The sequence below is a fragment of the Cetorhinus maximus genome, chromosome 25, assembly GCF_964194155.1.
Source record: "Cetorhinus maximus chromosome 25, sCetMax3.hap1.1, whole genome shotgun sequence".
In the NCBI taxonomy this organism is placed as follows: Eukaryota; Metazoa; Chordata; class Chondrichthyes; order Lamniformes; family Cetorhinidae; genus Cetorhinus; species Cetorhinus maximus.
The window spans coordinates 28,916,948-28,989,036 of NC_135903.1; the positions used below are offsets into that span (position 1 = coordinate 28,916,948).

The 72,089-nt window shown below is 40.9% G+C and overlaps 1 protein-coding gene across 2 annotated transcripts; it reads right to left on the reverse strand.

Annotated features, from left to right (window-relative positions):
- Positions 1-14,113: 14,113 nt before the first annotated feature.
- znf281b (zinc finger protein 281b) lies at positions 14,114-40,250 on the reverse strand. 2 transcript variants are annotated; one of them, XM_078529693.1, is made up of 9 exons: positions 40,161-40,250; positions 37,960-38,111; positions 33,312-33,710; positions 27,995-28,120; positions 26,194-26,314; positions 25,897-25,980; positions 25,601-25,719; positions 22,437-23,986; positions 14,114-15,392 (listed from the first exon to the last, which is right to left on the reverse strand). In XM_078529693.1, the coding sequence occupies exons 3-9, from the start codon at positions 33,663-33,665 to the stop codon at positions 15,371-15,373; spliced, it is 2,376 nt and encodes a 791-aa protein (XP_078385819.1). In that variant the 5' UTR covers positions 33,666-33,710; positions 37,960-38,111; positions 40,161-40,250; the 3' UTR covers positions 14,114-15,370. The 2 variants fall into 2 exon arrangements, with proteins under 2 accessions (XP_078385819.1, XP_078385817.1); XM_078529691.1 differs by lacking the exon at positions 37,960-38,111.
- Positions 40,251-72,089: the final 31,839 nt, after the last annotated feature.

Genomic DNA, 72,089 nt, shown 5'->3' on the forward strand with positions numbered 1-72,089 from the left:
AGACTCTTGACAAAATTTGTATATTCCTAGGCCTGTTTTTACACATGGACAGCTTTATGTGGCTTTTTGCAGGGTGAGATGTTTTGATTCTGTTAAAAGAATAACTTTTGCAATAATTGCTGCAATAAAGATACTAAATTTGACTGCAAATGTTTTGTGGGTCTCTGCTGGTAAGTATATATATAATACGATGGTCTACAGTTTAACAGCGATCTATTGTGGAGAATAAATAGAAAAGGACTTGGATTTACGTATTGCCTTTCATGACCTCAGGATGTCCCAAAAGCTCTTTGCAGCCAATTGTTTGTTTTGTAATTTCAAACACACTTTGGGGAATAGTAGGGAACTGTCAGAAGGATTAGTAGGCTGATTATCAACCTGTTGAATCGCATCATGAATGTACCTCCTGAGGCCAACAAGTCCTGGAGTAGGATTTGAACCCAGAGCTTCTGACTATGGGAGTTACCTACTCAGCCACAAGACACAGCCAATGAACCACTTTTGAAGTGTAGTTACTGTTGTAATGTATGAAATATAGCAGTCAATTTGTGCACAGCTAGCTCCCACAAACAGCAATGCCCAGATAACCTGTTCCCTTGTGATGTTGATTGAGGGATTATTATCGGCCCGGACACTGGAGATAACTGCCCTGCTCTTCTTCAAAATAGTGCCTTGAGATCTTTTACATCCACCTGAGGGGGAAAAATGAGCCTCAATTTAACATCTCATCTGAAAGATGGCACCTCTGACAGTGCCACAGTTCCTCAGTGCTAAGTTGGAGTGTCAGCCTGTATTTTTGTGCTGAAGTCCTGGTGTGGGATTCTCAATCAGAGGTGAGAATATCACCAACTGAGCAGCAGCTGACACTATATGTGATTATATAACTTAAGGTCCTATACCAGTAATTTGTATTACTATTATGTCATGACACATTCAGAATTTTCATTGAATAAATGTTCGGAAAAAAGGTAAATTGGGTTCCAAGTCTCCATAAAGAAGCAGGATAGCTGGCAGGGAATATATTGGTCCAATTCAATCATGAGATTCTGAACACATTCACAGAATATTTGAGCTACATTCTGTGGTTTCTGAGGTTAGAATCACTTTGATGGAGGTAAGAAGCCAAGAAATCATGAAATGCAGTGCTCAACCAGTCAGACTCCTTACGCAGATCATGTACAATCTATCCTGTTTCAGTGTAACTCATTGCCAGCCAGCCATTGTTTGTGCTGTGAATCATTAATCAGAGGACCAGTGGCTCCAATAAACAAATGCTAAGCATGAATAAAGCATTGCTTCACCAAGGCTGTGCTTTCTAACGTTTCTGGAAACAAAAAAAATATTATCTCTCTCTCAGTTGACAAAAACATAAATTACTTAGAGTCAGTACCAGTCATGGCAGGATTATTATTTAAACATTGACTAATGTACAAACTAATTCTTTTTTATTCAACATTATATATAGCTCGCTATAGTATAACCGTAGTCCTGTACTTACAATCAAAATATTGCTGAAAAAATATTACTGGGTTGTCAGAAATTGGCCCATTTAATAGGTGGAGTGGTTTCAACCACAGGAAGGCAAAAATAGAGATGTATAGTTTTTAATTTATTTATAGGCATATTCTTTTTATACTAAAAACGATCTGGAAAAATGTACCTGCTTGTCACTATAAATGAGACAACTCGAGGAAAGACAACATTTCTCAAACTCACCTTTATCTTTCTAAAAAATACCAGGCATGCACAGACATAGCTTCCTCTCCATTCTAAACAGTGATAATCAAATAAAATAGCTAGTGTCAACCCAATGACTCCCACTCATTGTACTACATGGTACCATGGGTTTTCTAGTGTTTGCTGGCACTGCCTTTGTAGTACTGCAAAGCAGTTTGCACTGCCTTTTCAGCGCTACAAAACCCCTGCCTCCACCACCCCAACTCTAGTCTTATGATCGTGCGATCTCCTGCAGTCCTTTTCCACCCTGACCGTTGGGAGCTCAAACCCCACTCATGATTTATTTCCCTAAACCCCTTCAGCCGTCGACCTCCTTCCACTCTCTCCTCAAATATTCCAGATTAAGTTTTTGGTCACCTCTAATAAAATCACCTACAGCCTGTAAATTCATCCAGTACACAGGTGGTAAAGAGTCGGACAGTTCCCTGGTCACCCATACTGCTAAGGCAATGGCAAACCACTGCAGTACTTCGCCAAGCACAATCATGGACCAATTCAATGGAGGTCCATTGTTGCCAATGCCATCTTAGGGCATGGTACCTGAAGGGAGGAGGGGGAATGTGGGTTAGTCAGTTTTATTTTTTCTTGTGTGCTTGTATAGCAACTTGGGATGTTTTTCCATGTTAAAGATACATAAAGGTTGTTGCAAATACAAGTGGTTGCAATTTTTTTTTGACATTTTTGTTCGCAGTAAAAGGTTTTTTATGTTTTTTTCATTCATTCATGGGATGTGGGCATCACTGGCTAGGCCAACATTCATTGCCCAGCCCTAATTTCTCTCAAGATGATGATGATGCCTTCTTGTACCGCTGCGTCCATGTGGTTTAAGTGCACAGAGTGTTGTTAGGGAGGGAATTCCCTGATACCACATGGGCTGCAGTGAAACATTAGGCGGAATTGTCCCAGATTTGCACCAAGTGCGGTAGTGGGTGAGAAAAACGATGTTTTACGTGCCTCCCGCAATGGCAGCTTTTCACGCTGTATCATCCCAAACCCGCCGCACCCGATGCATTCCCGTGACACACGCCGTTTTGATGGCGGGTGGGCACCAATTCGCCTGCCATCACTTCGCCACTTCAACATGCCAGGCACCACATTTAAAGTACTCAGTGCTTCCAGCCCAGAACTGCAGTAAAGACGACATGGCCCCAAAAGCCAAAACAACTGGAGCCCTCAAGCGCCTTTTGGACACCGTGGAGGCTCGCTGTGATGTCCTCAACCCCTGCTCTGGCCGCAGGAGGGGCAGCAACATTATCACTCCAGCTTGGTAGATGATGGCAGTGGTGATCAGTGCCAATGCTGCACAGAAGAGGTTGGCCATCCAATGCAGATTGGGGATGAATGATCTCATTTGTGCAGCCAGAGTAAAGCAACCATCCCAGCACTCTAAACCCCCACACTCAAGCCCATCACACATTCACTGGCATCTCTCACTGCCAACTCAAGGGGCATCACCGTCCATTCCCACACACATACACGAACATGTCCATCTGGCCTCATCTCCTCTGGAGGCTGCCTCCCCAGCCCTCACCACCTTGAGGCCACTTGCACAGATCACCATGTGCTCCCACACACAGCCTGGCTCACCCTCCTTCCCCAGTACAGCCCTCTGCCTGCAGCCTCTTCCCTTGCCTGAAACCACTTCTCCCCCTTTGTCAAGTAAGCCTAAGCCCTGCAGCCATTGAAAAGCCACCCACATATGGATAGTCTGGTAGGTCGAGACCTGCCGTGAGCCCCCCTAAAAGTGATGCGGTGCTGTGTGTGAAGCCTGGTGCTGATGACTGCGAGTGCTGACCGAAGGAAGGTAGGCAAACAAACCTTGAAGTCATGAACAAAGTGCAGCCCGCCAAGTGCATGACTGATACGTGCTGTTATGAAACTCATTGGCATGTTTTCCTGCCAATGTGGGCAGATGATCAGGCTGGGGTGTGGGGAATGAGTCCAGTGGGCTGGCCTTATAATGATATGCAGATGTATTACAATGAGGTTCCCAACGTCCGATGGCAGGAAATGCGACCCACCATCGGTGGGCTGAACAGACAATTGTGAACTAGTTTCATGCTGTCGTGAAACCAATTTTTGGCCTTCTCGCCATATTGTCCGCTCGCACCACTGAAAACGCCTGACGCCAGCGGGCACGGAGAATCCCGGCCAATGTGAACCTAACTCTATGCCACAAAATACTGTACAAAATCTCTGGAAAATGCTTGACTAAAGCTGAACAAACAAAATACTCATATACTTTTTTTAATGGGACATATGATATGCAAACCGTGTGCCAATTCTCCAACACTAGCCAACAGAATTTATAAAACATTCTCAGTTAACAGAAAACAACACATTTGTTGCAAGTGTTGAAACCGCTTCAGGGAAAACTGACAAGTTTCTTGATTTGGTTTTATCTGAGTAACTTTTAAAAGGAAAGGAATAAATTCAAAGCATAGAGACTATTCTGTCTCCAACTAGAATTCGGTTTGCTGTTTTCACCTTTGCTAGGTAATCTTTAACGATAGATTGCCTTGTCCTGCCAGGGATTAGTACAAAACAAAGAATCACAGGTGTTCTTTAAATCAGCAATTTACTTCAAACTGATAAGGATCGCTGTTTGATTGTGACCTGTTACTAAAGGCCCATAAAGGTCAAATTCACTTTATTGTCAATGTCTCTTTTTCAGTGTATTGAAGTCAGGGTTCAACTGTATTAAAATGTAACATCTTCAGTTTCAACCTATACCAATTGGTTCACAACCTTTTGCTTAAAAGTATATGAAAACAAAAATAAAATGTCAACAAATCTAGTCTTACCAATGTGTTTACCAATGGTAGTTGTCATTCTCTAGACCAATCCCAATCGGGCAGTAATAAGACATACGTTGCGCCAAGACACAATCCTTCGAATGTTGCATTGCTTGTAGTGTAATTCAGATATGAAGTCATTCAAAACTGTTTAAACTCAGTGATGCGAATTCAGTTCCAGAAGGTCTTCTGCCCTCACTTAACTTCACACCAAGTGCAGTTAAATTGCAATGAGTACAACAGAAACCCTAAATGATCCTTAGGCTTTTTAAAAATTTAGTTTCTAACCTTCTGAATCTTAGCAAAGAGCTCATTCTCATTTTTTTTTTTTGCATTTAAATTAAATGGCATTCAGACTCTAGTGAATGATGCTGGCACACCCAGGCACTGCACATCCAGGTCAAAGGCCACAGTTGAATTCATACAATAACAAAGGGGGAGTACCAATTCTCAAACTTGTAGTATAACAATCAACTTAAAACACATTCAGGTGTGGTTTCACCAATTATCCTATTTTGGTTAAACATTGGTTAAAGATAGGCAATTAGGTACAATTACTTAGTAGTTATTAATACAGATTTATTCTATTTGTATCTACTGTGTTGAAATCAGAGCTGGGCAAAGTACTGATGTAATAATCAAAGTAAATGTTCATTAGCCACAAAACAGAAAATTCTGTTTGGTTGGGGCCTATTGTTATACCATTCAAGTGTGTCTTGTGGAAGACGATTGCACTGTGGTACTATCACTGGACTAGTAGTCCAGAGGCCCAGCCTAATGCTTTGGGGACATGCGGCAGCTGGTGGAATTTGAATTCAATTAATAAATCTGGAATATAAAGCTCGTCTCGGTAATGGTGACCACGAAACTATCTTAGACTGTTGTAAAAAAAACCCATCTGGTTCACTAATGCCCTTTAGGGAAGGAAATCTGCCATCCTTACCTGGTTTGGCCTACCTGTGACTCTAGACCACAGCAATGTAGTGGACTCTTAACTACCTCTGAAATATCAGGAGTGGGGAACAAATGCTGGCCTTGCCAATGATGCCCAAAACCCATGAAGGAGTAAAATAATTGTCATTTACACCTAGGAGTGGCATGATGACATCTGCAGCAAAATTCTCCCAAAGAAGATTCAGAGGAAGAAGAAAGAAGACCTAAACAATTACCAAAGGAAGGTTAAAACAAACTTAACATGTAATATAGAGGTGTGATGCTGATATGATCATGGATTAATATAAAGTGCATAATACCACAGGCATGGTATAAATATTAAGCCAGAAGCCCCTGAATAATGATAAATGGATAATGATAAATGAATGTGACTTGTGAAATAAAGGAAATGCAGTTTTTCCTTGTGATATTATTTCAAACAGTGAGGAGATGGGATCACTGAGTGATCAGTCAGTCTGGTCACAGTAACCCATTAGGCATACTCGCTGTGCTTCTCATTTTTTGATCTTTATAAGCATGTTTTAAATTTATGATCACAAAATACGTGGCTCTATTGCTAAGTCACTGTGACACAGTCACTAGGGAAATATTTTGCCAGCCCACACATTGTGAATGGAATATTTTCTGCATTGGTTCATGCATGACTATTGAAACAGATGTGAATAATGTGATGACTTAGCACATTAGAGCACACTCATCCAAAAGTTTTTTAGATTCATGACTGCAATTCCTCACGTAATAAGTTACTAATCTCAGCCATTTGGCAACTCCTCATTGAAAGAGAGGGGATGATGGAGGCAGGGTATTAGGAACAGAGGACTTAGGAGGAGTAGGCCATTTGACCCTTTGAGCCTACTGTACCATTCAGTAAGATCAGGGCTGATCTGGTTGTAGTCTCAACTCCACTTTCCTATCTGCCTCCATAACCCTTGACTCCTCTGTTAATTAAAAATCTGTCCAACTCTGTCTTGAAAAAATTCCACGATCCAGCCTCCACAGCTTTCTGGGGAAGAGAATTCCACATACCAACCTGAGAGAAAAAAACTCGCCTCATTTCCATCTTAAAAGGGAGACCTTATTCTTAAACTGTGTCCCCTTGTTCTAGTCTCCCCCACAAATGGGAACATCCTCCCGGTATTCACCCCATTAAGTCCCCTCAGGATGTTATATGTTTCAATAAGATCACCTCTCATTCTTCTAAACTCCAATGGGCATAGGCCCAACCTGTTCAACCTTTCTTCATAAGCCCCTCATTCCAGCTATAAGTCGAGTGAACCTTCTCTGAACTGCTTCTAATACAATTATATCTTTTTTCAAATAAGGTGACCAAATCTGTACACAGTATTCCAGGTGTGGTCTCACCCATGCCCTGTCCAACTGTAATAAAACTTCCGTGCTTTTATATTCCAATTCCCCGTGCAATAAACACCAGCATTCTATTTGCCTTCCTAATCATTTGCTGTACCTACATACTAACTCTTTGTGATTCATGCACCAGGACACCCAAGTTCCTCTGTACCAGAGTTTTGCAATCTCTCTCCATTTAAATAGTATACTACTTTGCTATTCTTTCTGCCAAAGTGGACAAGTTCACATTTTCCCATATTATACTCCATCTGCCAAATTTTTGCCCACTTGCTTAACCTGACTATACCCCTTTGCAGACTCTCTACCTCCTTTTGGCAATTTACATGCCTACCTATCTTGGTATTGGCAGCAAATTTAGCTACCATACATTTGGTCCCTTCATCCAACTCATTGATGTAATGTATTGTAAATAGTTGGGGCCCCAGCACTGATCCCTGTGGCACTCCGCTAGTTACAGGTTGCCAATCAGAAAAAGACCCATTTATCCCTACTCTTTGCTTCCTGTTAGCTAACCAATCCTTTATCCATGCTAATATATTACCCCCTACATCATCTAATCTTAGCTTGTGCAGTAATTTTTGATGTGGCACCTTATCAAACGCATTCTGGAAATCTAAATACACCACAGCTACAGGTTTGTTTTTATCCACCTTGCTTGTTGAAGGATCATGAGGACTCGAAACGTCAACTCTTTTCTTCTCCGCCGATGCTGCCAGACCTGCTGAGTTTTTCCAGGTAATTCTGTTTTTGCTTGTTACTTCCTCAAGAAACTAATAAATTAGTTAAACATGATTTCCCGTTCACAAAGATATTTTGGATCATATTTCTTGACTACTTCGTGTGCATCTCTTGTGGGCAATTATCAAGAAGCAATGACAGAGCCTGGCAACAGGTCACATGATCCTCTACCCACTTTACTGGGCATGGCACATGGCATGGCATAGAGGGATCAATGAGAGTATGTTACTTTAAGATTTTGTTCTGCCGCAATACATCATGGCACTAACATCATGCACATGGTGAAAATACAGCAGTAGTTTTTTTTTTAATCAAAAGTATTTTAAACAATTTTCTCCATTTAAACAAGGTGAGCAAGAGAGTTTAAGGCTCAGTTCTTCTCCTGATCGTCTACCTTCTTTCAGGGAAAGAAAATCAAAACTGTCAAATAAATTCACCAATGCGGTTATATCACAAACCAGGAAGCTGTTTCTATTAGCAAATTGTAAACAAAGGCATTATTGAAAGTTATCATCATGCTTGTGTCCTGGCTAACATTTATCCCTTAACCAACTTCACTATAACAGGTTAACTGGTCATTATCTCATTGCTGTGTGTGTGCAAATTGGCTTCCATATTTACAATACAATAGTTCCGTTCAGAAGTGCATAATTATCTAGAAAGTGTTTTGGGATGTCCTTAAGTTCTGAAAGGTGCTTTATAAATCCAAGTTCTTCCATTTCATATTTTATAGCAGGATGTAATATTAAGTTCAGTTCTCAGCTCATTACAGTGACAAACTAGATCTTGCCAAAATAAAAAAGCCCACTTTATGGCAGATTATAGAATAGACACTAAACAATATTCGTTTCAAGTCTTACAATAATGTCCTTACAGTAATGATGTTTTACATATGAAATAGACTTTATTGACTTTTGCTTCCAGTCAGTCTTCCATTATTCAAGAACCTTATAAAATCTTGAAATCAAATGCAAAGTGGCTGAGATTGGAAAATATTGGGTTTCAATTAAACTGAAATGAAAGACTCAGCCAGAAAAAATTCATTAAATTGGGAAGAACTACTTTGATATTCCCATTTGACACTGATCACTTCACACTCCCTTAATTCCACAAAATATTTGAAGGTATCTGTTACAATTGTAAAATGCACTCAATTTACCAATGAATCTGCCATTTAAGAAAAAAGTAACATTTTCTTTCCTTTTATAAATTTTTTTGAAAAGGTTGGTGGTGCAGTGGGCAGGGGGAATGATGGTTTAAGGAAGAATCTGTTTTTTTCTCCACTATTCTCTCTCGAACCTCTGTTGTTAGCACCTCATGTTCACCTTGGTATCACTCTCCAGTGGGATAATCTGGACTGTGACAATCTATTACCAAAGATGCTGCTTACTGATAAGAACTGCACAACCAATTCCCTTCCCAGGTCATAGTTTCATTGACCCCTTTGCACACTGAGTGAAACTCTCCCAGAGGGAAAACATCTGCATGAATCATAAGAGGCTCAGCTTTCCAAATTCATTCCAATGCTCAAGCATTTTAGCTATCCTTGGTCTTGTTTTGAAACAGTAGCTTTCCAGTTGCACAATGCATTAATTCAGTGAGTAGCTGGGTTATGCGGACCAGAACAGTCCCAGGTTGAATTAGGTATGGGTAATAAATGTTGGCCGAGCCAGCAACATCAACATCCCCTGAAGGAATATTTAAAAAATCCTGGTACTGAGTCAGCCAAGACTGCAGTAGAGATGCCACAGGTGGCCTCAATATCCTTGTATTAGGGAGTGGAAAACTAGCTATAGTTTCTGTTCCTAGCCAAAATTCATTGACCCTGAATTCCATATGAGAACAAGAATTGAATTCTGCTGTAATAACATTACTGGCAACCTGATGAAAAGTCATCAACTTGAAACACTAACTCTGGTTCTTTTTTTTTACAGATGTTGCCTGACTTGCTGAGTGTTTTATGCTTTTATTTCAGATTTCCAACAGCCACTGTATTTTTCTTTTGTTTGGTTCAACTGTGATCCCTTTGTGTCAAATAGTAAACTGACATGCATTGTTAGGGCCCCAGATGAATAGAGAGATATAATGGGCGGCTAGCATCAGTGGAACAAGGAGACTTTGGACGAGGAAAAGTCGATGCAAAAATGATGAAGAAAAATATCAGAACCTGTTGAGACACACGATGTAGCTACAGCTAACAGAAACAAATTCTACCTTGATGACATTTTAATGTTTCAAAAGCAAGCAGGTGGAAGGGACACAATGTGCCTGCACTGAACCACACTGTACATATACCGTAGGCTTTGTTCAGCTTAATGTCACTTCCGATTCAAACAGCTGAGTGAATTTCTAAATAGAACAGAAAAGTGAAAAATCAATACAATTTGAAATTTTTACAAAAAGCAAATGGCAATAGCATACTATACAAAATGCATAATTAGTACACACCTTTTAAGTATTAACGGAAGCCCAGTACCGATACTAACATTGAAGTCAGGAAGTAACTTATTGGGAAATTTAAATGACTCGGCCTGTATTGAAATGCTCAATGCAGTTCTCCGTATGTGTTCTTTTTCTAATGATAGAAAAGACAATACTAAACCATGGTTTAAAATATGATATATTCCTTTTGAGTTATTGATCTAAATACTATTTATGGCTAAAATATACTTGTATTTACATAGTATATTTTCATGTTGAAGTGTTCAGAAGGGCTTGCAGTGAACCACAACTGGGTTAGTGATGTCAGCAAATGTGGTAGCATGTGTACCAATGATATTACACACACAGCTAAGTGGTGGAATAAGCTGGCTTTCTGGGATGATATTGGGTAAGGAAGGAACCTCCTGCCCCTTTACAGATAATTTCGATGGGAGACCCCATTGAAATTATCTGTAAAGCAGCAGGAGGTTCCTTCCTCACCCAGATCAGTTTGACAGGACCTCAGTTTTGCCAAAACAAAAACAGAATTACCTGGAAAAACTCAGCAGGTCTGGCAGCATCGGTGGAGAAGAAATCAGTTGGCGACTCAGAATTACCTGGAAAAACTCAGCAGGTCTAGCAGCATCGGTGGAGAAGAAATCAGTTGGCGACTCTGGTGGACTCTCACCAGAGTCGCCAACTGATTTCTTCTCCACCGATGCTGCCAGACCTGCTGAGTTTTTCCAGGTAATTCTGTTTTTGTTTTGGATTTCCAGCATCCGCAGTAGCTTTTAGCTTTTTGTTTTTACCTCAGTTTTGCCTCCCATTCAAAGCAGCATTCCCATCAAACTGGACTGGACAGTATGCTTCCATAATGCGCTCATGTTTTACAGTGGGATGAAAAAAAGTTGCATTTTTGTAGCATCATGCATGGTCTCAAGGTCTTTAGCATAAAGCACTTTACAACCAATGAAGTACTTTTGAAGTTATGGCACTGTTGTAATGTACAACACAGCAAGTTCCCACATGCAGTAATGTGAAAATGACCAGATAATCTTTTTTTTAGTAATATTGATTGAGGGATAAATATTGACCTGGACCCCTACTCTTCTGCAATAGAATGCCATGGGATCTTTTAAGTCCACCATGAGGGCAGATGGGGCCTCAGTTTAATGTCTGATCTGAAAGACAGCATCCTCCAACACTGAAGTGCGCCCTCAGTTTCAATTACTGCACTCAAGTCTCTAGAATGGGACTTGAACCAAAAACCCTTTGATTCAGAGGCATGAGTGCTATCCATTGAGTCACAGCTGACGCACGCAAGAACCATGATTTGACTCAGAGGCAACAGTGCTAAAAAAAACAATCCAAGCTTACACCCTGTGACAATTCTCCTACAAAACTAAGTTTTTTGGGTGTCAGGAAACAATGCTGAATATTCCCTCCCACTCTTAAAAATATGAGCTGTTTACCTAGTCTGCTGCCAACATTTCTAGCTCCATAGCAGCACCCAGTGGCTGGAGTGAATATTGAGCAAAGCAATGAAATAACTTCATCAAACGTCATCAGCAAACCTTTCTGAAAGATCATCTACGGGCTACTATTTTAGCACCGTTAGGAAATGAATCTTTCAGACTTCAATCTGAATCAAAAAAGCAAATGATTATAAGTCAGGGTTGAAGGTGATATTTATAGATGGTGCAGATTAGGTCAAATGGCAAGTTAAGAACGTATTTCACAAGAGCCAGATCTGGTCGACACAAACCCCTCTCCCCACCCCCCCCTCAACTGATGTACATTACCTGTTTATATGGCAGCCCCAGCTGCGAGGAGCAGGGCTGTCTCAAACTTAATTGGTGGTGGGAGATGGTTTGGGGGGTTGGGGAAGGTTCCAGGTGTTTTAGAGTTGCCATGGCTCATTCTCCAAAGGAATTAGTGGATGGCAACGTAGCCCAAGTGGGGAGAAAGATTTATGGATACTCAGCAGAAAAATTATAGTTCTATCTTTTGAAACATTAAAAATGAGATAGAGAAAAAGCTAACCTGTGCATTATTTCACAGATACGCTGAAGAATAGTGTAATGTGCGGTTGGTTATAATCTGTCTTATCTTTATTAGCTTGAGGCCCTTCTGAGTTTCAATACAGATCCTATTATGGATCAGTGTGTCTATGTGTGTCAGAAGAGTGACCAACACAAGCCTGAACCTGAAGCAAGATTGAAGCAGACTTCACTGGTCTCACATCAAGATGACAACAGATTGTTTATGGGGTGAGACCAGGCTCTTTGATATGTCAGTCAGAATGCAGCAGCTTTGTCTTGGATGAAAAGCAAATTATACATGATTAAATCCATTCATTGATAGAAGTCTGCATCATCTGTTGTGTCAAGTGCTTGTATACTCGATGCTCCAGTGGATCTTTGAACTTGATTGAAAACTGGGATAAATAGTTGAATCCTCTTATACAATTAGTTTAGGCTGTATCTTAAGTTAGACAGATATCGACCTAGGAAGCATGACATTGATTTGGGAAGTCGACAAAAGCCTGTTTCAGCCATATCTTACAGATCCCCACTCCACATTTTCTGAAGAAGCTTAATCGCACGTTGATTATTTTGTAGTTTCAAGTATTTGTACTATCAGTCACGTGATTTACTACTATGGTATACTACCTTGCAAATAAATCTGACTTTGTGGCTGGAGGGAGATACAGAAGTAGACCCTTTAAGGGCTGAGAGAAGCCATTTTTTTCTTTACTTACCTTTCCCCTCAAAGCTGCCATCCCAAAAGGCAAGACAATGCCACAACTGACTGTAATTTCAGTTGTGTACGCAATGGGGCTCAAAAGTGGTTTTGGTCTCAACTTTAAATGGGTAACACTATATGGCAGTTGGACAAAGTATTTGGAGAAAGCAAAACTAGGTGAAGTTCATGTTTCTCACCTATAGATTCTTAATGCACTGATCCATACAAAAAAAACTACAGATGAGAGGTGCTATTATCAGAGGTGGAAAAATAACTTGTAAATTGCATCCCCCTCAGTGGAGATCTAATTTTTCGGTCTCAGAGGTGGCTTCAACCAAATTTCATTCTGGTTCAGGCATGTATGTGGTTGAGTCCAATAGGACACTTTAGGCCAACATTAAAGCTCAGGGTGAGTTAACCCCTGCCTATATGTTGGCTACAGCATGAACCAACCAGAAGAAGCACCTGAAGTAGTTAAGGAAGCTGAGCCTTTAAAACAACAGGCAGCAATTCACTCTGGCCAGTTTTGTATGTTCAAGCTCCACAGGGACACAATACAAATACTGATTTTCTTCCCTTCTCCCAACTATTTTGATCTGATATCCTGTCAAGACAAAGGGAGACAAATCTAAATACAATACTCAATGATAAGCCATGACGCATATAAAGAGAATTTATCCCACTTAGAAGAACACATACAACTGCAGTCTTTTGAAGAGTTGTTTTTCAGTTTACAGACGTTGACTGACTTGCTGGAAATGTTCAGCACAAATCAAGTTTGTGTTTTGATATCCCACCTCACTTAAGTGACAAATTTGACAGCTTAAATAGACTATCCTTAATTTGTAATTGTGCAAATTCCTTATATTAAATCAACACACCTCATTGTCTTCAAAATGTACAATATATAAAATCTGGAGTGGTGCAACAACTGCTAATAACATTGCTCTATTAAAACTAAGTTTATAATACCAATTTTTCTAAATAGTTGACAATAAGTCTCATTCACTCACAGGCCACTATTGTAAGAAATATGTTTGGTGCCTTTATTTTCCAAACACAGATTACACTTTAGGTTCAGTTTGTATTGTGTCCATGCTATTTCATACATTGATATCTCAAAGATGTCCACTGAGTCCATTACCAGGTTTGCCTGTGTTTAGGCACAACTGAGCAATGGAAAGTCAAAAGTTCTGGAACTATGAAGAGAGATGGGTGGAAAAGAAGGATTTGCAGTTATCTTTTAAGAGATTTCCATTTACTTTAAAAATTGTACACACACCAAACTAGATTGTTAAAAAAAAGTCATGTTCTGTATTTAAGTTATGAACTTCAAAATAGAATAAAATCAAGTGTTAGGTTGGCAGGAACATTTTATTGATGTCAGAAATGGTGCACCACACACACTAAGTTGACCATTAATAAAGTTCACATGAAATATTTCATGATCTATACAAAAGGAAAAAAAAGGTAAAAATCATAATCCGTTACATAATTTGGATCAAGTGTGAAGCAAATAAGGATACACTGCTCAATTATAACAGAAGGGTCCTTACATAATACAAATATATTTCACATAATGAGTGGAAGTAAACAGTTTCCTTACAAACTTGTAAAAAAAAACGCACAATTAAACACTTTCTACAAAAACTGCTATTGTGAGGTAAATGTGGTATGTTAATATATAAGGCTAACGGTTTAAATAGAGAGATAACAGACTTTCCTAGTTCACAGAATATTGCATTTGTTTTTGGTGCTTTAATAATAGCTGCAAGTGTTGTTTTAAGTCTCCACTGCATGACATACATGCTTTCTAACTACAGCATTACCGCAGAACCCTATTTCTGCCCCCTTCACTCATGTTCATTATGCAATCTCAAATTTAATTTCTACACAGGTTGAGAACTAGTCATGTGCAAAAAACCAAAAAACAGTAGACTCCCTTTAACTGCATCACATAGGAAAGATCTTGAGTTCTTTTGAAAATCTAAATTACAAACTTACACATTTATTGTGCCTTTTTTGTAATTAACAGATTTGATATAGCATTATTTAAAAATCCTTGCGTTGGCGTATCAAATGAACTGACGTCAGCCTGTTCACACCTCATGAGAATAGCAGGATAAGTAGTCAATAAATTTGATAATTGAGGTTTATACAGACATGAAAAAAATGACCTCTGAACATTCACATATTTGAATTATGGTGAAAATATTATTTAAATATTATAGATGTATAATATTTACAAGGCATACACTGTAATGGCTTTTCATGATAATGGAACATCTGCAGCTCTACAAGAGAACAGAATAGCTCTCAAAGTTTTTAAATATATTTAGTTGCTTAAAGATTTACCAAGGTCCTGTCAATGCAGTCTTAAGAGTTGCAAGTTGAGAAATATGTTCAGTAGGAAGGAAGCTCTATTATATTTGTAAAATAAAATTTGCATAGATCACCACCTGGATTAATTATCTCAATATCCTGTCCTGTTGTTTTCATATTGCCAAGGGTGAGAAGCACTACTGAATTTGCCTTGAGAGCATCAAGATTGAGATGGGGGTCAGGGATTGCCAACCCTCTAGGTTTTTCCTGGAGTCTCCAGGAATTAAAGGTTAATCTCTTGCTGTGAGGAACCTGGAAGAAAAATCATAGGAACATTTTTCATTTTCTTTACTAGTTATGAAAATATTGAAGATGGGGAAAATAGCTGTTGGACTGGGTGGAATGGCTGGAGGTGAGAGATAACATGATGAAACCTCCAGGAATATGTCCAGAGTTGGCAACCTTAGGTATGATGCAAATAAGGCTTTTCTGATGTCAGTCTGCAGTTGGTACTAATGTGGACAGGTGACTAGGAGTAACTCCAGCGTTCTTTTATAAGTAGTGCTCTAACATCTTGATTTACAAATCATTGTTCATACCTCTTTTGCTTGTGAATATAAGTCTGCGTATGGCGGGGAGGAGCGGGTGGGGAGGGGGGAGAAGAGAAAAAGAGAATGCTGACGTTTCTCTCTTCTCACTTGCCAAAATGAAATGGTATGACTCGATACAATTGCAGTTTGTTTCTTTATTGTAAAATTAAAATCTACTAAGCTTTCTAGACATAAATGCAGGTAGATAAGGAAAAGGTTACGAACTACAGTCTAAACTATTCAGTACTATAAACATAACCCATAATTGAAGACTTTCAATGTGACGCTATGGTACAAAGTTACACTGAAAGAGATGGATCATCTGGATTTCCTGCTAGAATTTAAACTTGAAATAGTAGGGCTTTTCTCCTTAGTGATAAAAACCTGAAAAAAATCCTATATTCAAAGTTCTAAAAAGGTTCACTTGCTCCATGTGATGGTTGCAAAAGACTAGAAAGGTGCTAATCAGCATAAAAGGCAGGAAGCAGAAAAGAATACAGCCCACGTCAAATGCCTTTTACTTAAATTCAGGGTCCGGTGGTCAGCAACAAGCCCTGGTGGGGCTGATCATGTAAAGTTATTTTAAAACTTGAGCCAGTCTCTGATAGCCCTTCCAAAAGGTTCATTTGTCTGTAAATTGTTTTAAGGATTAAATCGACCATGTAACCCAGGAGGCTAAATCCGATCAGTGCTTCATGCAGCACATTCACTTTTCCTTTTAATTGGCACAAGGAGATAGACATTTAACAAAGACACCATATCTCGACACTCCATTACACCTTGAATTAAAGGTACACAGCCTGATTTTGCAATAGTGTATTAATCACTGGTGTTTTAAGGTCTCAGACAAGCATACAGTTCACTTTCCTTATAACTCAATTACATAGAAATCTATTCATGCAGAGTATGTCCTGTGACCTTGCAGTACACACAATGATGTTATTTGAAGGTACATTGTACTACAGTTCTTCCTAATCAGAAATAACCTCCTTGGGAAGAAATCAAAAATTGCAAAAGCATTCTTCATAGAAAAGGTAGTTCACATTGTATTCAGCATATTGAGCAAGATTAGTTAATTAACTGTGCTCACATTGTGATCATTTCTAGGCAACCAGGCCAGTATTTTACAAACACGCTTAAAATTGAATACTGTAGAAGAAACTAATTTAAATTTAGCTGTATTGATTCCTCTTTCCAAACTTGGGAGCAGTTTGTGAAAGAGATTGCCACTGAATCAGTGTCATTGAGCGATATTTTAAAAGTTTCTGCTGGATTTGGCTAGATTGCGAAGTCACAAATTCATTCATATTATTTCCAAATTTGTTGATGAAGATGCTCATAATATTACTGAACGACAAAGTATTATCGAGCTACAAAACTTCACGGCAGAGGCAAAATTTAATTTCTAAAGTTGGTTCTAAGAATCTAAGCCTTGATTGCTATTTTCAAATAATCTGACAAGTTGGTCAAATGAGTTCCTAATGAAGGATAAATTTTTAGCTAGCAATGTTGGAATATATATTTTAACGAAATATTACATTTGGATTTTTTTTTGCTGTACATACTGCTAGGCTCAGCAATATAGTTGTATCTAGAAATTTGCCAACATTTGGCAGTTGGCAATCAATAACTACTTGGGACAGCACTGTTAATTATAGAAGATGTGATCTCATAACCCTTCAAGATAGATCTAAAAATTACTAGCAGCATATAACTTTGTTCTAGTCTTTAGATTGGGCAAAATTCACAAGGTCTTGCCAGAAAAATGCATCAGGGAAGTGTTTTCAGGGCAATAGGATTGGAAAAAAAATGATTAAAATTTTACATCTTTAGCTGCTTAAGTCTGATTATTCCCGCCGCTATTATATATAACTAATTTTATTCTACCCTGATCTATGAAAGCAGGAAACAGGAATCCATTATATAACATTCATTATTGCTATGAAGTCATAAGAGGCCTTTACTCATGTTATTAATTAAATAATGTCATAACAGTTCCATTTTCTCTTGAAGATGTAATGATGACATAATACTATAAAACCGATTTACAGCTGGTGTGCGACTACAATTTGAATGTTCCTGAAATCCAAACTCAATTTTTCTATTATCAGTTGAACATTTCACAAAATTTTCAATGGGAAATATTACAGTGACTACAGATCACTATTACCAACACTGTGATACACATACACACGCACACGGGAGTGGTTTAGTAAGTTGTTTTATGGCGCTTAATAATATGATTTGCTGAGGACCAGTCATAGCTTTAAAAATATAATCTATTGAGTAAAGGTGCAAATGAAAAAATGCATTTGATACAGAGTATGACCTCTGCCAGAGGAGTATTAAATTGCCAGCAAATTATTACCTCATCTAATCTACTGAAAGTATGCAATTAGTATAACAAATATCTCTGAACACACAATCCAGACATACTTGACAAGTATTTTACAGCAAATAAGCTGATAAAAAGGTAGTTATATACAATACCTGATTTAGTCTATAATGTTCTGATAAAAGTAGTTGAATATAGATGGAGTGTATTAAATTTGAATATTCTAGTCACCTTGTTTTAAGAGATTCATCAGAAGGTATTTCATAGCTGGCCATTCACTATGGCATTGTGGTGAAGCCTACATATTTGTGAAAGCTGGATTCAATAACAGACCAGGTCACTAAATGCATGAAACAAAATTGCAAATCTAAGTTTCCAACCAGACAACAATCAAGAGTGGGGCAAAGTGAAAAAGGATTAGCAACTGGTCTTCATAATCTCAAGCAGAAAATAGAAACCTGATGTAACTGCAGACTGAAAATGGAAAGCGATGAAGTGTGCAATAACAAAGTCAATAGCAGAAGTCAAAGTAAAATGAATGCTCCATAAAACAATTGCATCAGTATACAAGACACAGAGTACTTTAAACTAGTGTCTCTGTCCTCTCCAAGTAGAAGTAATCAAAACTGTAAAATTCAATTTTGTATAAAATTCTAATTTCAACTTATCAATAACTTTATTGATGAACAATAGGCTATAATCACAATAGGAACAAGAATGGTTAAGCCTTTTAGATGCAGAACCATTCTGATGCACTGTGGTATTGGATTGTTTTCTTTTAAAAGATCAGGAGCCAATTACCTTCAAACTGGTTGATGGAATCCATTTTTTGGAAATGACTTGACATTTCCCCTTGTGACAAGAAACAATTTAGTACAGAATCATTTCTTTTCAATATTGCTCCATTGTACAAAGGTGGGAAAGGATAAATTGTAACTAACTGATTTAGTCTCATTAGGTTGTGGCTAAACATTTACGTCTTTTAAATGCCGTGGCCTTACTGCTAAAATGTGAATATGTCCTTGGAAAAAAAAATCTTCCACAAAGATATCCTCACAACAATGTATAGACAAGCATAACTGGAAAACTAAACTGATGTTTGTTCATTATTAGGATCACTCCTTCAATATTATGGCCTATTTGCTACTACCATTGTGACACAAGGGCTTCAGTCTTTCCCAGTTCCCCTTCACACACACCACCCCCCCTCACCAATTGATATAACTGCTGCTTAACTCAGCAATGACTCCAAACTAGCATGTGAAAAAAGCGCTCATCCACAGGATGGGATTCTGATCTGGCGTGGAATCCAAGATCACAACTTGAATGAGGTAAAGTCCATCAACAATGGGAAGTCACACTGTTTTGTTTAAATTGAAATATTTGCTTTCAATGTTAAAAACTGGAAAAAAAAAAGGACAAGTGTTTCTCATCCAATCAACATAGGAAATATAATTCTTCATTATAGTCCTTAAATCACACATAGGTTTCACCAAAAATAAAAATCAACTGAAAAGCATGGCAAGCATCTAAAACAATTTGCAGGACATTTTACAGTTATGCTTTACTGCAAGTTACAGTTTCTACATTTAAGACAGGACAAGTTTGTTCATTTGAACAGGGCCTTATTTTCCAAAAGCAGGAAAATAATGTTCAATTTCTGCCAATTTTAATAGACTTTAAACATACCTGGATTTTCGTAGATTTTGTCCACAGGTTATATTCAGAATCTACTGCCAATACCAACAGTGTTTGGCTCTTTCAACACTTGGGCCTGTTCCCATTTTAGAATGATTTAGTTTTATATAATTACAATAATGGCAATTTTGCTTTCTTATTCTCGTGGATAGTAAAATGAACAGTGGACAGTAAAATAAAATGACCCAAAAGGCAATTAATTTTGTTGATAAAAATAGTATTAAAAGATTGTAGAACAGACTGCAACTCCATGCTGTGCCTTTCCCGTCCACAAGTAAATTGTTTTTTTTTTACTTCACTTAAAGCACAACCTATGTTTTACTTTTGAAGGACATGGTGGCAATTGACTAAGCAGTCAAAATCCAGTGAACTTCCAGAAAGACTTCATGGCAAATTATCAGAGAAAAAAAAACATATAAAAGCATATTTCTCTTTGCTTAGGTGACCAAACCACTCCAATTACAGTGATCACATTTGGGGATTTTCATATTTTAGTTTCCTGCTTTAGAAATTTTAGGGTATGCTTGTCAAGATTTACTGGCAGCTGCTGCAAGTCTCAAAGAATTTGTGGAAGTGAGAAATCAGAGTAAAGAAACTCAAAGCAATAATTTTCGATAATTCAGGGTAGCAGGACTAAAGGATTTGGCGTTGCGAAGGGCAAATTTGGGACAAATGGAATGGGTTATCAGGAAGAGTGTTTGAGTTGAGGTCACTGGAATAATTTAAGAAACAGCTGGCTGCTGTAATAGGAAGACAATAGATTTTATATTATGGAAAGAAGAATCCAATTGGGATGAGGGCCTCCTTCATCTGAATGTATCAGATCACCACGTAAATTTCAAGTCCTACAGTTATAATGTTAGTCAGTTAAAAAGGATCTCATTTCACTACACTGGTAAAAGAGCAGAGTTATTTTCCCTCTACTGACCTGTTCCACTGGAGACTGAATCAAAAATGCTAGATCAAACTGACAACAAAAAATAGGCAGCGTATTGACTAGCTGGTCATGTAGCCTCAATGAAATACATATCTAAACAGCTTATCTACTGTTTAGTTTACACTGGTTTTAAAGGCGTGGTTACTTTAATGATGAATTGATGTACAGTTAAGTCCAGGAAGCTATGAAAACACTACTAGTTTCATTCGAAAGCAGGTCCAACACCAATCTTAAGAAGCTTTGGATCATGGTTACTGCTATTCAGACAATTTCTGATCACTGCACTACTAGATTGTATTATGGGTTGAAAAACTCTAGGAGACATCCTTGACTCTAGACTTACAATCCACGACCAGACTTTACCTAGTATTCCACTTGCTTTTCCCAGATAAGAAAGATTTTCTAACTGGCCCTTGAGATAATTCAAGTCAAATACAACTTTTTCAAACACACAATATAATTGTTAGCAATCTTACAGACATCCTTCTGAAACTACACAAACTATTATAAATAACAAAGCTTATGTACTGTAATCACTTGAGTCCTTAGGCATTCAGGATGGAATACAGAATCAAAGTAAAAGTACTTTGAATATATACAACTAGGCCAACGAGGCATGTGTTGGTTTAACTAAATTTGTTACTTTTGACCATTTCTCATTTTCAACTTCTTAAAACTCAAATCAAAGCAGCAAATTACCACACACTTTTAATGGCTATTATATTAGCAGGTTGTTACCATCAAATGGATGGGCAAATCTGAATTGTAACACTATGCTTTTGCAACACTATGAAATGTATAAAAAGACTTTATGATGTAGCATACTGAACCTTTCAATATACTTTGCACCCATGATTTTCACTGCACAGAACTGCGGTTTCATCCTTTCACCCTGTACTTTGCAGTTTTCTGAAACAAAGGTCTTTTTTAACCTGTAAACATTGCTAATGTTAACAGTGGGAATTATTACATTTACGCAATGTCGATTCATGCTACTTGTACTACTGATACTTGCATTGGTACCTGCCTATTCACGGCTTTCAAAATGTAGAATGAGGTAAATAAAGTCTTGCCTACCTACTTTTTTAAAGTTTTTTTTAAACTTTTCTTATTACTACACTGAAATGAAATTGGTCATTAGTTCCTCTTGACTCAATGAGGTTACTGCTTTGCAGTTTCAAAGCTGTTTTCAGGGACCAAATGCTTCAATGCACAGATGTACATAGCAAAATTCCCAACATCAAAGTTCCGCTCCCCTTTCAAGTCAGTGCTTGTGGAATTTGTTTCAATAGAAATCTCCCCTTACTGCATCAAATGTTTCCTGAGTCATACTATAAACTAGAGCCATAGCTCAATATTAATGACGTCTCTATTTTGAAAATTGAACTTTGAGCATTTCCCTGATGCTTTGAGTTTCTCTTTTTCTCATTAATAGTACAGTTGAATTAAAAAAAACACAAATCCCACAAAAAAAAACATTTAACCCCCATCCAAGTCATGCTATTTTGCTAAAACATTTCCCAATCCACTGAGAAAAAAATTCCAGACTTATTTAATTTTCTGCCTATCCACTGTGTTTAAAATTTATTCCTAATACAAACTGTTCTAACATGATTACAGACTGAATGCACCAAACAAAATGGTAAAATGTTGCATTGGAAGGGCTTCATACATTTTACATTTTTTTCTCAGAACCTGATATATAAACATTTGGACTGGCAATGTGCTTACACATGGTTGAAAACATGGTATCAAGCACTCAAGGCCCTCCAGCCTGGTCATACTTATGACCTTACCTGTAACTTTGGCTGGTTGGAGTCTTGGCTCCTGTACTAATTGGCTCATTAGCATCAGACAACAAATTAGTGTACCCTGAGAATTCAGAAACTGTAGTCCTTATTCTGTGGCCTGCCTCTTCACTGGTGCCACTGCTGAAAGTCATCGGCACTCTACCACCTGACTTAAACTGAGATCCAAAGGCCTGGGCAAAATTCTCAATCTGATAGACCTGATGGTTCAGGCCAGCCTCCAAGTTCTTTTGTTGTTCCAGCTGCCCCACCAACTCCTGGGATGGCGTCAGCCTTTGATGAGCAGCTTCTGTACCAGGAAAGTGAATGCCAGGCTGGGAACTTCCAACCAACAAACCAAAATGTGATTTTGGTGAGGTGGTTGGCAATACTGAGGTAATAGATGGACTGAAACCACACTCAAGTGCAGGTGTGGTATAAGCCTGTTTGTCAGGGAATAAATTATGGCTGGGGAGACTCGATGGAAGACTAGTGGGACAAAACTGCATCCCTGGGCTTAGTGAAAAACCGTCACTTTGACTTGTTCTCTCCAAAGCTTGCTGCAGGTACTTAGAATATTCTTGGAGCATTCCGGTTTTGTCACCACGAGATGCATGCGATTCTGGGCAAACAGCATTCTCATGTATTTCTGGATTCTCTCCTGAAGAATGGATTGGGATATGTTGGTCAGTCATATCAAAAGGAACATCATGCTGGCCCTCATGTTTGTGGGAATATTGGTCCAGAAGGCTCTGAAGGACCTCATCTGGAATTCCAGACTTTTCGTGACAGACTTTCACATCCACATTCATTGGAGAAGAGTCCAGCAGTGTAAGCGAGGCTTCATTATCCATCACACTGGCAACTGCTGCCTGAATTACAGACTGTTGAGATGCCATCTGTCCTATACTTACTGCATAGTCATTGTTACTGGAAGCAGCTTGCAAGTATCTTTTTTTCTTAAAAAACTGCATAGCGTCATCATAGTTGCAGTTGCTAGCTTGTTCTGTCTTATTGCCTGTGTTCTGCAGCAAGACAATATTATCCATGCTGGTGCTATTGCTCAATTCCAAAGTCCCTTGTTTATTAGCCATCAGCTTTTGCCTCACCAGTTCCGTAGCAGGTATAACAAGAGGTGTTGTACTGTTCAGACCTGTCCTTTGAGGGCTCTTCCGATTCACCTTTTTGATTACCAATTTAGGTGCCCTAGTTTGCAAATCCTCTTCACTTCCCAACTTCATACTAGAGGACACCATCGGCATCTCAACAGCATATTCATTCATGTTATATACAGATAATTTATCTTTGCAGGTGGTCAAGCTACTCGGTAGTTCAGAGATGTTGGTTTTATTCTTTTTGCGAGCTGCCTTTTCCTTAGTCTCCTGAGATGTAGCTTTTGATTTTGCTTTTTTGCGTGCACCTGTAGTTCCCTGAGTTGATGTGAAACAACCATTTCCCATTTGATTGGATGGTCCAGGTTCCATTCCATTTTCACTTTTACCAAGGACTTCACCACACGTTCGTCTGTGCTTTAATAACCTGTCTGTTCTGGAAAAATACTGAGAAAAAGATGAAAAGCAGAATTAACAGGTCTTCTAAGATAATGAAAATACACGTAGCAATTATATAAAAATAAAACATACACATATAGATACACACAAAGGTCATAGAATGGTTACAATGCTATAAATACTATTAAAATATTAATAATAAATGATCGCTGAACCAAAAACAGAAGCTTCTATTCCCCAAAATAAACACTAAGAAACTTCATTATACATCAGTGATCAAAGGGTAATTACTCCCATTAAAAAAGAGGATCTGTAATTTAATTAATTAAATACAAGCCATATAAATGAGGGTCAGAGGAGGTAAGGTGTAGAGAAAATAAGAGAATAGTTGCTGGGGTCTTGCTGTGAGCTGGCTAATTTTATCAAATGTGTGATCATTCAGGGCCTCTTCTTGCTACCAAGTCTCACAGCAAGGATGTCAAGAGAGGTACATCGGAGACAGATCTACATGACATGTGACGAGGTAGCTTAACATTAAGCTTATGCTGGTTGAAAATGGCTCAATGAGTTTGTCCTAGTGAGAGTTGATAAAGCAAACTAGTAGAGTCCATGTAGGATTCTTGGCCTGTGATAAGTTAAGTGACCTTAGATGGAGCAGTGGCAGAGATATTACAACAGGCCTCAGCGTTCCTAGGTTTTGAGGGAGTAGAAGGAGAAGCTGCGGGATAAAATGGCCAAGATTTTCTCTCTTCTAGACTGTGCATGTGGAAGCTGGGCAAAAAATATGGGCTAACTTGTGATGCTCCTGTAGGTAAATAATCTGCCGATATTTGTTGTCAAATCTTGTGCACAAATAATGGCACTATGGACAAATTATTACAAGATGCCCATGAAATCATGCCCCAGCAACAAGCCAGCAATTTGAGAGGAGGATTGTGGAGAAAATTGGTGGCGGGATGGGGATGGATGTTTCCACCATAATGAAGCAACACATCACTGCAACATGCTGCACACTGTCAAAGGCTAACCCAATACAATGTTTTTCACTCTTTCACAAGTTTTCAATCCAAGGTGCGAGATTTAGAACATTTCTACGAATTTGTTAGGATGACCATGGTCATTTGCAACTTTCTCACAAAGCCTATCTTCCACCCACTACAAACAGAATTTTAAAAAAAAGTAACAATTCATTTAGTTTATAGAAACATGGAAATTTCAGCATTGGTTAACATTTGGTCTACTGTTATATTACATATTTAACTCGGTACAATGTCTTTTCTGAAAGTCTAAGCAGCTAGAAAAGATTTACCATATGTTGTCCTTTCCACCCATTACAGTCAGGATTCAATCTAATGTCCCTGTAGCAAGGGTTTGATTTGAGAACAGTGAATAAGTTCACTGGTAAATCAAATCTGGTCATAAGGTTTTATGACTGGCTTCAACCACTCTTCCTCCCAAAATAAACAATTTCCCAATACCCTTGCATCTATTATAAAAAATCAATACTATATATTATGGTTCCAGCTATAGAGCTGGACCATACAGCATGCACGTCAATCCTCACCCCATAAAACTTTTTATTAATCTAACAGTACCTTGCTATTTATATTTTACATCTTTTCCGTTCACAAGAACTTTTCAAAGTCACTAGTTCAACAATACCTGTTGACAAGTGTGGCACTGATAAGGCTTTTCTCCACTGTGTGTCCGTTTGTGTCTCTCCATATGATATTTCTGAATGAACCTCATATTACACTGATCACAACAGAACGGCTTCTCTCCTGAGGAACATATACATACACACATTTTAGATTTTAAGCTTCAAAATATACACAAAATATCATTGTACACAATCCCACCACATATGCAATAGGTATATAATTTTTAAAAAGTTAAGAAAGCTTAAAAAGCACTGAAGTTAGCTGAAATAGGTGCCAATATAATCGCTGTGTGCATACCACTGTGGATCTTCTCATGCCTTTGAAGCAGATACTTCTGAATGAAGCACATGTTGCACTGGCTACACTGGAAAGGTCGTTCACCTACACCAAGAACAATTTTAGAATTATCCCTCCAACACAAGCTGTCAAGTCACACTAAACTGTCTGAAACAGAAACTGTAGAAAGCAGTTCCAATGTAAAGCAGCATAAAATGCAACAGCAAAATAACAGTAAAAACCACAAAAAATTGCATGGAAAATATTGGAAAAATTCATAGCTTACTTCCAGTGCTATCAATACTTTTCATTCCTTACCAGTGTGAATGAGCACGTGGCGACGAAGATGGTAAGAACTACGAAAGGAGGCACAGCAATGCTCACATATATGAACCTTCGGACCATGTAAAAGATTGGTACCATCTCCACCCGTTGAAGACTATGAAGGAAAACAATTCCTTGTTAAAGCTCAATAACTAATTTGATTACAACACCATCAAGCTCAATATTGTGGTGCGAGTTAAAAACCTATTTTGATGCAACGGTGGTAATTTCAATATTTTAATGAATAACCTTCTAAAACCTTCATAAGAAGTTAAAATTATCTGTGGCCTTTAGCGGAGAAAAGAGCAGAAGATATTTGAATCAGCACGTGCATTTGTAGTTCATTTTCTATTTCGAAGTCATACATTCTTCCTTTATTTCTGCAGTTTCATTTTAAATCCCTTTGTCCATATTTATAATGGCAACTGCCCATATCAACTTGCCATGTCTTAATTACATCCCTGGTGTGGTGGACATCGGAATTTATCATTGAAAAATGTGATGGGAACACATTTGTACACAGTTGTAAGTTTAACACATTTATACACAAATAAATGGAAGAGTCAACAGGTGCAAAAGAACGCCTAGGAGATGTGCAATACAATCGTTTGCAAATAAACCTCCAAATCTTATTATACTGATAACATTACCTGATTCTTGTAAAAGTTGAGCATCAATCCACATTGTTTCATTTCCAAGTCACATCCCTATGTTTTCTGTGCAAGTACACAGATGGCTCAAGATTATACTTAAGTCAGGTTTCAATTTTGCTTAAACAATGATATTCAAGCATTACTCTGCTTAACTCAGTTGGAGATTTATTGCAATCATTCAGCTGCATTTTGCTTGTTTGCAAATTGCAAGCTTTTTAAAAAAAATTATCACAAGGTTTTGACTGGGCCAGGTTTTTAGTAAAAAATAAGCATACATTTGGGCTGTATGCCCACATTTGATTAATACAAAAAAAGCAGGCTTAACCTAAAAATTTGAACACTGAAATATCCTATAAAGTAATAGCAAATTTTACAACAGAAGAGTGCCATAGGTTTTAAAGAGTCACACAGACATCACTTGTTTAGCTTATGTTTTAGTCCAGTGTTGAAGGATCCAGAATTGTGACTATCTGACCCCCATGAAATGATCTCTTAGTTTCTTACATGCAATGTTCAGCACATTACAGCCATCTTAAAGAAGTTATTATTGCCATAACGGACACTTATTCAAAAACATTTATTTTTTTTGACAATCTGCAGCAACAGGTTGGAAATGTTACCAGGAGTGCAAGCCGAAAGAGCATGAGCAAACATGCATATGTTAATTGAGCTTTGTCATGAGGTTACAGTCAATTCCTCCAACTGGTGCATTTGATTTTGTGAACACTTACCACTTAAACAAATTAAAAATGCTTTATTTGAATTTATAGTTTGTTATATGGTTAATACCACTGGAAATGATGCAGAACACAATTTTAGTTCTGTGTCTGTAATACCATTTGCATATAGACCTCCATGAAACAAAACTTAGTATTTAAAAAAAAGCAGGTACTTTATATAGTTGGCTAGGTCACAGATGTCACAGGTAACTAATGTAGAAAATTTCTTTGTTCACATTTTAGGTGCAGCGACTTTGATTAAACTTTTTATTCAACTGGTACTTCCCTAAGTATTTTGAAATTTAATAGTTGCCCAGTTAAGTTCTCAAATCATTAACAAAAACTGAGACTTCAGTAAATAGTTAACTCTCCAAGCTACCTTCCAGTGCAATCAAGGCACTGGGGAAAAAAAAAAGTCCTTACCTTGGATGTTTCACTTCGTTTGCGCTTGGGTTTTGTATCCTGAGATTGGGAGTTCTGTTTCTTTGCCCTCTTAACATTCCCTTGTTTTGGAACAGTGAGGTAATCTTTTTCATATCTGACCTGTGACTGGAGGAAAACAAATTAACAAAATGTTAACGTCTGTTAATGTCTATCCTGGGTCCTAAAATGCTATTCACCCCAATTTTGCAACAAAACTTCCTTAAATTCAAATGCAAGTCAGTTAGTTATCAATTCATACCACCGCACTGAGAAATGGCAGATGCTAATTTTGTTTTAAGCCATTTTCTTTTCCAGGGTGTTTCTTCTCTTTCTTCATACGTCATACCTGACTGGAAAAGTGAGCAGGTAACCACAACCAGAGCTCTGGCAAATTTACTCTGCAGACAGCAGTTAACTGGTGGGTGAGAGCGATTACCAAATGACAACCAGTCTTCCCTGACTGGATAAAGGTCTGGCATCTTCAGAATTCAGTCTATGATTGCCATGAAAAAATTGAATTTACTGAGGGGGAAAATTGCAGACATGAACCTGAATTCTACACATCTGCGATGAGCTACACTGTTAAGCTAGGTTAGCTGCTGTCAAAGCATTATCATTCTGGAACAGTTTCATTACATTGACATACTGTTGCTTATTAGGCAGCAAAATATGATATTCAGGCAATAAACTGTTATGCTGATCTTTATGACAATTTGACAAAAATGTTGGCCAACATTGATCATAACAGAAAAAGCACATTTGCATTCACAAATATTTTCACAGATATGATTCTGAGTAACAAGTCATTCAATGTTAAATTGATGGAAGCTCTAATTTAAATAAAAACACAATGTACTACATTTGTGTACTGTAACTTCGATAATGCACAACAGGTCATTCTGGCCCCTAAATATTATCAAAGCACTGAAAGGCAGCAAAGAACAAATATATTTAGCAAGTAAATCTTTTAATGAGCGGAACCACTACTTTGTAGTCGGACCATTGTTCTTAACATGCACTAAATTACTGATTCAAATAGTACAGGCACTGATAAATATCCAGTCTAAGTTTTCAAATGAGCTTTCAGGTAGCATGCACAGCAAACATAGAACTATAGGACCAGACTTTGACTCCCAGTGTTGTGAATAGTTTTGAGTGGCAACCTTCAAGTATAAGTCAAGTGGCAATTATTATTCATTAAGAATCTGATCCAGAGAATTAAGATAAAACATAATTTGAACTTGCTTAACTTGCCATTGGCAAAACCCAACTTGCCAGGGCTCCAACTCCTAATTGTTATTCAATGACCACTGCTGGGAAGTGTATAGACAAGGTCAAAGGGAGACAGGCTGTGATACCTTCATATACTGTCTAGGTTCACACATTAAGAATGACATTTAGACAAGGCAGTGAAGTATTGCCAGCTGCTGTGGAACTAACTCCACATGAGCAAAGACCTTAGGAACACACCTTATAGCAATTGCCATCACATTAATTCTAATGTGGGAGGAGGAGGGAAGAATACCTTTACTCTATCTCGTTGTGAAATTAGTTTTATCACAGAGTCTTATTCAGCCATTGAAGTGTAACATCTTATGGATAAGTCCAGGAACAAATGTACATTGTACTTTCAAAACCTTGCTTGGGACGATTAAAAAAAAGTTAGCACCACAGTAACTTGCACATCATTTTTTCACCTCCAGCACCTTGGTTTCATTCCAGTCAAGGCTGTTAGAATGAAAGTCACTCTTTTTCTTCCTTTTTGCTCCAAAGGTCCTCTATGAAAAACAAACTGAATGATGTGCAACATCTACTTATCGTGGTATAGAACAGCTGGATGGGCTCGGCAAAAAAGATATACTGAGCATGCACATAAAAACTGCCAGACTTTGCTGCTGATAGCCTCTAACCACAGTGCTTAATAAAGTTCAGGACCTACACCTTTACTCCTGTTTACATACAAGATTCAAAGAATGAAGACAACGATACAAGGTTCCTGAATGATCAGTTCATGTAAATTGACTCGAATTAATTCAAACATCACAGAAGACTGAAACAGCAGATAAACCAAGCAGAAACAAGTTAGACCAACCTCACTATAACAGATTATCTGGTCATTTACTTCATTGCCATTTGTGGGACCATGCTGCCTTTCCCTAACATTAAAACAGTGGCTACACAGGGTACTTCATTGGCTGTTATTCACTTTGGACATTCTGGAGATCATGAAGGCTGCTAAAAACATGCAAGTTCTTTCTTATATCAAATAGATGCTATGGGGACAAGAATAAGTGGCCACCATGAGATTAGAGCTAACATATTTAGTAGATCCCACCACACTTTATCCATTTTGATTTTAAGATTATTAGTGGGTGCTCAGCGCAAACTAATCAAGGCATCTGCAATTAGGAACAGAAGACCATGATCTAATAATTGTCACCTCTCATTTATTAGGCCAATAAGTGAAATTACTCAATTTCTGGATGGAATATTTGACCTGCAAGAGCGTTCCTGAGGGCCAGTGGTACAAGAACTGCTGTTTATTTGGCCAAAAAAAATTAGTGGTGCACCTTTCACTCGCCTCAAGCATGAGAATCGGAACAAATGGGGAAACACGTACAGAAAAGTATTTTTTATGCAGTGAGTTATGATGATCTAAAATGCACTGATAGGGTGGTGTCAGCACTTTCAATTGTAACTTTCAAAAAGGAATTGGCTATATAATTGAAAAGAAAATATTTGCAGGCTACATAGAAAGGAAGAAGGGAATAGGATTGACTAGATACCTACTTTAAAGGCTGCAACGACAGGCTAAATGGCCTCTTACTGTGTTGTATGATTCTATGAAGCCAACTACAATCCCTGTAAAGACTGATAATTTCAAATTCCCAGTGGCAAACTTAAAAAGAATTGCACAAGGTTTCAGGTTTTAGGACTTACACTGTAACAAACAAACTAAAAGCAGCACTGATTAATCACTATTTAGTGGGAAATTTATAATCTGAACTACAGAAAAATTCCCTGGTTAATGCTTTAACATGACTGAAAATCTCCCTCCACGATTATATTTTACTCTGTCCCTTAAGTAGATGCAGTATTCTCCTGGAATTTAGTCCAATATCATTCCTAGCTTCCAAGGATTTACTTCCCTTCTTATCCTTTTCTACCTGGATTACTTTATTCCCTGAACTGGCTTTTAGAGCGAGAGTCACCCTGGAAATTCCTCCTTCTAGCCAAAGCTAGGCCAATCTTCCAGTCTCGTTTAAATCCTCACAAACTCAGTCTCGTTAATCCAAGTGCGAGTTCCCACCCTCACTCTTGGCTGAACCATAGAGGCTTGCTGCCTCTATCTGCTCTCTCTCAAATTAAGGCAGACTGACACTGTCTGTGAGAATCAGTGATACTTTTAAGAAAACACCCTGTAAGCCGACCTTACAATGGCCTCCTCTCGACTTTGCCCCCTCTCAAAGTCCATCTCCATGGCAATATGAATCTTACAGGCCTTGTATTCAGCTAGAAATGCTAATCAATTATCTTTTAGATGCCCAACTTCATTTCATCTTGAAACTAAATAGACAGTTTAAAGTATAATCACTTACAAAACCTGACATTTCTAACACCTTCCTGGGACTTGGGAGACCAACAGTCTTATCCACTATCAGCTCAGCTGCTTTAGTCACTGTTTGCAGATGTGAACACCTTGCACCTTCTTCCCAATAAAACAACCAGGGTCGCCCTTTTACCTTTAACACTCAAGCCACCCAGACTTGCTGTCAGCAGAATTCAGAACAGGTCACATGACCCCTTCATTCCTCCATTTTACCCTAAAGACAGTCCTGAAACATAACAATCTTATAAAACCTTGCATTTGTAACAAACCCCATTCAAACCAGAAAATTTACAGAGTACTTGATACACTAATATTTGATCCATCTTACTACTGCTGTAGAGAGACTGGTTGAGCTGTTTCTAACTTTTTAGTGATAAGAGATCAAGCACAAGGGCAAAGAACCATAATATGCGTCATTACATAATGTGAGAGTAGGAGACCACGTGGATCACTGAATATCATAACACTGTGTTCTCAACATATGGTCCCTCTTGGAATCTATTAAGATATGTTACATAGTTTTACAGTAGGCTTCCTTCATATGCATTTGTCCTTGGGATGTGGGTGACTGGCAAAACAGCATATATCACCCTTCCCTAGCTGCTCTTACACACACTACATGGTTGACTCACAGCACTCAGGAAAACTAGGGATGGGCAATAAATGTTAGTTTCCCAATGTTGCCCATATCTCAAGAACAAATAAATAAAAAGTAACCCAGGACTAGCTGAAACCATAATTCAGGAGTCGAGTAGTGTGTTGGCAGTCCTTCAAAGACACCAGGAGATTTAAATTTCACAAGCTAGGCTGGGATTTGAACTCTCAATCTCTTCATTGTTAACCGAATACCATGACCACTATGCTATCATACCTAATAGACGTGGAAGATACAGAATTAATGGGAACGATTAATCTCTTTCAGACAGGACACAGATATCTCCTCCTGTCTTGAGTGAGATTGATCATTTTCCATTCCATATCTACCACCTGTGAGGAGCGTCACCAATTCATAGTGGCCTGGTGAAGACAGCTCTTCAGAGATTGGGGTTATGGAATATTGTTGAATCAAAGCATCCAACAATACCTGACCTGGGATTCTTTGATGCTGACACTGAGGTATCAAAATGGACAATATGTTCCACCTTTTAGTCCTGACTGTAATAAGTAAACCTGCAGAACTTTTCCAAAATAGGTGCAAGTAGAGGACAAAAGGCAAAAATAAATTAACAAATTAAGGGGCATCCCAGTAATTCAACAGACAAATGTAACACAATATTGAACCACAGACTGGCTTGATCCCAAGTCTGTGCTGAGCTAGTTGATCGGTAATGGTGGCATTACAATTAGTTTCAACGTCCCTGTTCTAGGAAGGGGGAAAAAGTAAACATGCCACCCTTCTTGATGTTGCATGTACTTAAGGTAATGGAAGAGCCTAGGATCGGGGTCAGCTAATAATCTCTTGCATGGGAAACTAGTACAACATTTGCCTTTTGAGCTCAAACAATGAAGGGTGATTGCTCAAACTCAAGTGTGACTTTGAAAACAAATTCAAGTGACTTCCCCAAAGATTAAATCGCAGCAATAAAATTTCAGTCCGCTACTGGTACTATCTGGGCCAATGACAGAAGTTCATTCATTGATATACTGGATAAGAAATAAATTTACTACTAAGCAGTGTAAGAGATGGAATCGTAATGTAATACTTACTATACTGGTGTGATTCAGGTTATGAGTCAACATACTCTGTCCCCTGCCCATCTCCTCTTCCTCGAGTAGTTTATTCTTAAAAAATACAAATCCATCATGCGCGGAGAACTTTTTCTCTTTAACATCAGACGTGGGTTGCATATACTCTGAAGGGTATTTTTCTGCTGGAGCATCGGGATCCTTTTTAAGGATTAAATCCTGAGGTACAGCTGGTGTGACAGAATGGGCAGCGAGGCTGGAAAAATTTGTGATTGGTGGGAGGTGACTAAACATAATCATACCAGAAGAGAAGTTTGGTTCCATCCCACCGTTCCTGAGGAATTCGTTCGCTAATTTGTCGTGAACAATGCTCATGATGTAAAATCTAAAATTATTCAAAGCCAGACCGACAGCACACTCCTGAAGTAGAGAGGAAAAAAATATTAGACACCTGAAATGGCAAAAGTGCACAAAAGTTACATGTTATATCATGCACGCAGTGGCTTATAAATTTACAATGCGGTTCACAAAACGCAGCATAACTCCCAACATTTATGTTGCACTGATTGCACTCTAATACATAGGTGCAAGAGGATGCCTATGTTGAAGTCAGTAACTGGATATTGGAACCTTTTACCTGTAAAAGCAAACTACAAAGACACAACCTAGGTGGAGAGGTACAGTTGTGGGATCAAGTTCCGCTTATAAGCCACTCAAGCTTTGCTCTTGATGCTTATGACATCATAATCACTCAGTTATGTAGTTGCCTAGTAACAGATTCTTATCCATTGTTTTACTGAAGGTACAAAAAAGTTGGTAGGGCTCAACTTTAATATCTAGTTTTTGGAACTGTACTCTCACGACTACCAAATTACTTGGTCACATAACAGAAAGCCTGCCTCTTCATCAGGGAACAGTGCATCCTTGAACAAAGTGCTGAAGTAAAAAGAATTATACATAAAACTAGGTATTATTAAAATTAAGCAAAATAGATTCGAGTGATAGTTAACAGAAATATCTTTCTTTTTAAAAACTTTCTTCATTCAATTTCAGCACAAGCCAACCTGCCTTTGCCATCCCCCAAGTTACTTGTTTGCTTATGAGAAGTAGGTATGGTCGGACGACTAATTTTCTGTTAAGACAACACTGTTGCTTTCCTCTTTCAGCTGGACAACACAATGTGGGCTTCAGTCTTCACCACTGATTCTCATCAATGGTGAAGCAATAGACATAGAACACCGATTACATCACTATACACATCACGCAAGGACAAAGACAAAACACTCAACATGGCAAAATATGTTGCAAAGTTAACTTCCTGTTCAAACTAATGATGGTTTATTACAAAATAAATCGAAAGGTGTCAACTAACTACTTGGATGCAATATTTACTTATAATTTAATTTTAATACTCAGGGTCATTTTAATGGCATGAATTTCCTCAAAGAAAGCTCAGTTTCTGTACAATATTGGTTTTATATTACTTCTTATCCCTATGTAACCTCCTGGGTTACTTGGATGCAATGGCCTCAGCTGAAAGAGGGGATGGGGTAGGCAATCACAAACGCTTTTGCGAACTTGATGAATGATACTCGGCAAACAAGGAATAAGCGAGTCTGAAAGGTAACAAGTCGGAAGGCATTTTTTCTTACCTCCTCACTGCATCTATGCTCAACATAGATCAGAAGAGGCTAGAATTCAGACATAGGTCTTGCAATTTGTTAACTGTTCTGCACGGTATAGACTGAACAGCTTCCATAGTGGCTCAGAATTTATCCGGTCAGTAATCTAGCTATTAAAACCAGGAAGATTGCAGTTTCAATCCCTGCAATGGCTGAAAACATCTGGACCAGATGATAGAGACTTTGAAGCACAATTGTAAGTTAGGGGGAGGAAAACTGGCCACAGTTCCACTGCTAATCAGCACCTGCCGCACCATAAAGGCAAAATACTGCAAATGCTTGAAATCTGAAACAAAAATACTTGTGGTATCATAATGCCATTAGGAAGGCAGAAAATTGGCAAGCAAAAAAGCCAACTATTTACAATAATTGTTTTTTTTTTAAATAATAAGTGGACACTTGGTTTTATGGTGGGTAATCACTGCCCTTTCACTTCTAGGATCAAATCCAATCAATCACCCATCCGCTGTATGTAAATATTCTATATGAAATGAGTTTGAGTATTTCCAGTCTAGTTTTTAGGAGGTATGAGCCTTCAATATAAAACCCTCCAAAACAGACAAGGCCAAAGGATGAATGTGTGGAAAATGAAAAAGACTTCACACTGGTACATAATGGTTACTCTTGAGCTAAGGGCTGAAGCACATTGTTGGGGCAGAATAAAGGAAATATTCTTCTGAACAAGGTTGTGCTATACAACATTGTAGAAAATAGAAAAAAAAATTTTCCTACAAGAAGAGAGATGAATTTGAAGAATTACACATTCACTTGAAGATCAAAATGAAAATGCGGCTTTGTCAGTATAAAAATGCACACAGATGTTTCACAACTTCCTCTCAAATCTTTCTAGTGCTGTCCTGGAGATTCTCAGATTTTAAACACAGATCATATTTTTCTCTCTCTCAAGCTGCTTAATTATATTTACTTACATATTTATTTCATTGCAGCTCCAGAAGGCCTTCTTCCAACATCAGGAAGAAGTGATCTGGCTCATAGACTTAACATTTAACATCAATGTTGCTCATTTGATTATCAACAGGAGGTGGACTTGGGTTGGGTTGACTCTAGGCTGTTAATATTCCTAGTAAGATTGAGCACTACAATCTGGAGTTCACAGTCTTAAAATTCCAGGATATCGTGGTCACATTTTTGTCACCTTCAGTGCAATATTAAAGATCTGTACTTCACACCCTTATTTAAGAGAAGCTCATATTATTTACCTAAAACTATCCCGCACAAGTTTCAAAACTCAGTCACTTTTACAGCGCTGCATAAAAACGAAGACTTGAGCTGGTGCTTCTGAGGAAGACTATCTGAATTTGAGTATTGAGAACGGGATTAACAGCTCGATAATTCTGTTCATTTTATAAAACATAATGGCCTAGATTTTGCAGTAAAAATAATGAAGCTATCCATTCTCACAATTATTAAACTGTAAAATAGACAGCAGCACCCCTCTGGCCCCCCCTCCCCCGACATGTGCAATTAAACACAGAAATCCGGAAGTTGCTATCCAAGTTGTCCTGCTCTACTACCATATTGCACCAAGAGAGAGCATCGAAATACATGGAAGGGGGTGACGTTGGGCTACCTACACGATAGGTATCAATTAAACTTGTCAGAAAAAGTTATGGATTATCCACTCAAGTCAAAATGAACAAAGCTGCATGATAAATCTTCATTACTCCCAAATCACCTCTATGGCACTGAAAATTTACTTTTACAAGTGTGAAGTTTCATTCCTTCAGAATTTAATTATTGTAAGGGATTTTGAAAACTCCTATTTCCACTTTTTCTTTGCCTTTTATCTCTCTTTTAATCCCTTTTTTCTTTTCCACTCTTTAGTTTGCTTCCTAAACATACTTTGGCATTGAATGAAATATTCTACCTTTTCAGACTCTACACCTAGAGTACTGCTTTGGTCACCTTAAGGAGGGACATATATGCATTAGAAGCAGTTCAGAGAAGGTTCACTAGGCTGATTCCTGTGATGAGGTGTTTGTCTTATGAGGAAAGGTTGAGCAGGTTGGGGCCTATACTTACTGGAGTTTAGAAGAGTGAGAAGCGATCTACTGAAATATATAAGATTCTGAGGGGGCTTGACAGGGTAGATGCTGAGAGGATGATTCCACTTGTGGGGTAATCCAGAACCAGGAGGATTAAAAATAAAGTGTCTCCCATTTAAAATGGAATTTCCTCTCTCAAAGGGTCACTCGTGTTTGGAATTCTCTCCCAAGCAAGCAGTGGAGGCTGAGTCACTGAATATACTCAAAGCTGACTTAGACTGATTTTGGAGTGACAAGGAAGTCAAGGGTTATGGAGACCAGGCAGGAAGAGTGGAATTAAGGCCACAATCAGGTCAGCCATGATCTTACTGAATGGTGGAGTAGGCTCGAGATGCCAGAAGACCTATTCCTGCTCCTATTTCTTATGTTCTACATGACTCAGTAAGGATTTTCCAGTTTGCTTGATTTAAGGAGATACACAGTTGCTTGCCCTGTTCCCACAGGCGATCATCTGTATGGGATGTTGCAGTTTTGTATTTCAAATCACTGCAAGGTTCATTGCAAAATCACATTGCATGTCTATGGACAAGTGCAAATCTAATGAATGGCTCGTGTCATTTGCTCGCTGCTGACCTCAAGAGCCAGGCTTTTTACACAAATAGCTGATTTGCACACCATAAAATTGTAGGCTATACACTTAAATGTATTTGTTTGTGTTTTCATATAGATAGGAACATGGACATCATATGTATTACTATATATACACACTTCAGATAGGACAGTATACTTACTTAGATGGAGATTATCTAACAGTAAATTCATAAACTATTAAATTTAATTGTAACTAAGAGTCACGTAATTGTTCCAGCCATTATGTAACAAAAATAAAACAAAGAGCAAATTGTGAATCTTGCTTTGTGGGATGTCTTACATTAAAGGCACTACATAAATGCAACTTGCGGTTTTATTCCCCACCATTACATTTTAAATGTTCATCTTGTAGTTTCACATTCTTTATTGTATGGACTACTCGAGCTATCCAGTGTTCGCACTGAAAAACTAAGTTTGCTGAAATACATCATATCGCCACATCACAGAGAGGACAATGAGGTATGGGTAACGCACATCTCCTGCTATAACAGAACAGAAGACAACAGTGTGAAAATTGAAGATATCTGAAGACCGTTAAAAGCTCGAGGTAAATCATTTGACTTGGGCTGCATGTTTCATCGGCTACATGACAAATATGCTTTATTAAAATTACTATCCTAAATTTTATAATAGGAAGTGGCTGAGCTGTCACCTATTATTTAGTCCTCCCTTGGTCTTGTACTTTATGCTTTCAAAATGCTGGTTGGAGAAAGCTTGCAATCACATGTTGTATACACAATCTCCCGTCAATGATAATGTATTTAAAGAGGAAGAAATGTACACAGGTGATGAAAGAGCGCTTTAAAACAAAATTCTCCCTTTTCATAAAGTAAATTAATACCTGCATATAAAAATTGTGCAGGTGCTCCTTTTCTGTGAGGCTATCCTCCCACTGGCTTCAATTACAGGGAGTGTCTGGATAGTCTCCATTATACAGTCCATTTGGTACTCAAAATGACCCAAGGGCCAGCCTGTAGCAGTCCAAAACCTGAAAACTTCTTACTGGTTGGGTTTGCAAAATTCCCAATCTTATCTAGGTATTTAGGAATTTGACAGTCCTCCAATTTAGTTTCAAGTTGAAAACACAGGGACAATGCAGGACCAAGAAACACCAATTAATGTACATATGATATGGCAATGTGACAATTTTTGTCATACTCATGATCATCTTGATTAAAAACTAGTTGAACATTTGGCATTAATGTGCTGTGCTTAACCAAGTACAACCGATATGTGAATTTCAGAAAGGTGTAATGATGGGATATACACTATTGCAGTTTACAAAGTTGGATTTTAGACTTTACTGATTTGGAACAGCAACTGTTTACTTTATAAGTTTATTTTGTATCTAAAGCTGTAAAAGAAATAACCAAAAAACCACAACAAAATTTGACTTAAAGGGAGAGATGACCAGGGGGTGGTGCTTTTTACTGAGAAATAGTTCCCCATTTTAAAGGAAAAATAATAAACTCCAGAGAAATTTAAGCAACTTTAAAATTAGTTTGCTTACCAGAGACAACTGAGATCAATACCTTCTTTTGTGTTAGTCAATTTTAGTGACATCGCCAACAGGAAGCACTCCTGTGTCCCTGAACAATTCCATGGGAAATAGCAGGCACAACTGCAACTGAGTACCAGTCTGAAGCCACCAACCCCAATACTGGCACTCAGTGTGATTCACGTTGTTTCCTATGGAGCTGCCGGGGAAAATGTTCTCTATCAGCGATGTCAACATAGCTGGCTTAGTGAGCCTCAATATCCACGTAGAAAAACAACAAAAAAAAAATCTTAATTTTCCTGATACCACCATTTCTTATAAAGAAAGGGGAACATTTCCAATAAAACCAACTTTCCTTCTCTTTAGATGTCTGGGGTTTGAACAGTGACTGAAGTAAGTACATGAATGCATCACTTTTAGCTTTTGAGGTGAGCGAAGGGATAGGCTCGGACTGGGTAAAAGTGCTTATTTCGAAGTATTTCTAATCTGGGTGAAAATTTTAATTTTCAAAAGTTCTGGATTCTGTGAAGTTACAGGTTTTGCTTGAAGCATCAGTTCGGAAACACTGCTCGAAAACCCAGAAACGAGAGAGAGAGAGAGAGAGGAAAAAAAAGCAGTGGCATAGGCCCCCCCCTTTTTTAAACGTACCAGAACTTCCAAGATATTAGCCTCATTTAAGTTAAGCCAATTGGAGTGAAGGAGGGCGTCCTTGGCTTTTGTCTGCAAACCGGCAGAGTGAGCCGTGCACTCGGCTGGATTGCTTTTATTAATTCTATTCTGCCAAGTTTTTTTTAAATCTCTGACCCGGGGCCCGTGCTGGCTGAGGGGAGGGTTTTGGAGCGGCTCGGTGGCCGGCTTTGCGCCGCTTTTGTCCCGCTCCCCACTGCGAGCCGACTCTCGGGCTCCATGCCCCCGGCCCCGGAGCCGCTCACGGCGGCTGCAGCGACTAGGGGGCTCGGCCCCGGGGCCCCGGCCGCCGCTCCGTCCGCGCCGGTGCTTCGGCCCGGAGCCTCCCGACCGCCCTCCCCCTTACCTCGCATCGCCGCTCCGCGAATTCAAGGCCCGATCCTGTCTCTAGTTTGTCAACATCGTTCAGCCGCTCGGCTCCGCCATCTTGGTTTCCAGCTGCACGCCGGGTAATACGGGCTCTCGGACGGGGACAATCCCGAGAGGAGCCGAGCGCGACCGAAGCCTCGCGCAGGCGCAGTGCCGCGTCAGCCCCAGTTTTCCCCCTCCCCTCGCTCGCTCAATGCAGCGCTGGCTCCTTTCCAGCTCGTGTCTGCTGCTGAGCGTTCTCACCATTTGCAGTTTTTCTTTTCAATGCATGCTGTATTAAGCTAGTTGGTCATTTCCTCGCCAAGCGATTCAAGTCATGCAAAGGCCTTTCTTGTTTTTTAAAAAAAAAATCAAAATTAATTTTAAAATCACTGCATACATGACATTTTAAATTGAATTCATGTTCATTAGGTGAGGACAACCAATTGTCCCTGTTCATCCTTCTAAAGAGAAAATCTAACAGTCACCCCAGTACAGGTACAAGTGCTGCCTTACTTTCCTCCTTTAAGATGCTCTTTAAAACCTACCTTTTTGACCAAGCTTTTGGTCATCTGCCTGATTACCTCTTTAGCTGGCACAGTTTTATAATGCCCCATGAAGTGCCTTGGGACGTTTTGTTACATTAAAGGTACTATATAAATTCAATTTGTTGTTTTTGGTTCTTCATTTACTCTGCAGATGCTTTGATATTATAGGTGTACAGCTGGGCGATGCATGTTGTTTTATCCGGCACTAGTATGGGAAATACATCGCGTCACCCTGTTGATCAAAGATTTGGAGTGGCAACCACTGGCAAAGGAGGGAAAAACATAAACTGACCATGTTCTATAAAATATGGAATGGACTGGTGGGAATTGACAGAAGCAAATACCTGGCGTCCTCCGGCAATGAGAAAACATGAGATGGTCATCCACACAATCTGCTAAGATCACTTGTTTCTAAGACAGTGTACCAACAATCTTTCTTCCCAAGGGCAATCCCAAAATGGAACATGCTGCCAAAGAAAATAATCACAGCCCCATCACTTGGAATCTTCAAGACCCATCTTTAGGTTATTTCCATTTAAAAGTTTTCATTATCAGAACCACCTTCCTAGCAGGTCATGCCTGGTTTAGTCAGCGCTACCCATATAAATGTTGGCGGAATACAGATATTAGCCTCTGATGCCGACACAACAGAAGAAGAAGGGAAATATAGAAGTCATATTGCTAACAGCTAAGTCTCACTAAAAACAATGAGATGAATGACCATTTAATCTGCTTTAATTAGTGAGGCAGGAATGTTGGCCAGGACAGTATTTCTGCACTTCTTTGAAAAGTAGCATGGAACTTTTACATCTATTTGCAATAGCAGACAGGGTTTTGACTTAATGTCTCAAGTGACAATGATATGGTAGTCCTGATAACGGAAACTTTTATAGAACTAATCTAAAGATGGGCCTTTAAGATTCAAAGTGATAGGGCAGTGACTATTTCCTTTGGCAGCTTGTTCCACTGTGGGATTGTTCTTGAGAAGAAAGATTGTTGTACACTGTCTTGGAAACAAATGGTCATTGTGGTTTGTGTGGATGACTACCTCACGTTTGGCCTTGCCAGAGGGCACCAGGGATTTGCTTCTGTCAATTCCCACCAGTCCATTCCATATTTTATAGAACATGGTTAGTCTATTTTTTCCCCTTCTTTGCTGTAGTGGTTTGCATTCCAAATCTCAGCACTGCAAAATGTTCACTATTTGATGCCAAGCAGAAAACACAGCCATTGTTACATGAGAGGGAAATCTGGGTATTATTTGTATGCATATGAAAACTGGCTCCATACTTAAGGAAACATTGTCAAAGGGCAATATATAGATGTAAAATAGGGGGTGGTTAATGATGGATTCTTGGAGCACATTGGAGGGCACTACATGGGTACAGGAGAAAAAGCCTTTGCAAGAACAAGGCTGCATTTAGCCAGGTAGGAATGTAACTGTGCTAGGACAGGGCTAGAGAGGTGGGCAATGGAGTGTGGCAGTGGAGGAGCTTGATGTGGTTAAATGTGCTGAAAACTGCAAAGGTACCTGGTGACAGTCATACTGAATTTTGTTGATGACTTTTCATCAGGGCTTTGTCAGTTCTGTGGACTTGATGGAAACCTGATTGAAGGGGCTCAAAAAGGGAAAGGTGGCCAAAGAACTAACAGTTGCAGAACGTTAGCAAGGAAGAGGAGATTGGAGATTAGAGATGGGGCAGAAGCTGTGGACGATGGAGGATTAAAGGTAGGCTTTTTAAAAAGTGAGTGATTCAGGCAGTTTTGAAAGGTGATAAAAGTGCCTAAGGAGATGGATGGTGCAGTTGACAATAGTTGAGTGGTCAGGTACTAAGTTGTGAGGTGGATCTCATGAGGGAAATGAGTCTAATGGGTACTGGGATGAAATGAGGGAGAAACTACAATGTTCATTTTGTGTAGAGGGTGAGCTGAGCATAGTCAGGTAGAGCATAAGAGTTGGAGGAGTTTGAAGCAAACAAGTGAATAGTCTTAATTTTGGGGACAAATAAATCCAGTAACATCTTGCAATTGGCATCAGGCATAAGAACAAGGGTAGGGAGAGGACTTCAATGAAGGCATTTAAGCAATTTTAATTTCAGAATGCTCTGTCAAAATTTGCACTGGATGACAGAACAGTCTACTTTCTATTGTTTATTAAATTTAATACAGGTTTTATGTATGAAGTCCAGGCAGTTTATAAGGCTGTTCATACATTGATATCTTACAGGCAAATCAATCATTTTAAGTTGAACACATATATTGTATTCATAATTTGTAGTATGTATCCAAGATATTTGTTTGTGCAATAGAAAAGGAATTTACATTAAACAACCACACACTGTGAAAGCCAAGATAAGTAAACTGCAGCCAAGGACAAAGTACATTAACAAGAAGATCATGTACTCTTGTGACTAGATGTATGATGTAATGCACATTAGTGCTACAGGCTAACAGCACTATATTTTAAAATGCATTAAGCTGTAGTACATCCCATTCAAGGCGCTTTAATCTTCTGCCAAATTAATTTAACCCTGACTAGAGGAATGGAAACTAAAAATGATCATGAATTTTCATGCAAATAGAAACAGGTTAAATTAGTTATGATACAATGGTTTGTGAATGTTTGAAAGAGTGTAGGTGGTGGTGGTGGGGGGTGGACCAATATCATTATATGCATCTGATACTGGATTACTGTCAGTTGATATGTCAAGAGATTGATTGGGTGGACTAAGGCAATGGACATTGGAGTCTGCAAAGATTCTGTAGTAAAACTGAAATATATTGAACTACAAAATCATGGCTTACAAAATGTTGTTATTGCACAAAAAAACAAAAAAGTAGAAGGCTAAATTTGTGATTAAGCAGAGAATAATTATTGAAATTATACTATTGTTTCTGAGGTAGTTGGAGTGTTTGAAGATCTGAAAGGCAGTTACAAAATAAATGCATTCTGTGCGAATGATAGAGCAATGTTAATTACCAGTTTATATAGCTTTGAAACGCAACTAATATTAAAATTACTGTTTAGTAGGACCTCCAGTGTGATTGTGTGTTGACGTTTACCATCAAGGAGAAATGGCTGCCGACAGCAAAGTAAGTCCAAAACCTTCTCCTTTGCAAAGCTTCCACTCATAGATGATATTTTGAGGGTATTCAATCGTGAAAAAATATTCTGCTTGCTAGTCTCCCCTGCTGAATGAGACAGTGAACAATACATAAAACATATTTGATTAAAACACTGACCTTTTTATTATTTCCACAAGGAACATTGTGCTGGATTTTAACTCATGAGGGAGTAGGGGTGGGTTGGGGATTCTTTGAGGTTGGTAAATCCATGAGAACAGGTTTCCCTCTGGTCCTCCTGAATTTAAAGCCAGGGTCTGGTTAGTAATTTTTATCTCTTTCCCAGCCACAGCAAGGCAGACCAAGAGGTTGGCTGGCTGTTGGATGGATACATCTTAGGCACCAGGGTCACAGCCAGGGGGCAGAGAGAAGGGAGAGAGAATGGAGTGTGGGGTGGGGTGTGGGGGAGTGAAGATCGGAGACCACAGGGAAGATCGGACCAAAGCAGAGAGGGACTTTGGAGACTAGAAGATGGATCTGAGGCCTGAACAGAGTTGGGGAGATTGGAGGCCCAATGCAGGAGATTGGAAAGGTTGTAGGAGGAGGACAGAAGAGTTGTGGTGGAAGATTGGAAAAGATCAGGGGATGTGTGTCCGATTATCAGAATGGGGGTGGGGTGATTGTGGTGAATTAGGTAATTGAAAGACACTTACCTCCAGAATCCAGCATTCTTCACATCCCTTTAGCTGCCGGGATTCCTGAGGCCAGTGTTAAATTTAAAATGGTTAAACATGAGGCATGCACCCTCATTGTAATACTAAATTGCCAAACCTTTTCCTGGGAATGGGTTGGTTGCCCGCCCCCACTTATGCCTCTGTTAAAACTAGAAATGGGTGGGTTGGAGGTGGATTGGGGTTGGGGCTGGGGTGAAATGCTAAACTTTTTAACCCACTTGACCCAAACCAGCCTACCCTGGAAGGTTAAAATTTCCCCTACCGAGTTTTTAGGTCTTTACATGCTTGTGACAAAATGTGACAGTTCATTCCCCGACTTATGCTGTTTTACTGTGAATGTGCAAAAATCTAATGGCGAGATATAACTTCTGGGTTTCCTAGGAATGAGTTATCTTATCAGCGACACTGTTTGGATAAGTCTTATTATGACCAAAGTCAGGAATTATCCATATGGAAGAAATCACAAATATGAAGTTGTCTCTGTACCAGCACTGTATTATAGGGTAGACAAACTAGCTACACATTATGTTGCCCTTACAATTGTTCTAAATCAGTAAATTTATCTTTACTATTTAAAAAATTACTGCATTCACTTTTATACTTTTGTTTTTAACACGCATTCCTGAACTTGAATCATATCTCTAAATGCTATTGAATCATAATATTTTGGATCTCCTGGGCCAGCTATAGTTTTAAGATTTAATTGTAATTCATTCATTCATGTGTACTGGGCCTGAAGGAAGGTCCTTGGCTCATTGTCAAGGGACACATGAGGAGAAAGGCGACTATGCTGGAGTGAGATGGAGACTGAGTGAGTGGCGAATTAGGTTCACATGGGAATTTGGTTCACGGGGGAAAGAGGTATGGTATACTTAGGAATTATTCTAAGTTAATTAAGTGAGTAATTAAATTAAGTTAACTAAATAGCATAAGTAACAATGGCAGGACAGGTGTTATGTTGCAGCTGTGGAATGTGGGAGATTTTGAACACCAAGGCGATCCATGATAAACACATCTGCAGCAAGTGTAAGCAGCTAGAAGAATTCCAGATCAGGATTATTGATCTGGAAGCTGAACTGTAGATACTGCGCAACAGAGGGGAGGGGGAGAAATACCTGTACACTTTGTTCCAGAAGATGGTCATGCCTCTCAGAATAGGGTCATCTGTTTTGGTCAGCGGTGATGGATAGGAGGATGTGGCGGTGAGTGAGGCAGGTAATGGGACCAAGCAGACAGTAATGGTGGAGCGTCAGACTTTGCAATTGTCAAACAGGTTTGAGATGCTCACAAACTGTGTGGACAAAAGCAAGGTCTGCAAGGTGGATGAGGAGGATGGTCATGGCGCCATGGTATAGGAAGCCATTCAAGCAGGGGGAGCAAACAGGAATGTAGTGGTAGTAAGCGACAGTATAGTGAGGGAGATTGACACTGTTCTCTGTGACAAAGAGCGAGAGTCCAGAAGGCTGTGTTGCGTGCCTGGTGCTCAGGGCTGGAGAGAAACTTGCAGTGGGGGGGAAGACCCAGTTGTCATGGACCATGTAGGCACCAATGGCATAGGCAGGATAAGAAGCTAAGTGCCAAATTAAGAAGCAGAATCTCAAAGGTAATAATCTCCCAGAAGGAAAAAACAGTTCGGACCAGTTTTTACTGGTGTTCCATTTTAAGGTATACATCCAGTTCGGACCAGTATTCTTGTTTCCCAGTTTTTACTGTTCTTTCCTTCTGGGCTCTGGATTATTACCTGAGCCACGTGCAAATTGGCATCGGGCAAAGAAGGTTAACGAGATGAATGCGTGGCTCAAAGACTGATGTGGGAGAAGTGGGTTCCGGTTTGTAGGGCACTGGCACCAGTACTAAGGAAAGTGGGTGCTGTACCATTGGGACGGTCTACGCCTGAACCGTGCTGGGACATGTGTTCTTGCGAAATGCGTAACTAGGGAAGTTGAGAGGGCTTTAAGCTAAACAAGGTGTGGAGGCGGGGGCTTGAGGGATCAAGCTTGGGTAGATGTGGCAGATCAAGGGGTAGATTCGAGGCAGGAGACCATAATAGTAATATGGGAAATGAGGGTCATAGAATAACAGGAAAGGACAGAGAGATGACACCTATGATTACACCAATAGTCAAGGCTGGATGTTGCAAAGATAGCAAAAAGACAAAACTAAAGGCTCTGTATCTGAATGCATGTAACATTCATAACAAAGTAAATGAAGTGAAGTAAATAAATATGATCTGATAGCCATTACGGAGATGTGGCTGCAGGATGACAGTGATTGGGTCCTGAATATTGAGGGGTATATGACATTCAAGAGAAATAGGAAGCTCGGTAAAGGTGGATGGGTAGCATTGTTGATCAAGGATGGCACTGGTGCACTAGTTAGAGATGACCTTGGTTCAGGAGATCAGGTTGTAGAATCAGTTTGGCTGGAGATGAGGAATAGGAGAGGAAAGAAGTCACTAAGTCACTAGTGGGAGTGGTCTACAGGCCTCCTAGTAGTAACCACAATGTAGGACAAAATATAGAAGAAGAAATATTGGGTGTTTGTAATAAAGGGACAGCAACAATCATGAGTGATTTTAATCTACATATAGACTGGAAAAATCAGATTGGCAGTAGTAGCCTGGATGAGGAGTTTATAGGATGCTTTCGAGATAGATTTTTAAGAGCAGCACGTTCTTGAAACAACCAGGGAGCAGGTTATATTAGACTTGGTATTATGTAATGTGACAGGATTAATTAATGACCTCAGAGTAAAGATACCCCTAGGTAGGAGTGACAACAATATGATTGAATTTTACATCTGGTTTGAAAGGGAGAAGAGTGCATCTAAGTCTAGCATTTTAAACTTAAATAAGGGCAACTATGTGGGCCTGTAGGCTGAGCTAGCTGAAGTGAACTGGGAGTCTAGGCTATGGGATAGAGGTCAATAGAGAAGCAGTGGCAAACATGAAGGGGATATTTCAGAATACTCAGAATAAGTATATTCTTACTATAAAAAAAAATTCTAAGGGGAGGACCCATCATCCATGGTTAACTAAAGAATTAAGGAAAGCATCAAGCTTAAGGAAAAAGCATATAACTGCGCAAAGATGAGTGGCGGGCCAGATGATTGGTCAAAACATAAAGAATGATAGAGAATGACCAAAAGGTTAACCAGGAGAAAGACACCAGAGTATGAGAGGAAGCTAGCTGGAAATGTAAAAACAAATAGCAAGAGTTTCTACAGGTATTTAAAAGGAAAAGAGTAAGTAAAATGAGTGTTGGCCCTCTAGAGAGTGACCAGTGGGGAGTTAATCATAGATAAAAAGGAAATGGTGGATGAAATGAACAAATATTTTGCTTCTGTCTTCACATACAGGATACAAAAAAACATTCCAGTCATAGCTGTAAATCAGGAGGTGGAAGGGAGAGGGGAACTTGTTGAAATAACAAGCTGAAATGAGCAAACAGATGGAGCTGCGGGCTGACAAGTCTCCGGATCCTAATGGGCTTCATCCTAGGGTCTTAAAAGATGAAGCCAATGAGATAGTAGATCTCATTAGTAACACCAATTTTTCCAAAATTTGCTAGATTTTGAAAAGATTCCATCAGACTGGAAATTAGCAAATATAACCCTTCTATTCAAGAAGGGAGGGAAGCAGAAAACAGGAAACTGTAGGCCAGTTAGCTTGACGTCTGTCGTGGGGAAGGTGTTAGGATCGATCGTTAATGAGGTTATAGCTGGGCACTTTGAAAAACTCAAGGTAATTGGGAAGAGTCAGCGTGGTTTTGTGAAAGGGAAATCAAGGCCAGAATTTTCGGCTCGGTGAGTGGGGGCGGGGCCCGCTCGCCAAGGCGTAAAATGACGCGGGGTGACGTTGGGCATGCATCCCGACATCACCGCGCGTCATTTAGATTTTCAGTTCGGCGGGCGCGCAGCCGACTTGGCTGTGTGCCTGCCAAACTGTCAAAGGCCTATTAAGGCCATTTAAATACTAATCAAACTAATAAACTGAGCTGCCTGTCCAACCTTAAGGTTGGCGGGGGGCAGGCAAAGAGCCCTGGCAGCCTTTGCATTCTTCATGGAACCTCATCCACGGGCAGGATGAGGTTTCATGACGTGTTTATAAGTTGAATAAAAATTTTAATAAAATTCATTGACATGTCCCAGCTCATGTGACACTGTCACATGAGGGGACATGTCTTAAAATTTTTTCTTTTCTTTATTTAGATTTTTAAAACTTAAACTAATCTCCCTGAGACACCTCCGTGCCTCAGGGAGATTTCTGCACTCTTTCGCACGCATGCACGAAAGAGCGCAGGCCCCGACTCAGGTAACCTCCCCTTGTCCAGCACAGGGAGAGCTTAGCGCTTCCGGGTACGCAGTCACGCTGGGTGGGCCTTAATTGGCCCGCCCACATAAAATGGTGGCACGGACCCGATCGAGGGTACCAATCGGGTCCCCGCCCGCCCCTGCCCAACCACCCCCCCTCTCCCCCCCCCCAATGGGGGGAATATTCTCCCCCATGTGTAATCAATTTACTGGAGCTCTTTGAAGGAGTAACGCACATTGTGGATAAAGGGGAGCCTGTAGATATGTTGTACTTGGATTTCCAGAAGGCATTTGATAAGGTGCCACATCAAAGGTTATTATGGAAAATAAAAGCTCATGATGTAGGGGATAACATATTAGCATGGAGAGAAGATTGGCTGGCTGGCAGAAAACAGAGAGTATGCATAAATAGGTCTTTTTCTGATTGGCAGGATGTGATGAGTGGAGTCCTGCAGGGGTCTGTACTGGGGCCTCAATTTCTTACAATTTACATCAATGACTTAGATGAGGGGAGTGAAGGCATGGTAGCTAAATTTGCAGATGATACAAAGATAGGTAGGAACGTTTGTTGTGAAGAGGACATAACGAGGTTGCAAATGGGTATAGTTAGGTTGAGTGAGTGGGCAAAGATCTGGAAGATGGAGTATAATGTGGGAAAATGTGAAGTTGTTCACTTTGACAGGAAGAATAAAAAAGCAGAGTATTACTTAAATGGAGAACGGCTGCAGAATTCCGTGGTGCAGAGGGATCTAGGTGTTCTAGTGCATGAATCACAAAAAGTTAGTATGCAGTTACAGCAAGTAATTAAGAAGGCTAATGGAATGCTATCCTTTATAATTGGAGAATTGAAATAAAAGTAAGGATGTTATACTTCAGTTATACAGGGCATTGGTGAGACCACATCTCGAATATTGTGTGCAGTTTTGGTCTCCTTATTACGGAAGGACGTAAATGCTTTGGAGGTAGTTCAGAGGAGGTTTACTAGATTGTTACCTGGAATGAGCAGGCTGTCTGATGAGGAAAGGTTGGATGGACTGGGTTTATTTCCCCTGGAGTTTAGAAGAGTGACGGGTGACTTGATTGAACTATATAAGATCCTGCTGAACAGTATTAACAAGGTGAATGTGGAAAGGATGTTTCCTCTTGTGGGTGAGTCCAGAACAAGGGGCCATTGTTTTAAAATTAGGAGTTGCCCTTTTAGGATAGAGATGAAGAGAAAGTTTTTCCCTCAGAGGGTTGTGAGGCTTTGGAACTCTCGGCCTCAGGTGATGGAGGTGGGGGTCATTGAATATTTTTAAGGCAGAGGTAGATAGATTCTTGTTAGGCAAAGCAATCGAAGGTTATTGGGGGTAGATGGGAATGTGGAATTCGAAACACAAACAGATCAGCCATGATCTTATTGATGGCGGAGCAGGCTTGAGGGGCCGAATGGCCTACTTCTGCTCCTATTTTGTATGTTCATATGTTCGTAATTGTTCACCCTTGGTTTATTTTCAGTGTTGGTTTTTTATTGCCTCCCACGCCCAGGGGCAGGGTGAGGAGGCAGGTCTTATAGTTCACCTTAGCTGAAATGGGAATCAAACCTACCCAATTGGTGTTATTCCGAATCACACACTAGCCATCGAGCCAACTGAGTTAACTGGCCCCAATACGTATTATAAATCGCTTGCTAACTTAATCTTTATGATTTATAGGGTAGAGTTTTCCGCTTGGTATGTGGGCATGAGCCCGACACGCTCAAGAGTGAAATAGCGCGAAATATTTCGGTCGGCGGATGCGCGTGAGAGTCGGCACTGCGCCCGCTGACAATTAAGAGACCTATTAAAGACTTATTAAGGCCATGAAAGTATCAATTAACACAAATTTTTCGCTGCCCGTCCAACCTCATAGTTGGCAGGCGGGCGAATCGGCCAGGCGGCCTTTGCATTTTTCAGGAAACCTCATCCAAAGGCGGGATGAGGTTTCCGCGATTTAAATTGAAAAAAATTAAAATTTATGCGCAGAATTTTTATAACGTCCACGCACAGATGACTCATTCTGATGCGTGGACATCTTTTCCGGATTTTAAATTCTTTGTTTATTGATTTTAAATTCGTTAGCTCCCTGAGGCAGCTCTCTGCCTTCAGGGAGCTTTCCTTCCGCGCTCCCCTGCACCCACACTGACTTCAGCGCTCGCCCTCTTCCCATCTCCACCCCGGCATCGCTGAGCCTTTCAGCGCGCCTATCATGCTGGCTGGCTGTTAATTGGCCATCCAGCGTGAAATTGCAATGGGGGGGCCGATCACAGGCGGCGGCCTGTTCCCCAGCTGCTCCCAGACCCCGCTGATCGCGGCTGCCCGTGACCTGAAAATTGTACCCATATATTTCAGCAACAATGACTCTATTGGCTTTTTTGAACCAATACTCATTACTACTTCATTTTTTTGTATTGCATTTGATGGACCAGCTGAAATCTGAAGGCAGTGTTAAAAATCAAACTGAAAACTCAATTTTAACTGCCAGAAATAGGTGGGCAATTAAAATCAGGATGCCAATTTATCCTTTCTCATCCTACTGCCTTTCACCAGAACATAACTTAACCTGTTGTTTTTAGCAGGCGTCAAGGGCACCCATCAGGAGGGAGCTGGGTCTTGCTATAAGCATGCAGGTTGGCTTCTAAGGACATCTAGAGGGTTTTCCTTAACCACTGTTATATTTTGGAGATTTCCATTTTGACAACCCTCACAGATGCTCCAGCTTGGCTGATCAATGGAGTGTTGTTACATATTAGGGTGTCTTACATCAAGGAGAGTGGTGCAACAAACTGACCATATAGTAATTTGCCTCCACTTGATTCATGCCTCCTCCCTGCCCTATCCCATCTCAGTTAACTAGAGGTTATGGTCAGGAACTTCCTGCGGGCCTCAGGACCCCGATGTCAGGACCAAATGCTGGTCCCGAGCCTGCACTTGCCAGGAGCTAGACCAGGGGAGCTATTTTCCTGATTCTCCTCTTAATTGTCTGCCTCTGTGCTTGACATCATATTAAGATCAGTGGGCAGGCACCTGCCAGATGCTGCTGACCCAATCACAGGGCCGGCAAATCCAGAGGCCTTGGCAGCTCCACCATGAGAGTGGCTGCTGTGGCGGCCATTTAGCTCAGATGGTTACACTTGTGGTGCTAATAATGCCAAGGTCATGTGTTTGGTTTTGTACTGGCCAGTGAGGCTTCTCTGTTTCAAAGCAAGCACATGCTCTCTATGGTTAGTTGCAATTCTTAAATGGTTGCCAACATACTGCAAGAGAGGTGGATGCTTCTGAGGCTGGTCGTAGGTGTCTCAAAATGGAGGCCCTCAAAGGGGTAAAACTGATCAAATTTTTTAGAAGGGGGAAAGTGGCAGGCCCCATGGAATGGAGGGAAACGCCCTCTGGGGGGATTGTTAGAGTCTCAGGGGCAGCCTTTTGCAGGCCTATCAATGAGACATCGAGCCTCCTGCTCCAATGGACCCCAGCCTGCTGAAGGAAGGCCGACTCCTTTGAAGTGGTGGCTGTGGGAGTTGTTGGGGGGGGGTGGGGGCAACTCTTCTGTTGACAAAATGTTGACAGGCCATCTGAATCGCCCCTGATTTAGACCTTAATTATTTAAATTGGCTGGCTGGCTCTGTACAGCAGGCAGCTCAGCCCACCTCTGGGAAACTTCTTCAGCTCCCCATTATTTTCCTGCCCCCACCCCTCTCCAAGTCCACCACTCCAGGGCTGGGAAAATTCTGCCCTATTGGCAATGATCGTGAGATGTTTGTAAACTTGATTGTCCCATCTTCAGGCTTTCATGAGGAATGAGCATTACCTGTATTGAAGTTTTGTATCATCAACATGCTAAGATCATTACCATACAATTTACAAGTATCAATCCATTATTTGAATTCCACCATTTTGAAAGCATTGCCTACACCCACTGCAGTTTGTAAACATTTCTCAAACAGTAGGTGGCATTGTTGCATCTTCTAAATGATTAGAATGAATTGAATATTGCTGAATGGGCAGCAACACATTCCTGGAAAGTGTCGATGTCTTCTGGGATGAAGCAGGTAGTTCGATCCTGCAACATGGTTTTAAGATGTGCTATTGTGCCGCAAAAATTTTCATGCACAAAACCGGGAGGGGACTTTATATCACATTTCCGTTTCTCTTGTAAAGGCAGACACTCCCTGGAAAACTCACGTGGATGATGGGTTAATTCTCAGACATGTCAGGCAATATCTCGATACAAAGCTGTCTTTTTAATTTTAAATACTTCAATTTCACACAAAGTAATTGCAGAATAATTTAAACAGGCTATTCCCTGACAAGTAATTGATAAAGCAAAGAAATTCCCAGGTTCAATGATATTTTGTTGAAGCGAAGAGACACAGATCAGTAATAGTGCTGTCATTCAACATCTGTTAGATTGCGCTTTTGCTTCAGCTAAGCTTTTATCTTCAGTTCTAATTGTATCGTTGTGGCTGTAGATGTTAACTGAACAGTTAACTTTATTTTTCCATTGTTAAGCACAAAGACTAAAACAAGTTCATTATGGCTTTGCATGATTAAAGAGATCTTTAAATAAGCGATTGGAAGATATAAGGAATATCTATCCAATTTTTGGTTAATGTAATACCTAGGTACCCTGCTGGATGCTATCTCTAGAGTGGATACAATCCCTTCGACTACAATAACAAGGGGTGTGGCCTCTTTGCTCAATCTAGGGGCAGAATTTTGCCCTTGGCGTGTGGGATTGGCGGGGGCATGCGGGGGCAGTCAGGAAGCCGACCACCGCCCGTGATCAGCAGCGCTCTGTGATTTTACGCGGGTGGGCCAATTAAGGCCCGCCCAGCGTGAAGCACGAGTGGCAGCGCTGAGCACTGCCTGTACGTGCGGGGGGGAGGACGGTGAGTGGGCCTAGTGCAAAAGAGCGCTGAATAACCTCCCTGAGGCATGGAGCTGCCTCAGGGAGACGAAGGATATATTGAAAACATTATTAAACCACAGAAAAAACTAATAAAACATGTCCCCTCATGTGCGAGCAGGGACGTGTTTTTAATCAAAAATTCAAGTTTTTATTTCATTTTTATTTGCTTGTGGCAACCTCATCCCGCCCGTGGATGAGGCGTCCAAAAAAAATGCCAAGGCTGCTTGTCCTTTTCGCCTGCCTGTCAACCGTTAGGTTGAACGGGCAGTGAAACATTCAGGACAATTGTTTACTTAATGGCCTTAATAGGCCTTTTAATTGTCGGCGGGCGCGATGCTGGCTCTGTCGCTCGCCCGCCGACCGAATTATTGTGCGACTACGCGTTGACGTCAGCAAGTTCGGCCGACCTCAATGCGCGTCACTTCACGCTTGGTCGGGTCACTTGCCGATTCTGCCCTATGAGGGTAGAATGTGGTAGACAAGCCAGGGGTGTGGTGGAATAGTCACGTCTAGAGGTAACAAAGGTATGAATGAGTATTTCAGCAGCAGATGAGCTGCATTTTACGTGCTCCCACTGGACATGTTTCCTGTGGGGGGGGGCACAAAATAGGGTGGGTACCTACCCTGCCACTGTCCCACGTACTCTCAAGCCCATCCCATAATACGAGCGATGGATGGGTGCCAAAATCGGCAGCCTGCCCACCATATTTAAATTGGTAATCAAGGGTCAATTAGGCTTGTTACCAAGCAAGTTGACCCTGATAACATGCTGCCAGACGCCATAAAACATTTGGCGTGGGCAGTCGGGTGGGAGAGGGAACCCGATTTTTTAACTACATTCATCAAAGGGCCGGGGAAGGAATTGCCGTTCAATCTTTGGGGCTGCCCTTTGCGGATCGGGGGGAGGCAGCCCCCATAAGATGGAACCCCCCTTTCTTCCTAAACCTCCGCAGCCATAAATCCAACCCCTGCCCCTCCTCCCTGATCTGTTGAAACCCTCCCCGCCCAAGACCCTGGAGTTAATGGCTTTGGGGGATCCATGGGCCTTCTTCCTCTTCCCTTTGCAGTCCCAGCAGCGGCCACTAATGTGTTCTTGGCGCTGCCGGGACGGATGGAGCTGCCGGCCAATCCGGTTGGCTGACAGCTCCAGAGGGCGGGACTTGCTCCCCAGTGAGGTGTGGAAGTCCCCACTTGGCCCTTGTGAATCCCGCCCGCAGCGCATTATGGCTGCGGGGCTGGTCGACGTGGAGCGGGTTTGGCTCCATGTTGACTTTGCTTCCGGGGTGGGGCCAGGTTTGCATTGAGCCATCCGCCCCCCCGCCACGTCCACCCTGTATTATTCAGCCTTGGGGCAAAGTCGGGCGATGTTTTAGAGGTGGAAATAGCAGCCCTTTAGTGATGGTGTGAATATGTGAGATGGAAGCTCATCTCAGGGTCAAATGTGAACAGACTGGTTGTTGCCAGGAAAAGGGATGGAGTCAGTAGCTCAGGACTGGTAGGTTTGGAGTGGGCACTGAAAACAATGACTTCAGTCTTCCCAACACTTTATCAGACAAAATTTCTGCTCATCGAGCAGAAATTCCTTTCGAAACTTGCTGTAAAGAACAACACCCTTGGCAACATAGTATCAAAAGATTGAGTTTCCTGGCAATTTGGAACTTTCTGCACACCAGCGCAGATTGGGAAAGCAGAATACTGCGAATGCTGGAAATCTGAAATAAAATGCTGGAAACACTCAACAGGTTAGGCAGTATCTGTGGAGAGGGAAAAACAGAGTTAACCTTTCAGGCCGATGACCTTTTCACAGATGCTGCCTGAGCTGCTTGAGTGCTTCCAGCATTTCCTGTCTTTATCTGGGATTTCTCACTGGTTCCCTTGTAAGCTCATGTCAGCTTTTCATTTGATGAGTGTACGTGGGTTCCCAATTTGTTCCAGAAATTATGCTGTGATTTTCTCCCAATTGTACAGTATTTGGTTTATAATTGAAATCGTAAAGAATGAAATTTGCATTAATATTGAAAGGCTGCTTCGACATTAGATGAAAATTTTAACTTAATGCTTGAGCAGAATGTTACATTTAAACTGTGAAATCATTTTGCCCATTTTGCATTTTGCCCATAATGCTATTATTGGTATTGAAATGATTAATTCATAACTCTTGCGGCACTGGAGTTCAGATGATGCCAAAGTCAATACCCAATAGCATGCTTCTGTCGTTCTCTTGTTTCTTGAAATTTTGCTGGCACACAGCGGAGGGCAGTCATGCTGTGGGTTTGTTCATTAACACCCCCTCCGCCAGACTGCACTGAGAATTGTGTCTGCAAAGTTCAGCTATGCGCTTTCAGTTAACAGGCCACAATCTGAAATAAAAACAAAAAAATGGTGTAAATTTTCAGCAGGTTAGGTAGCGTCTGTGTTTAGGGATTTAATGCACCCCCACCGGCAGGCTTGAAGGCAGAGGGGCCTGTTAAATCCAGTGTCCACTCCTGCACCCGCCAGAATGGTACCAGCGGTGGGGATGGCCACTTAAGGGCCTGCTTGAGTTGGCAGTGGACAGGGGACGTGGGACGTCTCTCCTTAACTGGCACCCGGGGTCTATTGGAGGGCCCCCCTAAGATGTAAACTCTCTGCCCCCCCACCCCCACTCCTCCAAGATTGCCCTCTCCCAATGGCCTCTTGAACTTGGTCCCTACCCCCCCTTGCTGACCCCCCCTTGCCGACCTCCAAATATTAAAAAAGTTCCGACCATTGCCGCCCTCCTCATCGCCCAGGTACAGTACCAGCAGCGGCCACCGCTCCTGCTGGCGCTACCGGTACACTGAGAGTTGCTGGCCTCTCATTGGCCAGCAGCTCTCTGAGGCGGAACTTTCTGTCCCTGAAGGGAGGAAATCCCATCAGCAGCCTATTAACCTCCAGTTGGGGCAGCTGTTCTTCCCCTGGGCAGGCTTCCCCCTGGCCTTTAGCTGGGGAGGGCAGGGACCACAGCAACCTGCATAATTCAGATCAAAGCTAATGTTTCAGGTCGATAACCTTTCATCAGAACTTTGCTTATCATAAGCAAATTGCTGTACAGAGCTTTGTGTAATAATGTGACATGATTCCTATTTCTACCCACTGGTTTTTAACACATCACTTCATTCACTTGAGTTATTAAGTTAAAGAGGCCTCATTAGTATGAACACAAACATTGTTTTTAGGGGTCTCAAAGCAACATGTCTGAAACAATAAAGTAAATTGACTATGATCATGATTTTTTTTAAGCCTGCTGGTCCCTGGAGGGTATGCAATGATTCAGTGCACGCTTTTTGACTTGACTTGAAATTCTATGTGGTTTATAATCACAGCCTGCCAAATGATGCATTTAAGATGCTGCACATCCAGCCTCATAGCAGAGAAAGGTGATCAAATGTTTCTCCAGAATGCCACGGCTTGCATGGTGCACGTATGAAGATATAATCTCAGTCGAAGGAGATATTTACTGAAAGCAATCCCTTCAGTACAATAAAATTCACAAATAATTAGGTTTTGTTTCATGGGAGAGGGAAATGGGACTACAATGCACCTTATGTGCCAAGCAGTCATTTTTTAATTATCAAACCCACTTTGCTAAAATCCTTCATTGCCGCAAAACGTCTTCACAGAGCCTGTTAGATGTCAATTCCCTGCATGAAGAAGTTTAGAAGACACAGTCTGATAAACTCAACCAAGGAATCTCTGTGCAGTGCACCCAGCATTGGCCTTGGTGTAATTGGTCTGCTTATTACATTTTTCTAGCCCCACTGCTGCTGAAATTTATGTAATTTAATGTACAGTCACCTGTTAAAAGTGCATTCTAATTGTGCGGTTTAATTTTAGCGTGGTTTCTAAATTAGGGATGTTCCCCGAACAGCACCGCCTTTATTTTCATATTTTATTTCCATATAAAAAATCATGATCATATTCAATTTTACTTTACTGTTTTATTTCATACCCTGCACAAGCTCGGTCATTTTTTGACTGAGTTGCTCGCCACCTCTCCCGACCCCTTTCCTGCTTGCCGCTTCCCTCTCCCCACCCTCCCGCTCGTTTGCCACTCCTCTCGCTGCCAAGCTCACTCCCTCCCTCTCGCCACCCCTCTCTTCCAAGCTCTCACTCACAGTGAGGGTGGCAAGATGGAAGGTTCAGGAGAGGGAAGCGTCAAGCGGGAGGGTTGGGAGAGACAGCAAGCAGGAGGAAGGGGAGAGGGAAGCGGCAAGTGTGAGACAGCAAACAAGAGGCAGGAAGCGGCGAGCAGGAAGTCAGTAGAAAGATTTATTAAGTTAGTAAGCGTTCATAAGTTAATAAGAGGATTTTTGGGCCCAAGGCAGCCAATAGGTCTTTAATGTAAAAATTACAGGTCAGGAATGCAATCTATCCTTATTAGCGTTTTCTTATGAGAAAGTGATTTATGTTTAACACACCATTTTTTTAGGTGCATTAGGAGTGCGAAATGAGGGATAGCTGTATTAACTATGCATTGCCAACAGACTACTCAGTTTTCTCTCTGTACCTTTCAACTGGGAATGAACACAGGTGAACTTGTTTTGTTCAATATTTCACTTTCAATTTTTAGAAAAAAATAAGACTTGTATTTATATTGCACCAGCACCACTATCGAGACTCTCAGAATGGACACTATGGAGTGATACCGGAGAGCAACTTGTTGGAATCATATTCAATCGTGAATCATTAGAGGAGGGATAGGAGATAAGATGGGGGGAATTGAAGAGATCTTGTTATATTCAAGATATCATAATCAGGCAGGGCCAGAGCCTAAGATAATATCTAACTCATGGAGCCTCTTCTTTGCTGGGATCAAAGAAAGACTTGGAAATGTTATGGAAGTGTGAAAGAGTGCAGGCCCCAACTCTCCCCCCACCCCTGCCCGCACAGGTAGCGCTGAGCACTACCGGCCGCGCATGACACTGGGTGGGCCTTAATTGGCCCACCTTTGTAAAATGGCGGCGCGCAGCCCATTGCGGGCGGCGATCAGCTCCATGTTCGCCCTCGCCCGCTCCCGCCCAGCCCTCCCGCCAAAGGAAAAATTCTCCCCCATGGGTTTGTCCTACTCCTTCCGAAGCGAATGCGCGCTCATTCCTAGAGCGGACTCGAGTTTTCTTTCTCCGTGGGGTCCACCATGTTTTTGCTGGACGTGGAAGCTTCAAAGACGGAACCTTCATTTCCACTTGCTTCACAATGTCAGCCATTTCATTTTTCAGCAACGCAATGGTTGTCAGTACGTTTGAGGCAACCAGTATTTTTTCTTATAGTGTTCCTTGACCTTCAGTATCGGGTGTACATTTACCGATCTTATTTCTGTCATTTCTTTGTCTGCAGCTGTTGCTACTGTTCTATTGTTGCTATATAGCTCTTGCTATTGTTGCTACTGGTAGTTCTAACATTGCTTTTGGTGAAGTTTTAGTATTCAACATCTTCTTTCAGCTCCTCATATTTTTCTAGGGCTACACATTGATTCTTCAAAGAGTCTTTCAGGGTATCGACTTCTTTCAGTGCCTTCACTGCCTGCTGTTGTGCGTGGCTGAATTTCTGGCTGAGTTCTTTTAACTCAGCTTTTATATGAACACTTTCCTCAGGGATCGTCTCATTTTGTCCTTGTCCTTTACTTTGGTTTCACTGTTGGCCAGGTCTGTCTCCAGCGAAGTCTTATCTTGTTTCAGTTCTGTAATTGTGTTGCTCATGGCTTCATTATCCGATCGCTCACTCAACACCTCCTCTTTTCCATTCAGCTGCTTCTTCAGCTTTTCAGTCTCTTTCTTGTACCCTTTGGCTTCCTCCTGGAATGTGGAACGTTGCTGAGTCTTCTCTGCCAATTGCTTCTTCAGTTCATTCAGAGTGACATTAAATACATTTTGCTTCTCTTAGTAATTTTCCAGAGGAACAACCTTTGACCTGAGGGATCCTTGTAGTGTGTGAAGGTCCTTCACAAGGTTTTCCTTTTCTTTACATAGCTCAATTGCTCCATCTTGAGTTTTCTCGTAGTTCACCAGAGACTCCTCAAGTTTGTTCTGCTGTTCTTCCATTCTGCTATTCAAGACAGTCTTCATCTTTTCATGCTGCTGAAGGGTTATGTATTTCTTTTGCATTTGATCTTGTAGGACGATCAGCTGTTCTTTCAACTGTTTATTTTCTTGTTGGCCTCTTGCCAACTCACTCTTCATCTCAGTGCATTTCTTTGTTGCTACTGATAGTTCTAACATTGCTTTTGCGGAATTAGTATTCAACATATTCTTTCAGCTCCTCATGTTGTTCCAGGGTTACGTATTGATTCTTCAAAGAGCCTTTCAGGGCAGTGACTTCTTTGAGTACTTTTTCCGCCTGGTGTTGTACTTGGCTACATTCTGGCTGAGTTCTTCCAACTCAGCTTTGATACAAACATTTCCCTGTAGGACTGTTTCATTTTCTTTTTGCAGGTTTTGTTTCTTTTGGATTGTCTCAGATAGCTTTCCTTCATTCTCAGCCATCTGCTTGCTCCACACTACCCAAAATGCAACAGCAGGTGGCAATGTATCAGCAGATTCAAAAAACTCTATTTTACATCTTAAGGCTCCTTCTCAGCCTCTTCTTTCTTCTGCACTAACCTCTTTGGCTTGTGTACTCCATTGTGCTGATATGCTGCATGACCATTTTGTGGTCTGCATGAGTATTATCTTCTTCGGCCTGGGCTCTCCTGTCTTCCTCACTCTGGGGTCTTTTGTCTCCCTTCCTCTGGGGTCTTCTGTCTCCCATGCTGCTTTATTGGGGATGTTCTAGACATTCTTTTAAGATCTGAGCTCTCCACAACTTGGAGTTTAAAATATTTGTCAAAAGCTTTTAATATTTCATTAAATGTGGTTGAGGATTCATCTATACCTTGGTTTAGGGTTACTTCATCCGTAAATACACCAAACCAGTATAAAAATGTATTAACTTGTGCTTCTTCTGATTTCTTACATAATCCTGATGCACTCCTATTCTTTTCTTCTCCAAGACTCCCAATTTTGGGTCTGGTTTGGCCCCGGTCTTAGCCTAAACTGGTCTGGTAGTTTTAACTTGTCATCCATGGCTGTTTATTTTAAAGATGAGTACCTCTTTAAATGTTATTTTTCTCTTCAAGATGGCTCCACTGCTGCTGTTTTTTTCCCTCTCTCCGTTCTTCCCATGCTTTCTCAATTTCGGTGGGCTCCTGCTGCACCAATGGGTCGTTCTTATCAAACGAATTGATTCTGCAAGGAGCTTAAAAAAAAAACTGTTTTGGGGGCAGCACTCACCCCTTTAAGCCTGGAAACCGATGACAAGGCGATTTTTAAACTCTGCCTGCAGCTTTTTTAATAAGTTTCTTTCAGCTCAGCTCGGTCGCCTCGTGCTATAGTGCTGGCTGCGGAGACTTGCTGAGGCTTTCTTCTAGCTGTGCTCTGGATGTGCTGATCCTGATGGCTCCCTATTTTAAAAGGTCAGCTCAGCTTTTTTACTGTAATTGGATCACCTTTCTTGTGATGTGGCTAGATCCGTTGACTCTGCTTTCAACTCGGGTCTGGTTTTTCATCTGCGCTCAGTGGATTATTCTTTTTTTTTTCAGCCTTTTTCCTTTTTTTTTCTGAGTTTTGCTCAGCCTTCTTGTGATTTGGCTGGCTTCTTTGAATCTTTGAATCTGCCTCTACGTTCAATCAGGCCTGGCTTTTCATCTGCCCAGTGGATTCTTTTGCTGTCTTTCAGCCTTTTTTTTTTTTCTTTTTTGAATTTTGCCTAGCCTTTTTTGATCTAGCTAGGATCCTTGGTTCTGAGTTTGATCAGGTCTAGCAATTGGCCTCCACATACCCTGGTGGAATCCTTCAGCCTCTACGTCTGTAATGGAGCTTTTCATTTAGATGCTTTCCAACTGCACTCTTTAAGCACTCTTTAATTTAAGCACTCTTCACTCAGGTCCGAATTCTGTTTCTTTCATGTTCCATGCTTTGAGATTCTAGGTTCCTTCTCCAGCTTTGCTGGGATTTCTGCGTCCATCCTTCACTGCCACCATGCTGTAAAGGTTGTTTGGTATTTCATGGAGAGGTCTGAAGGTTTGTACAGTTAAACATAAACCATTTATTGGTAGCCCATAGCTATGCACATATCCAAGGTACTGCCGTGCATGGGTGCTGACTCCTTGCCAGCTCCCTCCAGGCTCTTCTCCACACAGTCTACTCTCAGGTGACTCTCTACATCACCATGTGGCGGATGCTGCTGTCCAGTCCCACATTAGCCCTTTCTCTACCGATCACCCTTATCCTTCAAGTCCCGTCTTTGCTGTCACAGAAAGACTTGGGCCAGAATTTTGATGTTGGCATGCGGGGCGGGCTCAACACGCCAACGTGTAAAACAACGAGTGGTGATGCCGGGCGTGTGTCCCGACATCACCATGCGTCATTTAGATCTTTCATTTGGAGGGCGCGTGCTAGAGGCAGCTGCGTGCCCGCCGTATTGTCAAAGGCCTGTTAAGGCCATTTAAAAACCAATTAAAGTAATTATCAGCGCTGCCTGTCCAATCTTAAGGTTGGCGGGGGGCAGGTGAAGAACCCAAGCGGCCTTTGCATTTTTCAGGAAACCTCACCCACAGGCGGGATGAGGTTTCCCGAAGATTTTATTAAATAAATAAATAATCTTTGCACAATTCATAAACATGTCCCAGCTCATGTGACACTGTCACATGAGGGGACATGTGTAAATGATTTTTATGTTTCTTTATTCAAAAATTTAATGTGCGAAAGAGCACAGGCTCTGACTCTCCCTCTTCCCCTGCCTACGCAGGTAGCGCTGACGGCCATGTGTCACGCTGGGCGGGCCTTAATTGGCCCGCCCATGTAAAATGGCGGCATGGAGCCAATTGTGGGCAGCGATTGGCTCCGCGCCTGCCCGTGCCTGTTCCCAACCGACCCGCCCAACATGGGGAAAATTCTCTCCTTGAAAATTTTATGGAAGTTGTTATGATTCCTGTGGAGACCAATAACTTTAAACAAGAGATTTGAATTCCCAGTGACCGACTGAAATGATCATATAAGGTTTCGAGCTTAAAGATTTTTAATGCAACAAACGAATTAAAAGCAACAACCACTGAGCACTATTTAGTTGGCAGCTAGTGTTTTCAACTACAAAAAGATAGACCCTCTTTAAATTCTTAGCATGACAGAAAACCCCATGCCACAGCTTTACTTTACATTCCGCTCTCTGCACAATTGCAGTTTATACAGGAACCAGTGCAACGTTACCCTTAACTTCCAATAGGTTCGCTTCTCCCCATTTCGCTGACTCATCGCACTTCAAGTGACCATCATAAGGTGCTTATCTCAGTTTACGAAGAAGTCCCAATCTGACAACAGTAAATAGTAAGGCATACTCTGGTGTTCTTCCTCCTCATGGCCACACCAGTATGAATCTTCCGGATTCTGTAGTTTGCCACGGGTGCATTTTGTTATGCCGGTGTGTCTTTTTTTAAAGATACAATTTCTAATTTTTTTTCCTCTGGCTGGGAAAGTGGCCAGCAAGTGGCAACTTAAGGGCCTCAATTGGGGCAAGGCCAGGCAGGCTATGCCTGCCCCAGCGTGAAATTGCGGAGAGGTCAGGGAAGGGTGTGAAGCTCATCCGAGGAATTTTACACTCCCCCTCCGCGCCCAGCTACAAACCCGCCTGGGAGGAAGCATAAACTTCTGCCCCAAGGAGCTCGACACCATCCAGGACAAATCAGCCTGCATGCTTAACACACCATACACTAACTTAACGATTTGATCCCTCCATCACTGGTGCACCTTGGCAGCAGTGTGTATCATCTTGTACATACTGCAGCAACTTACTAAAGCTTCTGTGACAGCACTTCCTAAACCCCCTGACCGCTACTGCCTAGAAGAACAAGGGGAACAAGCACATGGGAACAATGCCACCTGCAATTTCCCCTCTGAGTCCCGTACCATCCTTAGTTGTAAATGTATCACCATTATTACATCGTTCCTGGCTTGAAGTCCTGCAACTTCTAATCTAACAGCCCTGTTTCCTACACCAGACCGCAGCAGGTCAGGCAGGTGACTCATCAGCCTCTTCTAAAGGGCAATTAGGGATGAGCAAGGACTGCTGGCCTTGCCAGTGACACCCTCATCTCATGAACTCGTAAAAAAACCTAGCTTAACATACTGAATTTTACTTCTGTCATGACTTAAAGATCCTCCGTCAATACCTTTCATCAGCTGAACCATGATTCCCAGCCACATTCAAAGTTAAGCATGTTGAACTGATTCATTCAGGGCAGTTTCGTAGAAAGGATTGTAATGTCATTATTGAAAAATCAATCTTTAGAGTAGATGCCACTAAAAATGTGATTTGGTGCTTTCCTCTTGGTCTCCTTAAAATTTAGCTTTCAAGAGGTGAAGATTAGTAGCTGATTATTCTGTCAGTTACATCTTAACACTTGATCTTTCCTTGAATACTTGTTTCATTATAGTTCTCCTCGATTTGACATTGTGACAGTTATTGGAGTTCTGTCAGTTTACAACGTGAAGTAGGGAAGGTGCCTGTTTCATTTTCAGTATAGAAAGGAAAGATTTATTGCACAGAAGGTAACAGACTGAAATGAGGCCTGTGTGGATCCTGCATGAGGACCCTCATAATAGGCAATTCTATGTAGATAGGCTCATGTTATCTTAAAAACAGCCAAACTGACTGTTTTCTTTTGCTTTTTCCTTACTCTACCTGTAATCTGTCTAGATCATGCGACAAAGAGATGAGACTGACTTGCCACTAATTTTGAGCTAAACTGACTGCTTCATACCACCGTGGAACAGAGCGACTGAGAGGAGGTGGGGAATACTTCATTGTACAGTGTTAGAGCAGTGTTATATCTTTACACTTGGATGAATGTTCTGGAATTTAGAACCCGAAGATTTGAGCTTGAAGTTTTGCTTGTGCTTGGAGTGTTATCATATTTTGTTTTATGATGTTCCTGTGGCTTGGGGTGTTTCCTTACATTAAAGGTGCTATATAAATACAAGTTGTTGTTGTTGTTAGCAAATTTTCTAAAGAGGAGCAATTTGAGCTCATTGTCAGTGACAATTGTACTTAGATTGTAACAGTTTTTCAAACCTATATAAATAAAGAAAGAAAGCCTTGCATTTATATAGCACCTTTAACAGCCACCAGACATCTCAATGCACTTTACAGCCAACTAAGTACTTTTGAGGCAAAAACAAAAATAGCTGGAAAAACTCAGCAGGTCTGACAGCATCTCCGGAGAGGAATACAGTTAACGTTTCAAGTCCTTATGACTCTTCATCAGAACTTTTGAGGTATAGTCGCTCCCTACTAGAAACTTTTGACATGATTTGTAATCAACAGCATACATTTGGCACTTAGTTGTGATAATTTACACTCAATTGTGATCATTTGCAATCAGAAACAATCATTTAGGCACCATTTGTGCTCAAAAGTGACCATTTAGCCATCATTTGATATCCCAATCAACTGACATCATTGCCATCAATTGACAAAGGAAATCACACAGTGCTCAAACATTTATGATTAAAATCATTTAATTACCTTCTGTGCTCAGAAACATTCAACTGACATCAAAATCGATCATAGAATGTGTTTGTGAGGAAACTATAAGTTATAGCGATCACAGCAAAATTTGATACATCAGTTGACATTAACAATATACTACCAAGGGGTTTTCTAAGTCCCAGCTGATGCAATATTTTATGTTTGCAATGTATAGATTGTTTAACATAGGATCTGTGTAAAGATCACATTTTGGGGGTACGAACGCTTTTCCTTTTTCCAATTCCTGTATATGAGTGACTTCATGTACATGTACATTATAATACTTCATTCCATTCCACACAGAAGAAAATGCATTGGAAATAACATAGTTATGCACTTGGAATTGATTTACAAGAACATGCTCCTATGTCTTTAGTTTTTTTGTCACAAACAGTTTGGTTATAAGGTGAATGCTTAAAGCTATGTTTGATGTACAGGTGAACTTGCAAAATTCAGCATTGTCAGGACATTGGCCACATTCTGCAAAGGCTGACTTGTACAGAGAAATTGTACTGGTTTACAATAGATCGGGACTTCAATATTTAGCCAGCTTAGGTTAATTGATGAGTTACAAGATGTTGAATTGTCCAAGTTCATCCGTAGCGTGATGCCCTGTATTATGTTTCAACTGAAGTCAGACAAGTAAAATCAGTATCGTAGTGCAAAAGGTATCAAGACACAAGGTAAAACAGATTTTAAAATTTCTTGGGACTGTAGGACAGTTACTTTGGGTTGAACCCCTGCTCTTAGAATAATGACAGGCACGGAGGATATTGTTTCCACTTACATGTGGTGGTACATTTACAGATGAGATCGAAGATTTCAAAATCAAGCAAGTTGACCCTGGCCATACCAATGCTGATGTACAGGCAAACATCTTTTATGGAACATATAGGAACTGCTGCAAGCTGATCAGATTTCCTTCACACTAAACACATCTGCTGAAGTGTAATCCCTGTTAACACATCATTGCAGAGTCCAACTTCCGTACACCGTGCAACAGCTAATCTTCTTACCACAGCAACATATACACAGCAACATATACATGCAGACACATTCACATTCTTGGTCATCGATGCATGAGGCAAGGTTGCCATCTTCCAAAAAACAACAAGTGATACCCTGTTCTTTATGTGGGATACCAAAGACCACATTCAATCAAATCATGAATCTTGGCACAGAGGAAAGAGAATAGGGCTTTTGGAGCCAAACCTGCATTTTCCATGACAGACAACACCTCCTTATGAGTTGCAGATGTCATTTTACCTATTGCAAAGATATCCTCTGCACTGGCAGCTCCACTTTGAAGGTTGGTTCCTTGATTTCGCAAGTGATTGTAGATTTCGTTCATGAAACCAGAGACCGCCTAGGATGACATTGCCTGGGTTCATTCTTTTAGTACTAGGGAGTTCATTTTGGAGGAATAAATAACCTATAAACTCCTTTTGCTCATCTTGAACAGCTGTGGCCCATCAAAATACCACATGAAAGAAATGTGATTCAGGTTGGACAAGAATCGTCCAGGCTGAAAATATCGCTGGTACAGAGTACCATCATAGATTTTTGGTCTTTGAGACTTTTTTCCTAGCAGTGAACATGTAAAGGAGATCCTAATGAAAATTAAGTCTTTTGAATAGTTTCTTCAGCTGTTCTTCTACTGGGATTTCAATGAAGAATGGCAGCTGCTCACCATTTTCACACACCTTCCCACAGGTAGCACTTGTGCACTGATTAATATCATTACTGTCACCTAGGTACATGTCACAACAATCACAAAACCTGCGAAACTTGGGAAGAGATTTCAGACCAGTGAAGTGGTTTTGTAACAAGTACAGAGATGTATGGCAAGAGTTTGTGGAAGGACAGTGCAATTCAATCAGACGTAGCAAATGAGCCAGGCATTCTCCAGAAAGTCCATGTCCAAAGGCTGATGTCAATATTGCACTTACTGAGACTGTAATGGGGGCATGGTGAAGTGGGTCATCTTCATCAAGTATGCAATCAGTAGGACTTGCATCTGCTGAATCCTGTTCTTCTTCCAGCAAAGGGAAGTTGTTTTGTATTCCAATAAACTAGTCTCCAGTGTCAACTACTGTAAAAGAATTGGCTGAGGGTAAACGTATGAGCGCATGTACATATTAAGAAGAACTGTACTAGTCATTGGCAGCCACGTTTCTTTCAGAAAACTTGTCAAGGGCATAGATTTCATTCAAGAAAGAAATATTGCAATTTGCTTTCCAGTTTAGAAAAACTCATCATTTCCAGATGATACCAGCCTCCAGTGGTACCAACCATGATGTGATTTCAAACCTAAGATGGGGTCATTTCAAGATCGTTGAATGGTCATGATACATGTCAGTGTATGACAACAGTCTTACATTGGCCCCAGCAAGATAGAGGATACTGAGGATGTTTTTCAGTGACTTTCATTCCACGTGCCTTTGGACGTGGGCTGCAAGCGTTTGACCCTTTAGTATACACTGACACACTAGGGTAGCTGCCTCTTGTCACACTTGCCACTAAGTCTATGAGAATTTTCAAGTCTGTGGGTGGGGTTTTCCAGTCCCGCCCGCTGCCGGGATCTCCCGGTCCCACAAAAAATCAATGGACTTTTGGCTGGGCCGCCGAATTACCCGCGATGGGGCTCACCATGATGGGGGCCGGAAAATCCCGACCTGTGTCTTTTTTCACAGCAGCAGTGATTGACAGTTTATAAAATCTGAATCCTTACTATCTTCATAGACAAGCTTTTCAGCTGCGGTATTCATCCCTTCTCCACTGTGTCCCAACTGTTTCCCCTGATGGGTGATTGAGGAGAAGAATCCGGCTGTGTCTTGTATGCCTCAAGAGAATCTATCAGTCTGCAAGTAAAGGGCATGAGTCAGTGCAATCCATTCATAACCTAAAAAGGGGTACAGAGAATAACATGATTGTACCTTTGAGCAACATGGTCATGGACCAGCTAACTTACCTTGTAAGTTCACTCCCATTACAGTCATCTAGTAGACTGGCAGAGCACCGCAAATGCTGGATAGGTCTGGGCCAAGATTCCCCTTCATTCACAGCTTCTGATTCATGATGTAAGCATACCCGATGACTAAGGGGACTGTGTTTTCAAGCAGCTTTCAAGGCGGTGGCGAAGTAACGTGGCTGGCTTACCGCGGCTTTCTTGATTGCCGTCAATTGATCCGGTTTATCCTCGTCGTCAGTTTTATGCCTTTGGTTATCAGGTTGTCCAACGAATGCTAGCTGTACCCTTGATATTAACACATTAGTTGGGGCTTGAAACAATATAGGCAGAGAGACCGAGTAACTGAACAAACATTGGTAGTTTATTGGAACTAAGAACAGAGCACTAACACCATGGGTGCTTCTTCAATCACCTCCAGCTCTAGACTTACAGTTACCCAAGAAGCCCGCGCTGTGTCGTGATTGGTCAATACAGTCACATGGTCAACCAACTACATTCTCTTAAAGGTCCATAGCACTCCACTTTACCACACCTACCTTTGCACTTCTTGAAGATTTGCCATCTTGTTATTCTTGGTGCAGCAAAAAGCGGATTTTCACATCTAAAATACTTGTTATAAAATCCCTGGCTTCCTTTTGGACATACTTCCTTGGCTATTGAACCAGGCAGATCAAATTAATGCACCATTACGGTCTACTAAAGGGATGCAAAATTGCCTCCAGAGTCTGATTTCTGATCACAAGATTTCTCCGTGGGGAGGGAAGGACCAGAGCTGCTGAAAAGGGTGCTGGGGGAGGGGAATGTAAGAGGCTCCAGGGCAACTGACTGGGAGAAAGAGCTGGAAAAGAGGGCGACTGAGATGGGGGGAGATGTTTATGGGGAGGGAAAGCAGCAGGGCCGCTGAAGACGGCGACGTGGGCACAGAGAAGCGTGAGGATCGCTGAAGAGGAGACCGGGATGGGACAAAGGGGAGAGGCAGCAGGGCTTCTGAATGAGGGAAAGAGCAGGAAGCAAGGGCAGCTGAAGCCTGGGGGAGTGGTTGAGGAGAAGTATCAGAACTGCTGAAGAAGGTGATGGTGGGGGATAGGTGGGTGGGGGGAAAGAGCAGAAGACACACATAGCCTGAAAAAGTGACCATAAATATCAGGGGCTTTCAGGCAGAGCATCTATTGCACCTTAGAATAAACCAGATGTTGGCAGCCTGGCCTGCCAAGACAGATGATCAACACCAAAGTACTTTTTGGCTGCTGTGGTTTCTCAGTTTTAATGAGAAAGTGTGTTAAACTGGGAAGAGGTGGGTGAGGTCAGGGTTGGGTTAAATGAGAAATGCTGGAAGGATTGTTTCTGATGATTTGTATTCAGGTAATATTTACAAAAAGCTGCTGGAGCAGTGTATTGTATAATCAGACCCATCTATTATACATCAGGAAGTCTGCGTGAATAAGTGACATATGCGGAAATATAGATGTTACCTTTCTCTTATTCTGGGAGAAGATGCGAAAGGTCATGGAGGAGGAGGAGATGGAGAGAATGCCCAGACCAACTGAGGGACCAGGGAACGCCCGAGAACAGGAGCGGAACTGGGAGTCGGTGGGGTGGGGTGGCGGGGCAAAGGGAATGAGCTGGAGAAGTCAAGGAAGAGGGTGGAGAAGGAGGAGGGAATGAGTGAGTGAGTAGCAATGTGTAATATGGCTGTACCTATGTGTGGTGGGGAGAGAGGAGCTGATTTTATGTGTGCGTAGGTGTGAGAGGGGCTTCACTGAGTCCCCTTTCACCATGGAGGCATTACACTGAAGCTTTAAAGGTAATTTAGGTAGATAACAGAGGGAAAGTTAATGTCTCAACGCACTTGAAGCCTGATAATATCACCCCTTTGAAATGGCCTATAAGCATCTACATTTCAGATTGCAAAGAGTGCTACAATTACATAATTCCTTGTCACAATGAGTTTTCAGACTTTTCTGTCTTTATTCAGCCTCTTCTCTGAGCAGAGCATTAGTCAAACTCTTTAATCATCCACTATGACATCGCTTCTGGATGGTAGTGACCTCATTGCTTCCGCCAAGCATTCAATGGCCCCACCGGAGCCAGCCAAATAGAGCTGTAAGTTCTGCTTTATGTTCTGCATTGGTGAAGATCTAACCAGTGTCATGTCCCAAAGACCTGAAAGTGATCATAACCTGTTTAAATCAAACCTTACCTTTTCGCTTATTTAAAAACTGGACTTTGCTGAAGCAAAAGGTTGTTGTGACAGGTCACATGATTCACAAGTTGGTTATAGTTTCTGGAAATTTCCAATAGGAGTTACAGGACAAAAGCTCAACCCTCATCCTTGTGAAATTTCACACCCCTCTTTGTGAGGACACATTACAATCAACAAAATCAGGGCCCAGCAAATGATCTGTCTTCCCAGCCTGGTCCTATAACAAAGGGAGAGCCATCAAAATTCATTATACCCGCAGGGGTGCTAATAGCCACCATCTAGCTCTGAAGGTCAACAAGAATTTTGATGAGAGGCATAGAAACTGCTTGTTAGCCTGCAACTTATCCATTAATGGGTAACATCACATGACTGAAGCTTCTGGCCTTTGGAAAATTTTAATATTACATTTCTAAGCTCGCAACTCAGTCTGCTGTTTAAATTCCAGTCTGCAAGCACCACAGCAGGACTCTGGGCTGACCAACAGCCTGCATCAAACCTAAGCTTCCTCGAAGCCAGTTTCCCTGGACGATTCCTGCCATCGCCTGTTGAAAAGACCAAGGGCGGAATTTCCTGGTCTCTCCCGTGGCAGGTTTAATGGGGGTAGTCGGTGGTGGTGAGGGTGGGGGGGGGTTGGGGGGGGTGGGGAGAGCAATGCAGCGGGAGCCAAAGAATCGGCTTTCCACCAGTGTAAAATGAGGGCGACAATGTGTGCACCCACCCATCATGGCGGGTCGCCATTCCCACCAGAGGTCAGCATGAAACCATTTTTTGACCCGTTAATGGGATGCAGATGATGGTCCTACTGGAATTTCCACCACCACACCCCACCCCCCCAAACCAACCATCCGCACTGCCAACGGGTTTTCATGCCAGTCCAGAACAACTCTGGACCAAGCTGGCGTGCAATGTTAGCACTTATGTGTGTCAGGAAGATATAATGATTCTCATAAAGTTATTGGAGTTTATCGTAAAGTAGAGAAATAGTGGAGTCTATATCTACGCGCGTGTGTCTGTGTGTATGACTTAATTGAATTAAAGGCAGCTGATCTGAAGGATTTACTGCATCAGAAGATAATCTAGGTTTGAAATGTTAAGTAGGTAAACATAGGTGTAAAGGGAATACTTGCATTGTTAAATAAACCAGATTAGATTGATTTCAAAGGAGGGGTGAAATGTATCACCTAGCCAGGAGAAATTCAGAAACAGTGGGGAGAATTTTTCTGTCGGCAAGTTGGGGGTGGGGTCCGCTCGCTGATGCGGGATGGTGTTGGGGGTTCCCCCCGATGTCATCCCGCCCCATTTAAATATTTAGGAAGGCGGGGGGACAGCGAAATCAGCTGTCCGCCCGCCGACCCATCAATGGCCAATTGAGGCCATTGACAGGCTAATTAAGCCAATTAAAGACCTGCCCGTCCAACCTTAAGGCTGGCGGGCAGGCCAGGAGCCCCGGCGGGCTTCTGAAAAAACATGAAACCTCATCCACTGGCGGGATGAGGTTTCATGTCTGTTTTAAAAAACTTTAATAAAGTTTATATGATATTTATCAACATGTCCCATCTCGTGTGACATTGTCACATGAGGGGGACATGTTAAT

Coding starts and splice junctions, on each gene's coding strand:
- znf281b (XM_078529691.1), bottom strand. CDS start 33,665: ATGAGCATTGTTCACGACAAATTAGCGAACGAATTCCTCAGGAACGGT. Junction 25,981..26,193: donor CCACGTGCTCATTCACACTG/GTAAGGAATGAA, acceptor TTCTTGGTGTAG/GTGAACGACCTTTCCAGTGT. Junction 25,720..25,896: donor GCATGAGAAGATCCACAGTG/GTATGCACACAG, acceptor TATGTTCCTCAG/GAGAGAAGCCGTTCTGTTGT.